Below are 60,948 nucleotides of genomic sequence, written 5' to 3' on the forward strand. Positions count from 1 at the left end.
TATAGTCACATCCAGCCAGATGCCTTTCCAAGTAGGTATAGACCGATTTGGTCGAGAATTTACCTTTTTTACCCAACGCCCAACTAATCTGATCAGTCTTGTCAGACAACTGCCAAGAGTTAACCACCTCAACCAGATCCTTCCACTGATCCGTGAGGGGAGGGTGTAAATTTCTTGTGAACAGGTCACTACCCTGTAGTAGTGTAGAAGCATATGAGCACATGATAAAACTGTTCAAGCATTGTGAGGCTGAAATGAAACCATACACAGAAATGAGGGACGGCCTAGGACTGGAGGACAGGTTGGCTGAGAATGGAGATGTTCTGAATCAGGTTCAGTCAGAAGGCGTTGTGTTGGCTGCAACAGTAGGTGGACATGTTGATATGGAGAACGGCGGCAACAATTCAACACATAAATTGGGAAATATGCTTGCAGGTTTTATTACCTCCAGCTAAGCGCAAGCAGATAGGGAGGCCTACCACAAGTATGGATAAGGCACCATACGGAGGGTTGAGTAAACGGACCAGATTCTGCAGCATTTTTCGGCGACAAGGCCACAAGAGAACAACTTGTCCTGATCGTGGTGATGTACCGAAACAACCATGAAAGTTGGCAAGATGCAAGAATTGTGGTGTTGAAAGCCGCCGTCGAAACAATTGTCATAAGGCGGGTGAGCTGAGACGGATGTAAATGTGTGAACTATGTGACCAGGGAATGTCATGAACTTGTGGTCTATTTGTATAATTAGAATTTGTAGCTTGTTTGTTGGACATGTGCTTATAAAATAATTTGCTTTCCATCAGACCTTGCTTTGACAGTTTATAATGTTTAATGGATTCTATGGCATAGTTGGTAATGACTCTAGTATTCATAAATTAGACTTGTTCAGTGTGAGTGTATTGATACTACAGGGTTGCAATGTTCAGAGGGATTTCATGCCCAAATTTAAGATTCTGCATGATCTTTTTTATTTGAATTACCACGTGTCAAGTACATGCAGCAGATGCATCTCAATCAGGGGTATCAGAGGGTGTGTGGGATGGGTTGAGCTTCGTTCTCACATGGTGCATCTGCAGTGAGCAGGTCTGAAGAATACAGCCATGGGAGCGACTTCTCGATTCAGGTATGCATTGCCAGTCCAGTGATTATCCATTCGCTAACTGTAAGTACGCGTAGACTGATGTGGTGAACACTGCAGGCTGCTGCATCTTCTGAGGCGTCAGTCAATCAATGAGCAGATCTTGAACCGACGGGGAGTGCACAGTCGGTGCTTTCCTCACTGTCGGATTATGTGAGCACATGGTAACTGACCATTACAAAACCATTTTGGCCTGCGTGTTAACAGTTTGTGTGGTGTTCAGGATATGAGTGAAGGTGATGGTAGCGACGCAGAGGTAGCGAACAAGCTGAATGGTGGGATCCAACTGCAGGAGTATGCAGTTGCAGAGGAGGGCGTCTGCTAACTCGATGGCCATCTCTGAAATGGGCTTGCCGGTGGACGTTAGTCCAGAATCTACATATTACCGGCCCACATCATCCATCTCCATCTGATCTATGTTGATGGTAACTGACGGAAATACCTGGGCGTCAACTGAGTTGTGGGCCATAGCACATAAAAAAGAATATAGCTGAATTAATGTACCTGTGCGAATGCCTGCATGTGCATTTATCACGAGGTGAATTGTCGGCACTGATTCCGGGATCACTGCAGCCCGGGCTCACATGAGCACTTTCGCGTTTGCTCCTCCTTACTTACCTTTTTCTTGTGAGGAATAGCAGCAACCAGAGGCCCAACCAAAGAGAATCTAGTCCAGCTCTCTTCTTCAATAAAATGTGCTGCCGACCAATCAGAGCTCCTCCCAGCCCCTTCTGAAATGAACACACTCTGGTTCCTAGCACATGAACCAAAGACGCTCTTGACACGGTCAAGAGCATAGGCCGCCGTGCTTACATGATTTGATTATATTGTGGATTTCTGAAGGGTTTATCGAGGAAGAGGTGGGTTGTGCATCTCTCCTCGATGAAACCTTCGGATATCTACAATGTATCAGGTGCTTGAATTTTTGTTTGTTTTCAGTCGATTTCTCGAGCCGTTTGACGGCTCTGGTTCATCTTCTACCTCCAGCCCAAACCCCAAACGAGAGCTCCCCAAAACCCAAACCAGTCAAGGTCCTCTCTCACCTCCAGCTGCGACCCAAATCTGTGAGCACTCGTCCTCCCCTCTGTCTGGGACGTCGTGGCGAGCCGCGCTGGAGCCCTTGGCGATGACACCACGATCGACCTTGTCGTCCCCAACTCGAGCTCGTTGTTGCGTTGCGCTGCCCATTTCCAAACCCAACTGACCCAAAAAACTTCTTCAGTTATCTGATGAATAGCAAATGTGGCAATGTAAGTGCAACTCTAGCAAAGCACGTATTCTCGCGCAAACAGTAAAAATCCGGCGACTATACGGGTTTGGCCCTTTTTTGGGCCAGACCAGAGCCCGTATAGTCGCCTGGCCCGTAATTTTTTTACGATGGCCCGCAAATCGCCCCCCCCCCGACGCAATATATCTATGGGTTTTGTCGTCCAGATACGGTTCGAAACCCTATCCCCCCACTGCCGCCTCTCACCCATTCCCCTCCCCATTTCTCGTCGCCGGTGAGAAATCAGTCGCGCCCCGCCCCCCAATCCACGAGGATGTGGACCTCTGGCCCGCGCGGTGGCGGCGAAGACCCGGAGCACAAACGTTGTGTCACCTCCGACGCGGCGTGCAAGCGCGCGACCAAGCGCTACACTAAGTACAGGCTGCCGGTGCTGGAGTCCCTCCTCCGCCGCGAGACGGAGGAGTACGACCTCCGCCATGCGAGGCACTCCGGCACGGGGCTACTTCCGGTGAAGAGGGAGAGGGAGTCCGGCGACCTCCCCGCCATCAAGATCGAGCCGGGGGAGGAGCGCCCGCGCGGCCGCAGCGTCATCGGGCCGGAGGACTACCTCGTCGGGCCCGAATCGGACCCCTTCGAGGCGGCGTTCACCAACCGCACTGCGTGTGAGCAGCAGGAGGAGGACGCGCATCGCAGGCGGGACGACGAGCTCAGCGACCTCTTCGAGCAGGCGCTTGCCGCCGACCGCGAGCTCCACGAGAAGCTGGCCGCATGGCGCCGCAAGCAGGAGGAGCAGGACAAGAAATACGCCGACCTTGTCTCCTCAGACTCCGATGACAACGAGTGAGTGCCGTCGCCGCACCCGGAGAGCTCCGGCGAGCTCAGATTTTGCTTAGTTAGGTTACGACGATGGTGTAGCATTGTAGTATAAATGTAGTGATAATCTATGTACCCATGATCAAACTATGATGGTGCTATGTGTTCCTCAATTTCGCCCGCGAATGATTTGTTTTGAAATTTACGGTTCCAAATACGGTGTTTTTTCGGCCACAACAAAAATGACCCCTCAAACCCCTGCTTTCTCGGCCCTTATACCACGTTTACAGTTCGAGAGTATAAAGAGTGTGCTAGAGTTGCTCCAATCAATCATTCCGAGATGGAGTTCTTGCAAGGAGTAGCAGGAACAGCCCCCCCCCCCCAGCCATATGAAACAGGCTGCCTTTGCTCCTCTGCATTACCTTTTCTTGTGAGGATGGTACTGGATAGTCCAGTTTTCTTTCTCAATGAACTGAGATACCAACCAGTCTGAGCTCTTTCTATCCCATCCCATAATCCTCCTCGATCAGCCGCACGGTAGCCAGGATGTGAACCAAACAAACTCTTGTCATGGGTTCTTTTTGGTTCCGTCTTCCAAAAATTTGGTTTCCAAAAAATCAAGAAAGTATCCTAATGTGTCTAATCTAAGACGTTTTATTTTATCAAAAATTAATCTAAGACCTACTGACAGAACCTGTGTTGTCCCGTTCGGTTATTCCATGCCGCAAAAAAAAGGTTATTCCAGGTACCCATATACAAGAAGAAACCCCTCAGTCAGGCAATCAACTCACAACCTGTTAATTTGCTCAACATGTGTGCAACAAATCAACTTTTTAACTCGTCAGAAACTCAGCAAGCAAGCAAACAACAGATATCAGCAAGCCTTAAAAAAGGCAATGCACAACCATGCACTAAAGTTGACACAAATAAGTGAAACAACAGCCAGAATGTTTGACACAAATAACAACAACCATCAGGCCATACAAACATGCACAATCCATACAATGCATGCATCATGAGGCCATACAACATGCACAATCCATACAATGCATGCATCATCAGGCCATATGACGCACTAATTTATTTATTTTTTGAGGAATCACCAGGAGGCACTACAAATTGGTCGTTGCCGAGTCTCGAACCACGGGAGCTCGGCGAAGACAACATAAGCCGAGTATGGTTCTCGGCAACGGAACAATCTCGGCATAGGCCGGCTGTTGCTTAGGGCATCTCCAGCCGTTGGCCCCCTAGGACACATAAAAATCGCCCCCTGGGGGCGAGCCGGCGATACACTCAGCGCTGGGGGCGGTTTTGCGCTCAGTCGTCGTCCCCAGGCGCCGAAATTGGCTCACTTTGTAGCCTAATTTCGGCGAATAAACGGCCCATATGGGCGAGAATAGGCCCATATTCGGCGTGGTTTCGCCGTGTCTCGGCGTTCAATTATCAACACAATTATTTCTTATCACATATTTCATCACAGAAAAATCAAATACTTCAACAAAATACTACAACAACAAATAGTTCAATACAAATTATATAGTTCAACAAATAAAAACTCGTATTTCATCACGCGGCGTCCCCCTTGAGCCTCCATAGGTGCTCAATCAGATCTTTCTGCAGTTGATGATGCACCTGTGGGTCTCGGATCTCCTGACGCATACTGAGATAGGCAGTCCAAGTTGCCGGTAGCTGGTGATCAACTTCGGCTAGAGGACCCTGCCTGTAGTATGGTTCAGTGTCAAACACTGGGTCTTCTTGCTCGCTCTCGATGATCATGTTGTGCAAGATGACACAGCAAGTCATGATCTCCCACATTTGATCTTTCGACCAGGTCTGAGCGGGGTACCGAACAACAGCGAATCGAGATTGGAGCACACCAAATGCCCGCTCGATATCCTTCCTGCAAGCCTCCTGAAGCTTCGCAAACCAGGCGTTCTTGCCTCCTGCCATTGATCTCGAAGTTAGATGCCGTCAGCTAGATAGTACCCCTTGTTGTATTGGTGCCCATTGATCTCGAAGTTCACCGGAGGAGAATGACCCTCAACGAGCTTGACAAAAACATGAGAGCACTGCAGCACGTTGATGTCATTGTGAGTTCCTAGCATACCAAAGAAGGAGTGCCAAATCCAGAGGTCCTGTGTGGCTACCGCCTCAAGCACCACACTGCAACCGCCTTTGGCGCCTTTGTACATCCCCTGCCAACCAAATGGGCAGTTCTTCCATTTCCAATGCATGCAGTCGATGCTTTCAAGCATCCTAGGAAATCCTCTTGCTGCATTCTGGGCTAGGATCCGAGCAGTGTCTTCCGCATTGGGTGTTCTCAAGTATTGTGGCCCAAACACTGCCACCACTGCCCGACAGAACTTGTAGAAACACTCTATGCTGGTGGACTCGGCCATGCGCCCATAGTCTTCGAGTGAATCACTGGGAGCTCCATATACAAGCATCCTCATCGCTGTCGTGCACTTCTGGATGGAGGTGAATCCAAGAGCGCCAGTGAAATCCATCTTGCACTTGAAGTAGTTGTCGAACTCCCGGATGGAATTCACAATCCTGAGGAAGAGCTTTCGGCTCATCCAATAACGGCGCCGAAATGTTCTCTCGCCATGAAGTGGAGCATCAGCGAAGTAGTCGGAGTAGAGCATGCAGTAGCCTTGCAGACGATGCCGGTTCTTTGCTTTCACCCGCCCCGGCGCCGAGCCACCTCGCCGCGGCTTTTCATTGCTCGCCATCAGCTGGGCGAGGGCGGCGAGCACCATCAGATGCTCTTCTTCCTGGACGTCGGCCGCGGCTTCCTCCTCCAGCAGCGTGGCGAGCTCTTCCTCCTCATCCGAGTCCATCGTCGAGACAGGCAAAATGCCGAACACCTTGCGCTCGGTGGGCGTGTACCCGCCGTTAAACCGCGCCTCGCGGCCGGAAACGCCCAGCTGCTGTGGGAGGGGCTGCCGCGACGAAGCGCTGCTATTTTCCGGCGGGGAATGGCTATCTAGCGGAGTAGGGCGGCGGCCATCGCCGGGATATAGCTAGTGGTGGCCGAGGGCGCGGGGGGTGCGAGGCGAGTCGGGAGAAGAAAACCTTGACTTTTCCCCTGTCGGTGTGGGCCAGGCGTGCTTTTCCCTAGCGCCGGAGCCCCCAACGGCTCCCTAGCGCGCCGGGTTCGGCCTGTGACCGCCGGGCGGAAAAAAGATCCGAACCGGCGATTTTCGGCGTCCTGGGGGCGCGACTGGGCGGTTTTTTCGGCGCCGGCGCCGAAAAAGTGGCCTGGGGGGGCCTGTTGGGGGCGCGGCTGGAGATGCCCTTAGTGCCAAGTAAAGTGCACTGGGAAACAAAACAAACTCGGCTTATATCAACTATCTCGAGTCCCTTTGGGCCCCAACTCAGTAATCTCGGCTTTCATTCAATTTTCCAGTCCCACGGGTGATTGTAGAAAAATGGTAGTACATAGCACAAAATAGAAAGCTCCAAAGCTGCTCAAGATGATTACTCGAATAAGAGCTTCTATAACTCTATTCAGCTATGCGTAACACAATACATATTCAAAATCAGCATAGTGAAAACTGAAAAGTTACACGATGCAGTAAGAGATTCAGGCACCGATGTTAACCTACTAAACTACCGTACTAAATTTGAACTCTGGAAATTGAATCAAAATGTTAGATAGAAAATGAGGGTGTTTTCTTCAGAAATAAAAATCCGAGCACGTAAAGCCTTGTCGCATTTACTAAATACTCCACTGGAGATGGGGAAAAAGTATCACCATTGTGATTGCTAGGTGAGTACTTAAAATCTGATTTATGGTATCTTTTGCAGCATACTGATGGCACATTGTTTTTTTCCTAAAAGAGAATGTGTGTTGTCTTTTTTTTTGAAGAAAAAATAAAGCGAATGCGTGTGTGCCTTGAGTGTTCTGGGCCGCATTTACGTCAATGGGCTTGACTTTAATCTCAATGGGCTTGACTTCATGGGCCCTCATCTAATGGGCTTGACTTCAATCTCACTCGGACTAGCTGTGTCGCCTCGCCTAGGTCACCCGCATTCCAACCATTCCACTAGTGTGGCGGCTGCTTCACCCGTTCCCCCCTCCTGCATGAGCTGTAAGGACATCTCCAGCCGTTGCCCCCCCAGGGGGCGTCTAAAAGCGCCGCCTGGGGGTGAGCCGGCGAAAAAATGGCCCTGGGGCGAGTCGGTCCCCAGCCGTCGGCCCCCAGGGCCGCCCCCAGGTGCGTATCTTAAAAAAAACCGAACCGTTCGGCGAAGTTATGATAAAAACTAGTTAAATTTCGGCCAAACATGGCAAATTTCGGCGAAATTCGGCCAAACATTACATTAACCTAATCTAAAAAAAGGGGCTGAAGTCGTCGCCGCCGTCGCCGCCATCGTCGTCGTCGGCCTTCTCCTCCTTCACGCGGGTGCCCCTGCTGGACCCCTGCCCGGCGTCGCCATGGCGAACAGGCGGCGGCGCGTCGTCGTCGTCGCTGTCGCACAAGACGACGACCCCGCCTTCCTCGCGGCCGCGTCGGCGCTCCTCGAAGCGGCGTAGGGCGGCGCACTGGCGCTCCTTCTCCTTCTCGCGGCGCGCCTTCTCCATGGCAATGGATTCCTGGCGCGCCCATTCAAGGGCCGCGTCGTCGTCGTCGAACTCCGCCTTCACCGGCGCCAGCCCGGCTCCTGCCAGCAGTTGATGGTGTCCTCATGGTCCAGCTTGAATCATTGCAATTCAGGAAAGTTAGTGTGTCCAACAACAAGCTTTGGCTTCATCCGCTCAAAAGTGTCTATACTGGAGGTAAAGGCATGTCTTTACAATATGGCTATAACGAAACCAGGTTGTTTTTTATAATATGGCTTAACATATAGTAATGGCGCTCTGTAGCGTTTTCTTCCCATGCTTGTATGGTGTTTATTTAATTGTTATGGTCGGGAAAAAAATCCTTGTGGTGTCTGGTTTAGACATTTAGTTAGTTTATGTCACAAGGTCTGCTTCTGTAGCCAAGGTTGGCAAGTTCTTTGAATAATAATTGAACCAAATTTCATTGTTGCCTGCCTATTGACATATGCAAGAACGATATATTTATAGTGTTAGTGCATAGCTGCAGTGAAGTTCTTTCTCAAGATAAGTGTGGTCGTGGGCCTTCTTTCTTCCAATGGGCTTGACTTCAATCTCATTTCACTTGGACTGGCTGTGTCAGCCTAGGTCACCTGCACTCCAATTCCAACCTGCCACAGGGTGGCGGCTGCTTCACCTTCCGCAGTCCCGCATGAGCGACATGTTGCCGCCGCCGGCAGCGCCGCCGCTCAACGACGAGAACCTACTCACCGAGATCCTCCTCCGCCTCCCGCCGCTCCCGTCCTCCCTCCTGCGCGCCTCCCTTGTCTGCAAGCGCTGACGCTGCCTCATCTCCGACCCAGCCTTCTCCCGCCGCATCCACCTCCACCACCGCCGCAACCCTCCACTCCTCGGCTGCGTGCGGACGGCATATCCTTTGAGCCTACTCTGGAGGCCCACAATCGCGTTCCGCCCGGGCGCCTCTCCTTGCAGTCTGACTCCAGCCTCCATGTACTGGGGTGCCGCCATGGCCTCGTATTAATCTTGGACTGGCCCCAGCTCCTGGTGTGGGACCCCGTCGCCTTTATCGGTGAAACCGCATAACGGTATACGTTGTTCTCTTTGTCATCGGTATGTTACTTGCCCGAGATTCAATCGTCGGTATCTCAATACCTAGTTCAATCTCGTTACCGGCAAGTCTCTTTACTCGTTCTGTAATGCTACATCCTGTAACTAACTCATTAGCTACATTGCTTGCAAGAATTATAGTGATGTACATTACCGAGAGGGCCCAGAGATACCTCTCCGACAATCGAAGTGACAAATCCTAATCTTGATCCATGCCAACTCAACAAACACCATCGGAGACACCTATAGAGCACCTTTATAATCACCCAGTTACGTTGTGACGTTTGGTAGCACACAAAGTGTTCCTCCGATATTCGGGAGTTGCATGATCTCATAGTCATAGGAACATGTATAGTTATGGAGAAAGCAATAGCAACAAACTAAACGATCATCGTGCTAAGCTAACGGATGGGTCAAGTCAAGCACATCATTCTCTAATGATGTGATCCCGTTAATTAAGTGACAACTCATGTCTATGGTTAGGAAACATAACCATCATTGATTCAACGAGATAGTTAAGTAGAGGCGAACTAGTGACACTCTGTTTGTCTATGTATTCATACATATACTAAGTTTTTGGTTAATACAATTCTAGCATGAATAATAAACATTTATCATGATATAAGGAAATATAAATAACAACTTTATTATTGCCTCTAGGGCATATTTCCTTCACCAGAAAGGGCCTTGACTGGGAGCCTGCTGCCGAGGTGAAGGCGCTGCAAAAACGTGTCTCCAATATGATAGAGGCGGGGCCACACTGACCAACATGGTCCAGATCATGCTCCACCGCAGCCTGCTGCCCTACCAACTTTGGGCCGCTCCAATGAGGTCTTGGAAGCCCGAAGACCCCCGCACTGTGCAGTACCTCCACGACACCACCCGCGAGAAGCTGTGGAGGGCTTTGTTCAAGCCGTAGAAGACTTGGCCGACCGAGAAGGAGGACATCGACATTGACATCGAGAACCCACCTAAGGAGGTAATGTAATACTATTCTCTTTATATTCTAATATCTGCATTCTCACTATGATTCTCAACTCCTTCCTCTCATTCCCCAGGGCTGGCTCAAGAAGGCCGTGTAGATGGGCAGTCCGACCCCGCTGCCCGAAGACCCCGTGTCGGCTGTGCTAGTAGAGATGGTGACAGTGGCACCTTACAATGCGCCGAAGAAAAAGGAGGAGGAGGAGGAGGAGAAGAACCCCGTAAGGGAGGCTAGGGAGGGCCTCCGCCCAAGAGTCCCTCCGAACACCAAGTCCGAGGACACACACGTCCCCTCCGCACAAGAGGGGGAGCAGGAGGACGAAGAGGAGGAGAGCGACTCCTCCCGTACCAGGAAGAGAGCGGCATCAGCCAAAGCCGAAGGGGAGCACCCCTCCCCAACTTCGAAGAAGAGGAGCAGGGGAAAGCTGGCCACGCTCGACGATAGTTCGGACTCCGGTGAGGAGTCCGCATCTTCAGAAAAGGTCCTAGAGAGGGTCCACAGAGTCAAGGCCCGCGCTGAAAGGTGAGAGTCCGAAGACTGTCCGGATGTTGATTTTACGAACCCATTAGCAGAAGTACGTGTGCTTTTGTGCTGTAGCCCGCCCAGCGACCTCCCCACCGACCAGATGTCGGAGGGCACTTCTCCGCCAGCCGACCTGGCGGAAAGTGGGGGCGCATCACACTCCGCGCCTCCTTCGGTCATCAGAGAGACTAGGGAAGTGTTGTCCTAAAGGACCCCACCCGTGCCGAACACGGGGGGTGATGGTGACATCGACATGGCCGAAGCTAATGCTTCGGCCGCCGAAGACCAAGAGAAGGGGCTCGTGCAAGCCGAGCCTTCTCAAAAGACGGCTCCGGAGTCTTCACGGCCCACCGAAGCGTCACAACCGCCTCCCACCGAAGGGGAAGCCCGGGCCCCGCCGCCAGTGCCGAACACCAAGGGCCGGGTCGGGGAAGAGTGGCCGGACATGATGGATGGGGCTATGAACAGCTCCTCCGTAGTCACACGAGTGAAACCTTGCAGCTCACCCATAGTCGCGGAACCCCTAGATTTCATCCATTCCCTGCCGAAGGTGTCCCACCCGAGCTTTGCAGGACACAAACGGTCATGGTTTTCTTTTCTTTTTTTGAGAGAGAAAATGGTCACTTTTTTTAGTTGAGAAATGGTCACATTTTTAGATGACTATATAGTGTCCACCTCTGTCTATGAGTATGAACCTTTTGAGATTTCTTTGAAGACTCGCGTATTTGGAAACCGTGAATGGTTAGTTTGTTTTACACTTATCGTGGGCTTCAGTGGACCTTTTTTAAGATGGGCTTCGTCCATTCTCCAGCCTTAGTTTTAGGGTTTTGGGTGGGATCCCAACCTCACACACGCCCCCAGCACAAGCTGACATGACCCGCCAAGGTTTGTGAATTCTTTGAACAGTAATTGAACAAAATTTCATTGTTGCCTGCCTATTGACATATGCAAGAATGGTATAATTATAGTTCTAGTGCATAGCTGCAGTGCAGTTCTTTCTCAAGATACGTATATTACAGTTCAAACCTAAAAGTTGAACAATGAAATTTAGCTATAGGCTGTAGACATGTGTTGTGTGCGGTCTAATTTATTCAATTGGGTCACCATAAGACACTTCATACTGAACACATGAGCAAAATCATAAGACTAGATTTGTCATTGAAACTGTTTTCATCACGAATTACCCACTTTTATTTTTAAATTAGTGACATGATATGCTTGAAGGAGCACTCCGAGCTTTGTTTTGATGACATGCAGTGTAAAAAAGATGGTATCTATTATGTACCGAAGGAAGTTTTAATTAATAAGACCCCTTGCTTGAAGATTCTATAGGATGATTTTGGTTAAATTCAAGTAGTTGGTGACTATTGAGCTCATATATTTCTGAAAGATGTGCCTATTAGCTAACCTGATGCTTCTGCTTTTCTACTCCACATGAGCCCCTCATATGTCCATGATAACAGAGAATATTCCAATTGAATTGGTAACCTAGATTGTTGAAAGTGTGCCATTACACCACAAATTACCAGCTGACAATCTCTGTTTCCATTGCTGTTTTTGCCATCAATGTCGAGATGACTGAACTTTGGTGTATTTGGTACAATTTCCTTGTGGCGAAGCTAATATTTACTATTTGAATAATAAAAACTTGTGAGGTTGCATAACTTCAGCGTCTTTCCATGGACGAATAGTACTAATGGTTTGACTGATGTCGTTGATTGTTCCACATGTACCTAGATTTGTATTCTGGTTGCCGGGATGCAGGAATTGGCTTCATCAATGTGGGTTCATCAATTTTCTACACCTCACTGTTCATGTGAAGATCAACGGTCTATGTTGCATGCTTGGTCAACTAGGAAGGGGAATCGCAGGATTGATTGTTAATTGCTAACGTCCCTCTGTTATCTTATTGTTGGACACAATTAGCCAACTGGCTTGATGAAGATACAGACTTGCTTGAGTTAATTAGCATTTGTGGTACATTTGCTTTATGCTTTCCAGGCAAGCTTGCCTGCCCAATGATCTTGGCTTACTGTCATGTGCGTGTGTGTGTGTTCATCTTCTCTCTGTTTCCGTTTGATTAGGTTCCATGCTGTATTAGTTTGGGAGATTTGACGTTGTATTCCTTCTTATGTCCATTTAGTGCGCGTGTTCTGTTGATTTTTCAAATCTGATTTTGGCTAATGAATTTTGGCATACACTTGCCTGCCTGGTGCCATTTGCTGCTGCATAGCAAGCGTTTCGACCAGCAATGGCAGCAATGCTTTCATCATGCGTGCATGTTTCAAAAGTTGTGTTTATATATTAGGGAACATAGGGCATTTTGACACTGTATGGTGAATTTACTCCATAGGGACCACTGGCTAGACCCTCCTCTTCCTTGCATATTAGTCTAAGTCTGTTGATTTTCTCTCCAAATTATTCCTGATGATACCGTCACGCTGACATTGTTCATGCCGGCCAATTTCTATATGGGTGTATCAATTGGTTAGTATAACAAAGACGCAAAGCACCAGCAGAACGAGCTTCCTCCCTGCCAGCATTCTGTCACGATCAGGAGATTATTGCTGTGTCTCCAACTCAGCCAGTTCAATGATGAAGCCTTGCAGGTCCGTTTCTGATCTCCATTGGCCACACCGTAAAAGATGCCATGGACCATGGCGAAACCAAGTGGTTCCTGGAGACATTTCGTTCTCTCAAGCCACGAGCAATGCATCTTGTTTGGACAGCGCTTCAGGTCATTCTCAAGTCTTAATCCTTGCCCTGGTGTTATCTTGTTTGCATAATGCTTCCGTCAGAGTTAAATAGTTAGTATTGAAGTTTCTTGGTTGACCAATTCACTCAGGTCAATCCAGCATTAGTTACTGACCGATCGGTCATCGTCATCAGTAAACAAAACATTAAAAGATTTAAGCTCAGTAGAGCCATGTTATAGATATTGTGATGTGAGGAGTCCTGTAAAATACCTTGGTCTTCCTGTTTTGTGGAGGCGTCGCTGCTTTGGCTGAATTGAGGAGATAATACTTCTAATGCATTTGTAGCCGACTGATCTGCCATCCATGTTAATTTCAAGGAAGTTTCAACCTAGTCAGCTAAATTGTTTGAAGTCGCTTTCGTTTATTCTTTTTTGTGTTACAGTAGTGTGATATACTATTGCCTAGGCTCGGGCAGTTGCAATTTTATCTTATCTGGTTTCATTTGTTGGTAGTCAGGAAGATGGTAATGTATTCTCTGATGTGCCGTTTGTGGTGAGCAAATAAGTAAACCATGGATCTTACATTTGTGTCCTTTTTTATCTTTACCGTTCATAATTGCGCAGCTAATTTGTCACAATTTTTAGGTAACTTCCTGCATTATAGATTGACAACGTATCAGAGGAAAAAGAAAAAGGAAACCAAACCCCTCTTTATCTTTACCAAAAGAAAATAAACTAAAGTGTGAAGCCAGCAGCAGCAGCACCCCATTCATATGCTTTCTTTGTGCTGCAGCAATGCCTTCGCTGCTCTTTATCACCTTTGCTTGTGGGAAACAGCCCAAGAATCTTGATCACTTATCTTTTTTGCCAGTCAATAGGACAAAGGAGAAGGAAATCAAACATGAAGAATCAAACCCTTATTTGCCAAAAGAAAAGAAACAACCAAAGAAGCTGCGTTTGCTCCGGACGTGGAGTATGTGATCACGAGCTCACAGGAGCTCGGAATCTCGTACGTCAGGTATTGCATTGCGATTTGGATAATTCAGTGTAGCGTCAGGTCAAGGGGCCATGTGGGACAGATTAATCCAGATATACAACTGTATACGCACCTGCCTTGCGGGTCCCTGGTTACACGGATGTTTGCACGCCATGGACGGAACAAGGCAGAGCCGTGGCTCGACATGTCGCCGGCGTCCTGATCCGTGGATCAGATCCGGCGCTGGCCGGTAACGGCGGTAGTGACCGGAGTTAATGCGCTAGAGGGGTTGGCCGTTGGCAGCATCTACCTCCTACCTCCAGACCTCGCTTCCTCCATTGCCGAGAGCGGCGACCCCGTGGAGAAATCTGGTGCAACAAGGCGACGACCCGCTGAGGGAAGCATGGAATTCTTGATGCAGGTATGGGTCTGCTTGCTGCTGCTGCTCATTGGACACCATTTTGTTATAGAAAACTTGTCAGAGATCTGATTTGGCTGCCTCCTATCTTTGGAAGCAGCAGGACTTTGCTAGAAGAGGTGAACGGGAACAACCTGATCACGGAGAGGCACCATGAGGACGCCGCCGGTCGTAGAGCTGCCGGCCAGGACGGTGTCGAGTGCTGATGGCCAGATTTGTGCCGAGGGCGCTGATCCAGGGGCAGGCAGTGCAGACAAACCTCAAGCTTCAGAGCACTCCATCCAGCAAGTTGACCAAAAAACATCTGGATGGACGCAAAGGTACGAAGATTAGTGGTGGGAACTAGGTTTGTTTGTCATTAAGCATTGTGCTGACCACGCAGGATATATTGATAGTAAATCATATATACTGTAGTAAAAATCTGAATATGTTGTTGGTACGAATTAACTGAAAAGTTATATGTGGCATCATTAGGAGACATACTGTTATAGATACTAGTGTCTAAACAACAAAGTGTATATCGACTTGGGTAAAGATAAGTAAGTCTGCACAATATGTATTTACAAAATTACTAGTGAATGTAGTTTCAGGGCGTACTGAACTATAAGAATGAACTAAAGATTTCTGGCATACTTTCTCGACAATGCAAGGTCTGAATTGGGGCTGCCGCACTAGGCAGAGGCGGTTCGGAATCAGATATGGGAAGAGCAGGCTAAACATCTACCGGACAATGCATGCAAGGGATAGTATGTGGCTGCACGGTATGAATTTTTTGTGTTCATTTTTGAAAGTTTCTGATTTGGGCATTTATCGTTTTTGCCATGAATAACTGAAATCATGCTGATCAAACTATTTTCAGGGGAAACCAATAGTTGAAAATACACACACTTGTCGGTGTGAGTGCCCTGCCCTTACAAGATTGCTGCGTTCGAAGGACAATGGGTGGTACATAGCGGAGCATCGTGATGAGCACAACCATTTGTTGTCCCCCTCCTATGGACACACAATACACTGGCCATCGCACAAGCATATCAACATGTACAGCAGGGATCTAGTTAAGCAATTGTGGAAGAACAGTTAACCTTGCAAAGGTGTACAACATAACTGGGAGCTTCTTTGGCAGGATGGAAAATGTACCAGTTCACGAAAAGAGCATTGCGTAGTCTGTGTGGCAAAATTAGTCGTGAGCAAGCAGAAGATGACGCCAGGAAAGCAAAAGCAAAGGTGTACAGCATAATTGCTTCCAGGAACTATGCTCAAAGGATCCACAGTTCACATGTCGAGTTCAGGCGGACAAAGAAGGAAGGATCAACACTGTAATGTGGGCAACTGGCAGCAGCAAATTGCAGTACAACTTCTTCCGAGATGTAGTAACATTTGATACAACCTACAGGGCCAATCTATATGACATGCGGTTTGGTCTTTTTGTGGCTGTTAACAACCATTTTCAGAGCATTATACTAGCTGGTGTGCTGGTTCGTGATGAGAAGGTTGAAACATTTGAGTGGGTTTTCGCATAATTTATCAGGATAATGGGCGGTACTGCTCCACAAACAGGTATCATGATCTGAATTGCTATGTGAATCATATTAAAACTTCCTCCTGTAGATCATTACAGACCTGACATTGAAATGATGTGTTTGATTTTCATATCAAAATCGAGCAATGGTAGTAGCAATAAAAAATTTGATGCCAGACACAACTCACAGATGGTGCAAACGACACGTGCGGAAGAATGCAAAAGAGTCCTTGGGTCCTTTGTACTAAAGAAGAGTCACTCCCTTCCTGAATTTCATAAGGCTATTAATCACATGGTGGCCATAGATGAATTTGAAGAAGCCTGGAAGTATCTTGTGGAGAAGTACAGCATGAAGAACTACACTTACATGAAGTAATTGTATGAGATCCAACACAAGTGGGCGAAGCCTTATTTCAAAGTGTATTCTGTGCTAAAATGACGAGTACATAGCGGAGTGAAAGTGCGAACCACATGTTGAAGAATTACTTCATGAGGAAGTACATGCCTGATGCATAGTTCGTGAGGAAGTACATGCATATAGTTAAGAGATGGACCCAGGATTCACATGATATCCCCCTGCCGCACCTAACTCAGTACCAACGGCGGCTGTGCTCAGGAGAACTCGTTTAGTTTCAGGCATTTCAGTATGTATATGCACGCAATGGAGCTTGTGCGGATGGGAGACACCAAGACAGTAGTGTAGAAGCATATATAACCGGGCCTTAACCCCTTTCCATTAAAAGCATAACGGAAATACATAGTTCAGAGAACCACAGACCCAAGTACCAAAAACATCGCAAGGAAACTAGAAAGGGGGGGCGAGTTCAAAGCACCACTGGAAAACCCACCATGAGCACTCGTCATCGAGCAGCTCATTGCGGGGCGAAAACCCAGCGACACCTGTGATCACGCAACCTATAGGATCTAAACACCAAGGAGTCTCCAAAAGGAACCCGAAATAGTCTAAATTCACCAAGCTTACAGGCTCACAAAAGAGCAATCAGAGCACTCGCGCAGGAGTGAAAGGCAGCCTATCCCTGACAGACGAGAACTCGAAGCTCCGAAGAGACACAGAAGGGATCAGTTCGAAGCTGAGTTCGTTGGAGCCGCGCAGATTCTCATCATCATCGAAGCACTGGACCTGAGCATCTTGGCTCCGCGCTCCATGGCCTCCCGATCATCGCCAGCCATCAAACCTGCCCAGTACATCAAAAAACCACAAGCATCATACACCACATTAAAAGGGCTTTTGAGGTTTTTATGTTCAAAAGTAGCTTGGTTACGATTGTTCCATATCGCCCAACAAACTGCTGCCAAACCAGAGGTGTAAAGTTTAGTTCCATCAGGAAGGAAAATATAACACCAGGAATAGTACTGCCAAATGTTATTTGGACATAAAGATGTGCCCAGCACACATCCAACCGTCCTCCATACCACCCGAGCCACAGGGCACGTAAAGAAAAGATGCTATGAGGTCTCCACATTATCACAAAAATAGCATTTAGGATTGCCTGCCCAGTTGCGCTTTCTCATGACTTCTCTAGTCAGAACCACGTCTTGGAACACTTGCCAAAGAAAAATTTGGATTTTAAGGGGGATTTTTGCTTTCCAGGTCCATCTATAGTCACATCCAGCCAGATGCCTTTCCAAGTAGGTATAGACCGATTTGGTCGAGAATTTACCTTTTTTACCCAACGCCCAACTAATCTGATCAGTCTTGTCAGACAACTGCCAAGAGTTAACCACCTCAACCAGATCCTTCCACTGATCCGTGAGGGGAGGGTGTAAATTTCTTGTGAACAGGTCACTACCCTGTAGTAGTGTAGAAGCATATGAGCACATGATAAAACTGTTCAAGCATTGTGAGGCTGAAATGAAACCATACACAGAAATGAGGGACGGCCTAGGACTGGAGGACAGGTTGGCTGAGAATGGAGATGTTCTGAATCAGGTTCAGTCAGAAGGCGTTGTGTTGGCTGCAACAGTAGGTGGACATGTTGATATGGAGAACGGCGGCAACAATTCAACACATAAATTGGGAAATATGCTTGCAGGTTTTATTACCTCCAGCTAAGCGCAAGCAGATAGGGAGGCCTACCACAAGTATGGATAAGGCACCATACGGAGGGTTGAGTAAACGGACCAGATTCTGCAGCATTTTTCGGCGACAAGGCCACAAGAGAACAACTTGTCCTGATCGTGGTGATGTACCGAAACAACCATGAAAGTTGGCAAGATGCAAGAATTGTGGTGTTGAAAGCCGCCGTCGAAACAATTGTCATAAGGCGGGTGAGCTGAGACGGATGTAAATGTGTGAACTATGTGACCAGGGAATGTCATGAACTTGTGGTCTATTTGTATAATTAGAATTTGTAGCTTGTTTGTTGGACATGTGCTTATAAAATAATTTGCTTTCCATCAGACCTTGCTTTGACAGTTTATAATGTTTAATGGATTCTATGGCATAGTTGGTAATGACTCTAGTATTCATAAATTAGACTTGTTCAGTGTGAGTGTATTGATACTACAGGGTTGCAATGTTCAGAGGGATTTCATGCCCAAATTTAAGATTCTGCATGATCTTTTTTATTTGAATTACCACGTGTCAAGTACATGCAGCAGATGCATCTCAATCAGGGGTATCAGAGGGTGTGTGGGATGGGTTGAGCTTCGTTCTCACATGGTGCATCTGCAGTGAGCAGGTCTGAAGAATACAGCCATGGGAGCGACTTCTCGATTCAGGTATGCATTGCCAGTCCAGTGATTATCCATTCGCTAACTGTAAGTACGCGTAGACTGATGTGGTGAACACTGCAGGCTGCTGCATCTTCTGAGGCGTCAGTCAATCAATGAGCAGATCTTGAACCGACGGGGAGTGCACAGTCGGTGCTTTCCTCACTGTCGGATTATGTGAGCACATGGTAACTGACCATTACAAAACCATTTTGGCCTGCGTGTTAACAGTTTGTGTGGTGTTCAGGATATGAGTGAAGGTGATGGTAGCGACGCAGAGGTAGCGAACAAGCTGAATGGTGGGATCCAACTGCAGGAGTATGCAGTTGCAGAGGAGGGCGTCTGCTAACTCGACGGCCATCTCTGAAATGGGCTTGCCGGTGGACGTTAGTCCAGAATCTACATATTACCGTCCCACATCATCCATCTCCATCTGATCTATGTTGATGGTAACTGACGGAAATACCTGGGCATCAACTGAGTTGTGGGCCATAGCACATAAAAAAGAATATAGCTGAATTAATGTACCTGTGCGAATGCCTGCATGTGCATTTATCACGAGGTGAATTGTCGGCACTGATTCCGGGATCACTGCAGCCCGGGCTCACATGAGCACTTTCGCGTTTGCTCCTCCTTACTTACCTTTTTCTTGTGAGGAATAGCAGCAACCAGAGGCCCAACCAAAGAGAATCTAGTCCAGCTCTCTTCTTCAATAAAATGTGCTGCCGACCAATCAGAGCTCCTCCCAGCCCCTTCTGAAATGAACACACTCTGGTTCCTAGCACATGAACCAAAGACGCTCTTGACACGGTCAAGAGCATAGGCCGCCGTGCTTACACGATTTGATTATATTGTGGATTTCTGAAGGGTTTATCGAGGAAGAGGTGGGTTGTGCATCTCTCCTCGATGAAACCTTCGGATATCTACAATGTATCAGGTGCTTGAATTTTTGTTTGTTTTCAGTCGATTTCTCGAGCCGTTCGACGGCTCTGGTTCATCTTCTACCTCCAGCCCAAACCCCAAACGAGAGCTCCCCAAAACCCAAACTAGTCAAGGTCCTCTCTCACCTCCAGCTGCGACCCAAATCTGTGAGCACTCGTCCTCCCCTCTGTCTGGGACGTCGTGGCGAGCCGCGCTGGAGCCCTTGGCGATGACACCACGATCGACCTTGTCGTCCCCAACTCGAGCTCGTTGTTGCGTTGCACTGCCCATTTCCAAACCCAACTGACCCAAAAAACTTCTTCAATTATCTAATGAATAGCAAATGTGGCAATGTAAGTGCAACTCTAGCAAAGCACGTATTCTCGCGCAAACAGTAAAAATCCGGCGACTATACAGGTTTGACCCTTTTTTGGGCCAGACCAGAGCCCGTATAGTCGCCTGGCCCGTAATTTTTTTACGATGGCCCGCAAATCGCCCCCCCCCCCCCCCCGACGCAATATATCTATGGGTTTTGTCGTCCAGATATGGGTCGAAACCCTATCCCCCCACTGCCGCCTCTCACCCATTCCCCTCCCCATTTCTCGTCGCCGGTGAGAAATCAGTCGTGCCCCGCCCCCCCAATCCACGAGGATGTGGACCTCTGGCCCGCGCGGTGGCGGCGAAGACCCGGAGCACAAACGTTGTGTCACCTCCGATGCGGCGTGCAAGCGCGCGACCAAGCGCTACACTAAGTACAGGCTGCCAGTGCTGGAGTCCCTCCTCCGCCGCGAGACGGAGGAGTACGACCTCCGCCATGCGAGGCACTCCGGCACGGGGCTACTTCCGGTGAAGAGGGAGAGGGAGTCCGGCGACCTTCCCGCCGTCAAGATCGAGCCGGGGGAGGAGCGCCCGCGCGGCCGCAGCGTCATCGGGCCGGAGGACTACCTCGTCGGGCCCGAATCGGACCCCTTCGAGGCGGCGTTCACCAAGTGCACTGCGTGTGAGCAGCAGGAGGAGGACGTGCATCGCAGGCGGGACGACGAGCTCAGCGACCTCTTCGAGCAGGCGCTTGCCGCCGACCGCGAGCTCCACGAGAAGCTGGCCGCATGGCGCCGCAAGCAGGAGGAGCAGGACAAGAAATACGCCGACCTTGTCTCCTCAGACTCCGATGACGACGAGTGAGTGCCGTCGCCGCACCCGGAGAGCTCCGGCGAGCTCAGATTTTGCTTAGTTAGGTTACGACGATGGTGTAGCATTGTAGTATAAATGTAGTGATAATCTATGTACCCATGATCAAACTATGATGGTGCTATGTGTTCCTCAATTTCGCCCGCGAATGATTTGTTTTGAAATTTACGGTTCCAAATACGGTGTTTTTTCGGCCGCAACAAAAATGACCCCTCAAACCCCTGCTTTCTCGGCCCTTATACCACGTTTACAGTTCGAGAGTATAAAGAGTGTGCTAGAGTTGCTCCAATCAATCATTCCGAGATGGAGTTCTTGCAAGGAGTAGCAGGAACAGCCCCCCCCCCTAGCCATATGAAACAGGCTGCCTTTGCTCCTCTGCATTACCTTTTCTTGTGAGGATGGTACTGGATAGTCCAGTTTTCTTTCTCAATGAACTGAGATACCAACCAGTCTGAGCTCTTTCTATCCCATCCCATAATCCTCCTCGATCAGCCGCACGGTAGCCAGGATGTGAACCAAACAAACTCTTGTCATGGGTTCTTTTTGGTTCCGTCTTCCAAAAATTTGGTTTCCAAAAAATCAAGAAAGTATCCTAATGTGTCTAATCTAAGACGTTTTATTTTATCAAAAATTAATCTAAGACCTACTAACAGAACCTGTGTTGTCCCGTTAGGTTATTCCATGCCGCAAAAAAAGGTTATTCCAGGTACCCATATACAAGAAGAAACCCCTCAGTCAGGCAATCAACTCACAACCTGTTAATTTGCTCAACATGTGTGCAACAAATCAACTTTTTAACTCGTCAGAAACTCAGCAAGCAAGCAAACAACAGATATCAGCAAGCCTTAAAAAAGGCAATGCACAACCATGCACTAAAGTTGACACAAATAAGTGAAACAACAGCCAGAATGTTTGACACAAATAACAACAACCATCAGGCCATACAAACATGCACAATCCATACAATGCATGCATCATGAGGCCATACAACATGCACAATCCATACAATGCATGCATCATCAGGCCATATGACGCACTAATTTATTTATTTTTTGAGGAATCACCAGGAGGCACTACAAATTGGTCGTTGCCGAGTCTCGAACCACGGGAGCTCGGCGAAGACAACATAAGCCGAGTATGGTTCTCGGCAACGGAACAATCTCGGCATAGGCCGGCTGTTGCTTAGGGCATCTCCAGCCGTTGGCCCCCCAGGACACATAAAAATCGCCCCCTGGGGGCGAGCCGGCGATACACTCAGCGCTGGGGGCGGTTTTGCGCTCAGTCGTCTTCCCCAGGCGCCGAAATTGGCTCACTTTGCAGCCTAATTTCGGCGAATAAACGGCCCATATGGGCGAGAATAGGCCCATATTCGGCGTGGTTTCGCCGTGTCTCGGCGTTCAATTATCAACACAATTATTTCTTATCACATATTTCATCACAAAAAAATCAAATACTTCAACAAAATACTACAACAACAAATAGTTCAATACAAATTATATAGTTCAACAAATAAAAACTCGTATTTCATCACGCGGCGTCCCCCTTGAGCCTCCATAGGTGCTCAATCAGATCTTTCTGCAGTTGATGATGCACCTATGGGTCTCGGATCTCCTGACGCATACTAAGATAGGCAGTCCAAGTTGCCGGTAGCTGGTGATCAACTTCGGCTAGAGGACCCTGCCTGTAGTATGGTTCAGTGTCAAACACTGGGTCTTCTTGCTCGCTCTCGATGATCATGTTGTGCAAGATGACACAGCAAGTCATGATCTCCCACATTTGATCTTTCGACCAGGTCTGAGCGGGGTACCGAACAACAGCGAATCGAGATTGGAGCACACCAAATGCCCGCTCGATATCCTTCCTGCAAGCCTCCTGAAGCTTCGCAAACCAGGCGTTCTTGCCTCCTGCCACAGGGTTTGAGATCGTCTTCACAAATGTCGACCATCTCGGATAGATGCCGTCAGCTAGATAGTACCCCTTGTTGTATTGGTGCCCATTGATCTCGAAGTTCACCGGAGGAGAATGACCCTCAATGAGCTTGACAAAAACATGAGAGCACTGCAGCACGTTGATGTCATTGTGAGTTCCTAGCATACCAAAGAAAGAGTGCCAAATCCAGAGGTCCTATGTGGCTACCGCCTCAAGCACCACACTGCAACCACCTTTGGCGCCTTTGTACATCCCCTGCCAACCAAATGGGCAGTTCTTCCATTTCCAATGCATGCAGTCGATGCTTTCAAGCATCCCAGGAAATCCTCTTGCTGCATTCTGGGCTAGGATCCGAGCAGTGTCTTCCGCATTGGGTGTTCTCAAGTATTGTGTCCCAAACACTGCCACCACTGCCCGACAGAACTTGTAGAAACACTCTATGCTGGTGGACTCGGCCATGCGCCCATAGTCGTCGAGTGAATCACTGGGAGCTCCATATGCAAGCATCCTCATCGCTGTCGTGCACTTCTGGATGGAGGTGAATCCAAGAGCGCCAGTCAAATCCATCTTGCACTTGAAGTAGTTGTCGAACTCCCGGATGGAATTCACAATCCTGAGGAAGAGCTTTCGGCTCATCCGATAAGGGCGCCGAAATGTTCTCTCGCCATGAAGTGGAGCATCGGCGAAGTAGTCGGAGTAGAGCATGCAGTAGCCTTGCAGACGATGCCGGTTCTTTGCTTTCACCCGCCCCGGCGCCGAGCCACCTCGCCGCGGCTTTTCATTGCTCGCCATCAGCTGGGCGAGGGCGGCGAGCACCATCAGATGCTCTTCTTCCTGGACGTCGGCCGCGGCTTCCTCCTCCAGCAGCGCGGAGAGCTCTTCCTCCTCATCCGAGTCCATCGTCGAGACAGGCAAAACGCCGAACACCTTGCGCTCGGTGGGCGTGTACCCGCCCTTAAACTGCGCCTCCGCGGCCGGAAACGCCCAGCTGCTGTGGGAGGGGCTGCCGCGACGAAGCGCTGCTATTTTCCGGCGGGGAATGGCTATCTAGCAGAGTAGGGCGGCGGCCGTCGCCGGGATATAGCTAGTGGTGGCCGAGGGCGCGGGGGGTGCGAGGCGAGTCGGGAGAAGAAAACCTTGACTTTTCCCCTGTCGGTGTGGGCCAGGCGTGCTTTTCCCTAGCGCCGGAGCCCCCAACGGCTCCCTAGCGCGCCGGGTTCGGCCTGTGACCGCCGGGCGGAAAAAAGATCCGAACCGGCGATTTTCGGCGTCCTGGGGGCGCGACTGGGCCGTTTTTTCGGCGCCGGCGCCGAAAAAGTGGCCTGGGGGGGCCTGTTGGGGGCGCGGCTGGAGATGCCCTTAGTGCCAAGTAAAGTGCACTGGGAAACAAAACAAACTCGGCTTATATCAACTATCTCGAGTCCCTTTGGGCCCCAACTCAGTAATCTCGGCTTTCATTCAATTTTCCACTCCCACGGGTGATTGTAGAAAAATGGTAGTACATAGCACAAAATAGAAAGCTCCAAAGCTGCTCAAGATGATTACTCGAATAAGAGCTTCTATAACTCTATTCAGCTATGCGTAACACAATACATATTCAAAATCAGCATAGTGAAAACTAAAAAGTCCTGGCGCGCCCATTCGAGGGCTGCGTCGTCGTCGTCGAACTCCGCCTTCACCGGCGCCAGCCCCGGCTACGTCTTCACCGGCGCCAGCCCCGGCTCCGTCTTTGGCTTGACGAAGCGCGGAGGAGCCGACGAGGAGGCGCGCCGGCCACCCTCATTGATGACGATGCCGGCGCTGCGAGTGCGCCGGCCGAGCGGCGTCTCCGCCGCAGGCTCGGCCTTGACGCCGAGCAGCGCCGGAGAGCCGGAGGAGTGTGAAGAAGAGCGTGACGAGGAGGAAGAAGAGGAGGCGCCGAACCTCCTTGGCGCCCATGGCCCGGCGCGTCGGTGCTGCGCCGGGGCGGCCACCCTCGCCGGGGGGTACGCCAACGGCGGGTTGTTGCCGCCCTCGAGGTACGTGAGCACGCCCTCGAGTGTGCGGCCGGGGACGCCCCACCAGAGGTGGCGCCCCTCGCTGTTCTGCCAGCCGCCGACCACCGGCGCGCCGTTGGTGGACGCCAAGCGCTGCTGTTGGCGGCGCTCGAAATACTCCGCCCAGGCCGCGTGGTTGTCGGCGGCGTACTGGGGGAGGGAGAGTTCGGCGTCGGTGAGGGACGCGCGCACGATCTCGACCTCCTCGGCGAAGTACTTCGGCTTCGCCACGGCGTCGGGCAACGGGGGAATGGGCACTCCCCCGGCGCTGAGTCTCCACCCCGTCGGCCCGGCGCGCATGTCCGGCGGCGCCGGGATGTTCGCCTGTTACAGGAGCCAGGACTCCTGTTCGCGGAGCGAACGGCGGCCGAAGCTGGTGGCCGCCACCTCATCTCCGGGGAAGCGTTCTGCCATGGCGAAGGCGGGGCTGGGCGGGCTCGGGAGAGGTAGAGGGAGGGGCTAGGCGGCGGCGCTCGGGAGAGGTAGGGAGAGGAAGGGCTGGACGGCGGCGAGGGGCGGGGCTGGTGTGGGCACAGGCGAGTGGAGGCCGCCGGCTTTTATAGCCGGGCCGCGCCCGTGTGTACACGTGCGAGGGAGGGGAGGCGTCGGCGCGCCGTCCCGTGACGCGCCGCCGTGAGGAATCAATGGCAAGTCTGACCGACGGCAGCCTTGCCATTGATTCCCCGCGGGAACCGAGGCCGTTGGGGGAAGACGAGGCGCCGAGTCGCTGACGCGGCTGGCCCGCATCTTTTTCGCGCCAAAACAGCTCGCCCCGGCGCCCCAGGGCACCCCCCAGCGCGCCGGGTTCGGCCTGGGTCCGCCGGCGCTGTTTTCGGCCCAAGCCGGCGAAAATCGGGTTCCTGGGGGCGCGACTGGGCCGTTTTTTCGGCGCCGGCACAAAAAAATCGTCTGGGGAGGCCTTCCTGGGGGCGCGGCTGAAGATGCCCTAAGGTGGGCGAGATGTTGCCGCTAGACGACGAAAACCTAGTCAGCGAGATCCTCCTCCGCCTCCCGCCGCTCCCGTCCTCCCTTCCCCGCGCATCCCTCGTCTGCAAGCGCTGGCGCAGCATCTTATCTGACACCCGCTTTCTCCGCCGCTTCCGGCTCCACCACCGCCGCAGCCCTCCTCTCCTCGGCTGCTTCGACAAAGGCCGGGACTACAGCGATTCCCCCGATTGTGTACCCACCGCGCGCTTCTCCTTACAGCTCGACTACAGCTCCGACTTCTTGCTTCTCAGCTGCCGCCATGGCCTTGTGCTCATCTCCTTCGTGATGCGGAGGCAAGCCGTGGTGTGGGACCCCGTCACCGGCGACCAGCACCGCCTTGCCGTTCCCCCGGGGTTCGGCTATGTTGCAAGCCGGATCCACGGGGCGGTGCTTCGCGCTCCCGGCGAGGTCCACCACTTCCAGGTGGTCTTGGTAGAGGCCGCCACTGACGGCGCACAACATATGCGGTTGCTCGCCTGCGTTTACTCCTCAGAGACTGGCGCATGGGGTAATCTCATTTCAACATCGGTTCGGGGTGCTTTCATTTACACTATGTTTACGAGAATGCCGGGTTTGCTCATTGGGAATTCCCTTTACTGGCTGTTTGAGGCAAACCACTTGGCCGTGATTCTTGAGTTTGATTTGGAGAAGCAGAGCCTGGTGGCGATGCAAGCGCCAACGAATGTTGAGAACAACCTCAAAGTTATGCGGGCTGATGATGGTGGGCTGGGTTTACTCTCCATCTGAGGCTTCACGGCCAAATTATGAAAGAGAAAGACTGATCGGAATGGTGTTGCATCATGGTGGGTTGGAAGAACTATTGAGGTGGACAAGCTACTTTCCCTGAGTTCAGAGAAGCCGAGAAAACGCCTATCCCTAATAGGGTTTGCAGAGGAAAATAATACGGTGTTCCTGCCAGCAGTTGATGGTGTCCTCATGGTCCAGCTTGAATCATTGCAATTCAGGAAACTTAGTGTGTCCAACAACAAGCTTTGGCTTCATCCGTTCAAAAGTGTCTATACTGGAGGTAAAGGCATGTCTTTACAATATGGCTATAACGAAACCAGGTTGTTTTTTATAATATGGCTTAACATATAGCAATGGCGCTCTGTAGCGTTTTCTTCCCATGCTTGTATGGTGTTTATTTAATTGTTATGGTCGGGAAAAAAATCCTTGTGGTGTCTGGTTTAGACATTTAGTTAGTTTATGTCACAAGGTCTGCTTCTGTAGCCAAGGTTGGCAAGTTCTTTGAATAATAATTGAACCAAATTTCATTGTTGCCTGCCTATTGATATATGCAAGAACGATATATTTATAGTGTTAGTGCATAGCTGCAGTGAAGTTCTTTCTCAAGATAAGTATATAACAGTTGAAACCTAAAAGTTGAAGAATGAAATTAAGCTGTAGGCTGTAGCCATGCATTGTGTGCGGTCTAATTTCTTCAACTGGGTCACCATAGGAGACTTTATACTGAACACATGAGCAAACTTATAAGACTAGATTTAGCATTAAAACTACTTTCATCATGAATTGCTGTTTTTATTTTTACTGATATGATATGATTGAAGGAGTGCTCAGAGTTCTGTTTTTGATGCCATGCAGTGTAAAAAAGATGACATCTATTAGGAATCGAAGGAAGTTTTAATTAATAAGACCCTTTGCTTGAAGATTCTATAGGATGAATTGATTAAATTCAATTAGTTGGTGACTAATGAGCTCGTACATTTCTGAAAGATATGCCTATGAGCTAACCTGATGCTTCTGCTTTTCTACTCCACATGAACCCCTCATATGTCCATGATATTAAAGAATATTTCAATTGAATTGGTAAACTAGATGGTTTAGCATTTGCCTGTCTAGGAGGTGTTTTAACCATTTGTCTTTTAGACTCTACTGAGAGAAGATGGCGAAGATACTCGAATGTGCTAACAGTAGAAGTTGAGAGTGTTCCACTACACCAGAAATTACCCACTGATAATCTCATGTTGATAAGGAAGCCGCTTTCTCGTGGCGTGCCTTCCTCTCCTACTGCGCTTGCATTCATATGTAACATTACTTTGTAACCAGCCATGGCTGAGTTTCACCTTGAGTAATCTTTTGAGGTGGGGGAGCACCCTCCCCCCCCTGATTCCTCAGGGAAAAGTCTGTTTTCCATTGCTGTTTTTTCCAACAATGCCGAGATGATTGAACTTGGGTGATTTTAGTACAATTTCCTTATGGCAAAGCTAATGTTTACAGTTTGAATAATAAAAAGTTGTGAGGTTGCATAACTTTAAAATCTTTCCATGGATGAATAGTACTAGTGGTTTGACTAATGACATTGATTGTTCCACAGGTACCTAGATTTGTATTCTGGTTGCCAAGATGCAGGAATTGGCTTCTTCAATGTGGGTTCATCAATTTTGTATGCTTCACTGTTCATGCGAAGATCAACGGTCTATGTTGCATGCATGGTCAACTTGAAATTGGAATAGTAGGATTAATCGTTCATTGCTAAACTCCCTCTGCTATCTTATTTCTGGACACAATTAGCCAACTGGCTTGTGTGTGTGTTCATCTTCTCTCTGTTGCCGTTTGATTATGTTCTGTGTTGTATTAGATCGGGAGATTTGACATTGTATTCCTGCTTATGTCCAATTTGTGCGTGTGTTTCTGTTGATTTTTTTAATCTGATTTTGGCTAGTGAATATTGGAATCAATTGCCTGTTTGGTGCCATTTGTTGCTGCATAGCAAGTTTTTTTTTATCAGCAATGGCAGCAATGCTTTATCATGCATGGATGTTTCAAAAGTTCTGTTTATATATTACCGAATACTAGAAAGGAAACATAGGGCATTTCGACACATGTATGGCGAGTTTACTCCATAGGGACCGCTGGCTAGTCTCTCCTCTTCCTTGCGTATATAAACAGAAGTCCTTCGATTTCCTCCAAATTATTCCTGATGATACTGTTGCTGACATTGTTCATGCTGGCCAAATTCTGTATGGGTTGATTAATTGGTTAGTATAACAAAGACGCAAGTCGCCAACAGAATGAGCTTCCTCCCTGGCGGTATTCTGACACAATTGCTGTGTCTTCTCCAGCTCAGGCAGCCCAATGATGAATCCTTGCAGGCCCGTTTCTGATCTCCATTGGCCACACCGTCAAGGATGTCATGGATCATGGCGAAACCGAGTGCCTGGAGTCCGGAAGGATGTCGTTCTCTCAAGCCATGAGCATCTTGTTTGGACAGCGCTTCAGGTCACTCTTTCACCCTTGCCCTGGTTTTATCTTGTTTGCACAATGCTTCAGTCAGAGTTAAATAGTTAGTATTGAAGTTGCTTGCTTGACCAATTTACCCAGGTCAATCCAGCATTAGTTACTGACCGATCGGTCATCGTCATCACTAACCAATGCATTAGAAGATTTAAGTTCAGTATAGTCATGTGATAGATATTGTGATGTGAGGAGTCCAGTAAAATACATTGGTCTTCCTGTTTTAGTGGAGGTGTTGCTGCTTTGGCTGAATTGAGGAAATAAATATTTCTAAGCATTTGTAGCCGATTGATCTGACATCCATGTTAATTTCAAGAAGTTTCGACCTAGTCAGCTTAACTATTTGAAGTCTCCTTTTATTCTTTTTTGTGTTACAGTATTGCAATATAGTATTAGCTAGGCTCTGGCAGTTGCAATTTTATCTAATCTGGTTTCATTTGTTGGTAGTCAAGAAATGGTACTCCAGAGGGAAACGGTACTCCAGTTGCAATATACTCGTATTAGCAAGCATGCATCTTATGTTTGTTTCCTCTTTATCTACCGTTCACAATTGCGCACCTAATCTGTCACATTTTGTAGGTAACTTGTGCTTTATAGATTGACAAGGTATCAGAGTAAAAAGAAAAGGAATTCAAACCTTCTTTATCTTTACTAAAGTGAAAAGCCAGCAGCAGCAGCACCCCACTCATATGCTTTCTTTATGCTGTAGAAATGCCTTCGCTCTACTTTATCACCTTTCCTTTTGATAAATAGCAATCTAGGCCAATTCCCTTCTTCAGTAAAACGAGCTGCTGGACAATTGGAAAAAGGGAAAGGAATTCAAACAGGAAGAATCAAACCCTTCTTTACTAAAAGAAAAGAAACAAGCAAAGAAGCTGCCTTTGTTCCTCCTTTTAATAGCAGCAGCCAGAGGCCCAAGCAAAGAGAATCTAGCCCATTTCTCTTCTTCGATAAAATGAGCTACCGATCAGTCAGAGCTCCTTTTTTCTCATCCCCAAAATGAACACACTCTAACACGCTCTTTTTTTTTAGGAGGAGGAATACCTCCGGCCTCTGCATCTCTTGATGCATACAGCCATATTATTAAAAATCCATGATCCAAACAAGGTCTCGAAAAGTCTTACAAATCTTAAACAAACAAAAAAAGATATGCCACGACCGACAAAAATAGGTTAAGATAACTAAACACCTATCTTATTGTTGGACCACAACCGGATATCTTATCGTTGGACCACCATCCAATCCGGTTGTATGTATCCCGTGCAACCATCTTTCATCGGTTGCACCCAATATCCATAAGCTCCCTGTGGTCCACATGGTTGAGTAAGGACCACGCACGGATCCAAGCCGACGCACTGAAGATAACCCACAATTTTTTTGACGGTTTGTCTGTTAAAGGCAACATCATTCTGACAATTCCAAAGGGCACAAAGTAATACACACACTCCTACTCGAATATGTGTCACAATTTTAGGCTCAATCCTAGTTAACCGAGTTCCAAATAGATGTGTAACCGAGACTGGCGGAGTAACGTTAAAGGCTACATGAATGGTCCACCATAGTAACCTAGCAAGTGGGCAAAGTATAAATAGATGTTCTATTGTTTCGTCCTGATCACAAAAGCAACAACTTTTACTACCTTCCCAGCTATGCTTTGCCAAGTTATCCTTTGTCAAAATGACTTCCTTATGCACAAACCACATACACACCTTGATTTTCAATGACACTTTAATTTTCCAAATGTGGGTCGACCTCGGGATCGTCCTGGTGTTTATCAAGTCTGTATACATAGACTTAACCGAGAAGACTCCTAACACAAACAATTTTCAATGAAAGGTGTCTGCTGCATCAGAAAGGTTGACCTTCGTCAACCTGCGCACGAGATGCAACCATCTATCCCAACGTTCACCTATTAGCGATCGTCTGAACTGAATGTTAAGAGGAACATACCCCAACACCGCAGAAACAAAACATCTTTCCGTTGCACAATGTTATATAGGGAAGGGTACTACGCAGCTAGTGGGGTATCAGCTAACCAGGTATCTCCCCAAAACATGGTACCTATCCATTTCCTACAATAAATTTGCTCCCGTTGAAGAAAGCATTCTTTGTCCTCATAAGCCCCTTCCAAAAAGGAGAGTCAAATGATTGTGCCATAACTTGCGCTAGTGTTTTAGAAAGCAAGTATTTATTACGCAAGAGCTGTATCCATACCCCTTCCGTCTCAACCGGTAGTCTATATAGCCATTTGCTAAGCAGACACTTATTTTTTACTTCGAGATTTTCAATGCCCAAGCCCCCTTGGTCCTTCGGCCTACATCCATTTGGCCAACCTATATTTGGTTTTGTTCTCGTCAATTTGCGGAGCTTAGTACAAGTGTGAGGGGGGCGTTGCCCTCAGCCCTAGGCAAAACAATGAAGAAAATTACTATGCATGGCCTAGATAAGGAAAAAACTATTTTTTGCCCTCCTAGTTGTTCATGTTTTCGCTTTGGCCCCCGAGATTCCTATGTTGCTTCGCCACTGTCCACAGACCTCAAACCCAACTCATATGTGAAAAGGAAATGGGTGTCTAACCGCCCACCCTGAACCACTTTTCTCACTCCTTTTGATTTCTCCTCTCTTTTTATCCCATCCATCATATGCATTTTTAGGACAGTTTTGGGGACAAATAGTGATAAACATTGTTTGCATAGACAAATGACGTTTCCGCGAGCATGCCCGCGGACACTGTTCAAACGCTCCCGCGGCACAAGATCTGAAGCAGAGCCTCTTTTTTTACTTTGGCGCCACTCGAACGCCTTGTCGGCAGCAATTATTTCACTTCATCCCGTAATTGCTTTTTGGGAGGGAGAGCCTTGACCCTCTCTTTATATCACCCCTCCTCCTGCACATTGCTCTCCACACACGCTACGGCTAGCTGCTGATTGCTTTGCTATCTCTCTCTCCTGCGCACATCCCACATCAACCCGCTACGCCTTGGGTCACCTCAACGCCCTCGAGGCAGGGGGGTTCACGGCGGTACGTGCATCTTTCTTCCAGCTAATCTTCGTCTCCAACCATCGATCTTGAATCAGTAATGTTACTCTTTTATAGTAGTGACCAATAATAAATATATGTATTTGCAAACTGTGTTTCAGCCCGAGGATGGACACCGCCATAGGCGCGGCCAAGTGGGTGCTGGGCAAGGCACTGGCCCCGGTCACAGATGGCTTGCTAGAGTCCTGGGCGGCTAGTGCCGATCTAGATCGCAACATCGACGCCCTCAAGATGGAGCTACTGTATGCACATGGGATGCTCGAGAACGTGCAGGGCAGGGGCATCCATGGCGTCGCGCTCAAGGAGCTCCTGCGCAAGCTGCAGCAGCTCGCGTACGGGGCTGATGATGTGCTGGATGAGCTGGAGTACTTCCGCATCCAGGACTCACTTAAAGGAACCTACCATGCCGCCGGTGTGAACGATGTGGGTTGCATCCAAGGCATCCGCACCAATATTGAACACACGGCGAGGCATGCCATCAGCAAACTCAAGTGCCTCCCGTGCTTGGGTGCTGCTAGCCGTGGTGGTGACCAAGAAATTGATCCAGGTGATCACCAAGATTATGACCTCTTAGGCATACGCTTGCGTGGCAGGCGGGGCATCGGCTCCTCGCCATTGACACCCACCAACAAGGCAGGTGTCAATAAAGTTGATGGTGGATGCATGCCCAGGGTCATCTCAAGTGCTCGCAACGCTGCCCACACTTTCGGTAAACAATTTCCATGCTATTCTTCCATATCTGTCCATGGTGATGGTGCTCAAGCTATCATGTCTGAGTGTGCAAGCGAGAGAGATATAGAAACAAAAGAATTGATGTTTGATAGGGTGCAAATGTCTCGAACAATGATTGACATGGTAGGGCAGCTGAAGGAAGTATGTGCTAAGGTCTCCATAATTCTTAATCTAGATTTGTTGGGATCCAGCCACAACCGTACCCAAGAAATTGCTATAAAAAGATCAAAAACCACATCAGAGATTATAGAATATGAGTTATATGGGAGGGATGACCAAAAAAGGAAAATTAAAAATGGCATTATTAGTCATGAGTACTGTCCCAAACAACTTAACGTGCTTCCAATTTTCGGACCAGGGGGTATTGGAAAAACAACTTTTACGCAACACATATGCCAAGAAGTGAATAGCTCTTTCCAGGCTTCAATTTGGATTTGTGTCTCTCTCGATTTCAATGCAGATAGGTTGGCACAAGAGATAGTCAACAAAATCGATAGAGTTGATGATGAAAAGCAGAATGCTAGTGTTGAAGAACTTATCAAACAAAGATTAAAAGCTAAGAGATTTTTACTCGACTTGGATGATGTGTTTCGAACATATCAGAGGTTTGAAGTTGGAAAAGAAAATGTTGGTTTCGAACTAAGTCAACTAGCACAATTAACAGAGCTTGGAGGGTCACTTGGCATTTACAATCTTGAAAAGGTGCAAGAGAAAGGTGGGGTAAATGAAATAAGGCCAATACACAGAAACCACTTGCGAGAACTAACATTAGAGTGGGGTATGAAACGATCTAACAGGGATCCCACAAGAGAAGGAAATGTTCTTGAAAATCTTGTACCGCACAGTGACCTTCGAGATCTGTGCATTAGAGGGCACAGAGGCACTAATTGCCCAACATGGCTAGGTGAGAACCTCTTTGTCAAAAATTTGGAATCTCTTCACTTGGCTGATGTGTCTTGGAAAACTTTTCCACCATTAGGAGAGTTATGGTTGGTTGATGAACCCCGTGTTGAGTGCAAGTGTTGCATCTCAAGCCCAAGCTTTCAAAAAAATTGTCTTGAAAAAAAATGCTTCCAAAATTTGAAAAAGCTAGTGTTTGTTAAGATACCAAAACTGACCAAGTGGGCTGGAAATCAAAATTGTGGGTTCTTCTTCCACCTGGAAGTGCTCATTATTGAAGATTGCCCTGAACTTAAGGAGTTGCCATTTTCATGTTCTACTTGCTCTCAACCAATGCAAGAAGGGGAGAAGTTGACTTGGTTCCCTAGACTACGGGAGCTCAAGATTGTAAGATGCCCAAACCTGAGGACAATGCCTCCTATCCCTTGGACACGTACTCTATGCTCCATTAAGATAGCAGAAGCAGGCTCGGATTTTCAGGAGCTCGCTTACTCAAGTAGTCATTTTAGAAAACCAGGTATCGTTTGATCATTCATGCAGAGGATGGCACAGATATCTTGTTTTGGAATGAGTTGGCTTTCTGTAATTTCAGTGATGTAAAAGAGTTGATTATAAGAGATTGCCCTCCTTTGCCCATGGATATCATCCAAATGCTATCATCTCTGGAGTACATCAGTATAGTCGGTCATTCGAGTATTGTACTGTGGCCAGTCAGAGGTGAGAGCCATGTCACGCACCAGGTTCCAGTTGAAGAAGTGTCCATTACTAATAGTGGTGCTAGCGGGAAAGAAGTGACTCAACTGCTCTCTCATTTCCTGAAGCTCACCAGCCTGCGTATATGTGATAGCGAGAATATAACAGAAGTTGGCGTGTCGGAGAAGCGGAGTGGAGCACAGCAGCAACAGACAAAAGAAGAGGAGGAAATAGTGGCAACGGCAGAAGGAGGACTGCTGCTCTTGCCTACCCAACTAGAGAAGTTGCTCCTCCGAGGTTGCCGCCAGCTGAGAATAGTCCCCAATTCAGGAGGTCTCCAGGGTCTACACTCCCTCCGCGAATTGAGTGCATATAATTGCCCCAATTTGCTTTCATCCTATTCGGGCTCCTCGTCTGGTTTCCCTTTCCCGACCTCCCTGGAACAACTCACACTATCCAAGCTGGAAGAACTCACAAACCTAAGTTTCAGCAGTTCCTCAAGACTGCATACCCTATCAATAGATGACTCCTCCGGAGTTTTGTCAGAGTCCATCTGCAGCCTGCTCTCCACCTCCCTCACCAGACTGTGCTTTTTCGGTAGCAAAGAAGTGGAGCCCATCCCAGGAGATGCCCTCCTGCTTCTCACCTCCCTCCAAGAGCTCGCATATTGTTTCTGCAACAAATTGCAGTTCCTCCCTGCAGGTCTACATACACTTGCCAGCATCAAGTACTTATGTATCAGTGAATGCCCATCGCTCCAGCTGCTGCCCAAGGACGGCCTCCCGAGTTCTCTGCAGAAATTAGAGATCTCCGGATGTTCCATGAAAGCATTGCCCAAGGACGGCCTCCCGAGTTCTCTGCGGCAATTAGAGATCTACGATTGTTCTGAGCTCGAATTGCTTCCCACTTTTTCGGATGGCCTCCCAACGTCTCTGCAAAAATTAGAGATCCCGAATTGTCCTGCCATCAAATCAGTGCCCAAAGACGTCCTCCCGAGTTCTCTGCAGGAAATAGTGATCAAGGGCTGCCCCGGCATCAAATCGCTTCCCGAGGACAGGCTCCAAAAATCCCTGCGAGTACTTGATGTCCGTGCTGCCCCGGCATCAAATCTCACGAATCCGTCCAAGGTAACAAACATGTCCTTATCCTCTTCTCATTCTCACTTCCTACTCACAAGTTCCCTTTGCTTTTGCTAACCTCGTTAGCTTCGAAATTATTCAGATTTTTTTTTCCATTTGGTTTTTAAGAATTATTGTCGTTTCAACTGAACTGAAAAACCCACTTGTTTTAATCTTATGTGCAGGTTTCCCTTTTTCTCGTCTTGATTGGTGGTACATCATCAGCCTCGTAGAAGTCTCTCTGTTTGCAAAGTGTAGTTCGTTCTCAGGCTCTCATCAGTTTTTGCCAGTGCAAGCACCAAGACTTCAGTCTGTATCATCATTCATCCATCATGTGCGTAATCATCCCATAACTCCAATATACGGACTTTGACTGTCCACATCTTGTCCCTAACTAACGTTTGCTTTCTCCTGGCCCCACACATCATACAGTTTTCTGTTTCCATCTACTATACAGGATTTTATCCACTTTGCGGTGGAGCAAATTTCAGGGGCAATTACAGTATAACCATTTATACTGTAATCATCCCATACTCCAACAATAAATCCATGCCCTGCTTAGAAATTTATTTTATGGTATATGAATCCACTACTTTAACTGTTCACACTGTCAAACCATTTATTTTCTTTGCTTTACCTCATTATTACTGAATAACAGCTTTTTCTGTTTCCATCTACTCAATCTGCAGGATTTTATCTTCTTTGCAGTGCAGCAAGTTTCAGAGACAATTCCAGTAAAGTCAAATCTGACAAAACCAAGGTAAACAAAACACTTATTTGCTCTCTAGTACTCGTTCCTAGTACCTACACACGATTTCCCTTTGTTTTTTCTAACCGCATAAACATCAAAGCCATTCACCTTTATGTTTGGTTTATGGTAATATCTCAATAAACCGCTTCTTTTAATACTCTGTGCAGGGCTTGCTTTTTGCCTTTTCGATTTATGCATCCTCTAGCCTGGTTGAAAAACTCAGACACTCGGTCCTCGGACACTCAGTTGCAACGAGCATGAATAGCATCTTACATTCTGTGCATGATCTGGTTAGTACATGCCTCATCAACCCATAATCCAATAGTTCAATTTACTGTCTAGGAATATAATCTACAGTATGTTAGTCCACCTTTTTCTAGACACTTCCCCTTCATGTCAACAAATACTAATACTTCCTTGTTTATCTCTGTTGCCAATTACCCTTGTGAAAACATATTTTCAGTTTTTTTTTGCCTCATTACTAAGTAACGAGTTTTCTGAATATAACCCACTTGTTTTGATACTCTGTGCAGGGCTCTACCTTGGATTTGCATAGTTTTGTGCCATTCAAGGACTCGCTCGATCCATCCATGCAGAGTTCTCACATGAGGGTCTTGTGGCATCCCCTGCCTGTACATAAATCTGGTAAGTATATACAGTTAATCTTCAGACCTTGTTTTTACTGCATAATCTGAACAATGCTCTGTTTCCATTTATTGTGCAGGATTCCATCCTGGAACTATACATTTTTGCACACTTGTAGTCCTACCAGTGTTATAGATTTGGTAAGTGTTTACATGTAAAATGAAACTTTAAGACTGCTCTAGATATAGTATAGATACCTCGATGATTTCAGAAAACAAAAATAATCGTTCCCTAGTTGTGCTAAGTAAACTTTTTAAGATTAAATGTTGTACCAATCTTGAAGTTGTTGCATGCTTTAATATTGTCTTTAATTAAACAATAGGGACATTTATATTTCTCGGAAGCAAATAATTTCTATAAGCAAGCTAGGGGAAAGCCTGTGAATTCTCTTAGAAGATCTACATTTGTCTGACTTTCTTCTGAACCAGATGTAGGAGCTCTACAAGTTTCATTACAAGGAAATGGATCATAATTACTACAGCAACATGAAGTTTCACAAATTCATCATGTGACCTTTTGAAATTGTGCTGAATCTCATAAAAAATTCTGAAGTTTTCTTAATATAGGAAGTTCTGGGAACTACCAGCAGTAAGTACCTACTTCTGCACACACACACAAAAAAACCCATTGCTGTTCATGGAATACTTGTGCAATTTTTTATAGCCAACACTAAGTTAGGATGTCACTTGTCCAGATGATTTACACGCTGCAAAGCTGCTTACGTGCAAACTAACCTCACTTACTAAAGGGTGATGCTTTGTAAGTGCGTTACTCTGGTTGATCTGTTCCATAATTCACTTACAAATGTACAATCAGAAGTTAATGTTACAATGTTGCTCTGGTCTTTTTAGATCAACCCGGGTAAACGGCGTGGTCCTGTCGGTCCAGGCATACCTGGTAAGCAAGTTGTCATGACATAATTAAGTTCAGTCCAGCTGAAGAAATGCTGGAGATCTCAATCTGTATCTTCCATTCTGTCCATAATCTGGTTAGTACATGCGTAATCATACTGTACTTCAATAGTTTTATGCATTGTTCAGAAATTTCAATCTACAGTATGTTCATCGACACCCTGATGTTACCTTGCTTGTATATATCCCCAGTTAATAACCTTGCTTTTTTATGATCACACACAAAAAGAAAAACACTTTTTAAGTTTTATTTTGCCTCATTGCTGCTAACAGTTCTCTGTTTCCATTCACTGTGCAGGACTCTCTATCTTGGAGTTGTACATTTTTCTACCCTTGTAACACTCAGTCCATCCATGCATGATGCATAGTTCTCACATGACGGTCTTGTGTGATGTTCTTCATACACATACATCTGGTAAATATATACATTTGATCTTTATGGTTAAACTCTTACGCACTTTGTTCGGATATTCAGATATTCAGTAAGAAATCCAATTAGCCTCATGACATATCAGATATTCAGACATAGGCACTGAAATGACACTACTAGAAAAAGGGCTGCTAGTGGCGCACCTGTTTTCGCTACTAATGGTGCACTAGAGGTGCGCCACTAGCACCACGTCATTAGATTTTTTTACTAATGGCGCACCACCGGTGCACCATTAGTATAGCCCACGGTGCACCATTAGTATCTGGTATACTAAGCACCGCGCAGGAGTGCGCCATTAGTAGCAACTTTTTTCAAAAAAAAAATTTAATTTTTTTTCTTAATCTCGGGTCACTATGGCTTAATCTCGGGTCAATATGCTTAATCTCAAGTCAAATCACACTCTATGGTCAAACTTCCCGGAAGGTCACCCATCCTCACACTACTCCAACCCGAGCACGGTTAACTTCGTAGTAATGGCGCACTATCTCACTTCACAGGCACTTGTTGATATATTTATCATATCAATCCTATTAAATTTTGTTGATGTCTAGGACTTAGTTCATGAGTATGATGAAATTTTGAAAAAATATTTCAAATTTCCCGGTCATATTACGTATCATATTTTGAAAAATAATTCAATTTTTTTTTGAAACCAATTTTTTTTTCTGTTACTAGTGGCGCACCTAGCATACGGTGCGCCACTAGTAAGTTTGAAATTTTTTGAATTTTTTTGCCTCCGAATTTTAAAAGCCCCGTAACTTTTTTTCTGTTAGGTTTTTGGGGATTTTGAAAATATTTAACGGGGTTCCCCTTGTTTAATTTGGATGTAACTTTTCGAGTAGATGATTTTTCATATAGAAAACTTTTTAATCCAAGTTCGTATGCAAAAGTTATGCCCATTTTACAAATTCCAGAGAGATTTTGCAAATAAAGTCGAAATTCATATTTGTAAATTTTCCCAACAACTAGACCACATATCACATGGAAAACTTATTTTCTTTTATTTTTTTGACATTTCCATCAATTTCTTTTATTTTTTTTAAACTGAAAAGGCGGTCCAGGGGGGTGCATTCGGTGGAAATTTTGGGCCAAGTTAGTAATGGCGCACCGTGGGAGTGGTGCGCCATTACTAGTTAAACAAAGTCATTAATTCAAGATTTCTTCTCAACACCACTTATCTTCTCACAAGTTGACAAATAAGTTAATGGCATTTTACTCTTTCTTTGTTTGTTCCTGGAAGAAATTTATGGTGTACTCAATATTTAATATTCTGTGCAGGTGTTCTTATCTTCGCTTTGCTATGCATCAAAATACTTCACTTAAAGCTTCGTGGCCATCCATGAGGACATGGTGGTGTGCTTGCTAGTTCTGGACTAAATGTGCTATCGCAGATGGTTTTCGAGTTCACTATGCTTCCACAACCTTTTCATAAGTTTACATTTTCAGGTTTGCATTTCATTGTGACAAGATGTTCTCCAAGCCGATCATCCTTTTATCTTATGTTGCTAGCCTCATCGGTACTTGGCATTGCATTTCCTACATTGGGATCTAGCATACTCCGCCGGTACATCCAAACCCCTTGTGGAGTTTCTCACTAAAAAGAGTGAGATGTGAGAGGTAAGAAACCAAGGTTGATAATCAACCATGAGAGAAAAAAAGGTCAACAAGTAAAATTACCCCCAAAGAATAGAAGAAAAAAAAGAGAGAAACTCCCGTTAAGCCACTTCAGTTTTTCAATGAGTCCACCATATCTACCTATCATAGCAACTCCTCATTTGCTATTCCAAGTAGTGGATTCTTTTGCCATGCACATTCATATTTTGCTTTGCACATCTTTTAAGGAGGAATATTAGCCATATCATTATTAGCCCTTGTTGAAACTTGCCAACCATTTTTGCTTTTATTTTCATTTATTAGAGCTTTTGTTGGCACCTTTCAAGCTTTTGTAGGGCAGAGAAAAGGAAAGAAAAAAGAAAAAAGAAAAAGAAAAAGAAAAAAGGAAAAAAAGAAAGAATATGGCCTGGCTAAATTAATCGGAGATGCTATTTATACTGCTCTGTGTTAATCGGAGATGCTATTTTAACGTATTTGGTGCAAAATTAACATTTTCCCTAATGAATAGGCATATGGCCTGGCTAAATTACTGACTAGGTGTTTGTGCAAATGCAGGTCCACGATGCTGATCACTTGACCATTTCCCCCTGCCACACGAGCTGTGAGGAGGGCAAGATGTCGAGGGCGATGGTGCCGCTGACGATGAAAACCTACTCTCTGAGAATCTCCTCCACCTCCTCCAGCAGCCGTCCCTCACTCCCCCGTGCCTCCCTCATCTGCAAACGCCAGCATCGCATCGTATCCAACATCCACTTTTTTATGCCGCTTTCACTCACACCACCGCTACAGTGCTCCCCTCCTCAGTTGCTTCATCAGCGACCTGCGAGGCTTCTCCTACACACATACCATGGAGGCCCCAGCTCGTGTCCCCGCCTGGCGTGGTCATGGGTCCTGGATCCACGAGATCACTTGGTTGGTTCCGGTGGACAACCAAAAGGTTATCGGGAATTGCCGAGGAGATTCACTTAATGAACCGCTTTCAGCCGAACCATTGAAGTTTTACACTGTCGTGTGACAACGCACCCTGAATCGCTTGCTAGTAGCCTAAGTTGTGATTTCGTGGAGTGCCTGAAGCTTGAAGTTTTCCTTGTGTTTATGTAATTATTTTGATCTGGAAAACAAATTTCTTGCGGTGCCTGGTTTAGTTTAGTTTATGTCACAAGTTCTGCTTCTGTAGCAAAGATTGACAAGTTCTTTCTATAATAATTGAACCAAATTCTATGTGTTGTTTGCAGTCTAATTTCTTCAGTTTGGTCATAAGAGACTTTATACTGAACACATGAGCGAAGTTATAAGACTAGATTTTATCAGTAAAACTGCTTTCATCAGGAATTATGATTTTTTATTTTTAGTAACATAGTATGACTGAAGCTTTCATCACGAAGATATAAGCTCAGTGTTGTTTTGATATCATGCAGTGTAAAAGAGGTGGAATATATTTTGTACCGAAGGAGGTATTAATTAATAAGATCCTACGGGATGGATTTAACTAAAGTCAATTTGTTTGTGATTACCTAGATCATGCATTTCTAAAAATATGCCTATGAGCTAGAAACCAGATGTTTCTGCTTTTCTACTCCATGATAATAAATAATATTCCAAATGATTTGGTGAGGTAGATGGTTCAGCTTTCGCCTCTGTGGGAGGCATTTGAACCATTAGTCTCTTGGTCGTCTACCGTGAGAAGAAATTGAGAACGTGATAACAGAGAAATTGAAAGTATTCTATAACACCACAAAGTCTAGCCATTGCTGTTTTCCCCCAACAATACTGAGATGATTCAACTTTGGTGTTTTGGTAGAATTTCCTTAAGGTGAAGCTATTTTTTACTGTTTGAATCATAAAAAGTTGTGAGGTTGCATAACTTGAAGCCAAATAGATAGTAGCTTACAGTTCATAGTAGCAGCCGCACAACTACACGGCACAGATAACTTGAGCTCATATCATTGACTGACTGATAGATGTTCCGGCATGGAAGCATAGACCAAAATAAAATAATGAACCGATCGCTTGAACCGAACAAGACAACAAGCTTTGCAGTTTTGCACCACCACAATCCAACTCATCAGTGAGATGGAAAGATTTTTCCAAGGCTCCAATCTCTGTAAACTGCAGGTTAGAAAATAATGTAGCATGAGATTACCATCATACCCTCCAAGTTGCAAGTCCCTCTTGTGCTTATCAAGGGAAGTAGTACTCACCCATCTTTATGATGTGGAATCATGAATGGTGATGGAATTATTATTACTAGAGCTAGTCTCGGATACATTGAGACCACTCATTTCTTGAAGTAACTGTGAGATTAAAATAAAGTAAGCAGTAAGCAGTTAAATCCAGCAAGGAACTAGGGAAACAAAGGAAGCACCAAATGAACCTATTTTCATGCCTTCCTCTAGTTTGGTCAATTGTTCTGTATCTCTTCATCATTTACAGGAGCTGATTGCCGCATCCAGTCATGAGTACAAATGAGCGCTTGGACCATGAAGGGTGTAAATGAGAATATGAAATTTGGTGGTGTTTGCGCCAGTCTCCTCAGCAAGATATTTCTCAAGCTCAGACTTGGTAGGGCCGACCACACAGTTGTTCATTCTCATCCTCTTGGCAATTATGGACCTCATCAAGCTCGTTCCTTGCACCACATTGGATTCCATTTCCTTCTTCTCACTTGAAGCATACATCTTAAACAAGTCATTAAGTGTTTCACTAATCTTTTTCCAAATTTCTCATATGTGGCTGCAGTTCTCAATATTAGGCATGTGGAGTTCCATTTTGTGCACATATCAAGTGGTAAGATGGTTTTGCTCTCCTCCTTTTCCAAGTCACCACACCTTTTAAATCGAGTGAATTCTTGATGGAGAATTTCTGATAAAACGGACAGCAGCACGGGTTCGCTGCATTGAGATGTCCAACTCTCTTAGGCAATCTGAAACTATCAAGTTTATGACATGGGCTGCACATCTCATGTGAATATATTGTCCTTCTGCTATGCTGGTTTTAGCATTGTTCATGACCCTCCTCATGTAACTTATAGTGCCATCATTTGGTGATGCATTGTCAACAGTTATGGAGAACACTTTCTCTAAACCCGAATCAAGCAAACACCTCTTGATGTCCTCATTGTCTTCCCCTTATGACCACCCACCAAGAAGAACCCAATAATCCGCTTATGTAGCTTCCAGTCAGTGTCAAGGAAATGAGCCATAACCGTAACACAGATATAGCTCTGCTGTTGCATAGATGTCCAGGTGTCGGTTGTTAGGCTGACCCTATCACAAGATTCTTTGAAGAATTTTCTTCAGTTTCACTTTCTCACAATAGTAAATGTCGACACAATAACTGATAGTGGTTCTCCTAGATGGCACAGTAAAGCGAGGACGTGCCTTTGACATTAACTTTGTAAATCCTGGTTTCTCGGAAAATGCAAATGGGAGCCCATCCATAATTATCATTTCAGCAAAAGCATCTCTAATCTTCCCAGGATCAAACCTCCACTACTAGGAAAAGGGCTGCTAGTGGCGCACCTGTTTTCGCTACTAATGGCGCACTATAGGTGCGCCACTAGCATCACGCCATTGGTGCGCAATTAGTAAAAAATTTCAAAAAATTTTTTTGTTTTTTTTTTCCAAATTTGTTCTTAATCTTAGGTCACCATGGCTTAATCTCGGGTCAATATGCTTAATCTCAAGTCAAATCGTACTTTGTGGTCAAACTTTCTGAAAGGTCACCCATCCTCACACTACTCCAGCCCAAGCACGCTTAACTTCGCAGTTCTATCAAACCCCAGCACCAGCTCACTTCACAAGCACCTGTTGATATATCTATCATATCAATCCTATTAAACCTTGTTGAAGTCTAGGACTTTGTTCATGTTCATGAGTATGATGAGTCATATTACGTATCATATTTTGAAAAAAAACTTCACAGTTTGAATTTTTTTTCCATTTTTTCCCTCTAGATCTTAAAAGCCCCGTAACTTTTTTTCTGTTAGGTTTTTGGGGATTTTGAAAATGTTTAATGGGGTTCCCCCGATTAAATTCAGGTGTAACTTTTCGAGTAGATGATTTTTCATATAAAAAACTTTTTAATCCGAGTTCGTATGCAAAAGTTATGCCCATTTTACAAATTCCAGAGAGATTTTGCAAATAAAGTCGAAATTCATATTTATAAATTTTCCCAACAAGTAGACCACATATCACATGTGAAACTTACTTTCTTTTATTATTTTTTTGACATTTCCATCATTTTCTTTTTTTAACTGAAAAGGCGGTCCACGGGATGCATTCGGTGGATTTTTGGGCCAAGTTAGTAATGGCGCACCATGGGAGTGGTGTGCCATTACTAGTTTTTTTTATTCAAAACTAGTAATGGCGCACCAGTGGATAGTGCGCTATTACTAGTTAAACTAGTAATGGCGCATCACATCCACGGTGCGCCATTAGTATTTTTTTTTCAATTTTTTTTACAAAACTAGTAATGGCGCACCAGTGGATAGTGCGCCATTACTAGTTAAACTAGTAATGGCGCATAACTAGTAATGGCGCATCACACACACGGTGCGCCATTACTAATTTAAAAAAAATGAAAAAATGAAAAAAAAATTAAAAAAAATTTGAAAAAAATTTACTAGTGGCGCACCGTGAATGTGGTGCGCCATTACTAGTTAAACTAGTAATGGCGCACTGTTCACTGATGCGCCATTACTAGTTTTAAAAAAAATTAAAAAAAATTACTAGTGGCGCACCGTGGATGTGGTGCGCTATTACTAGTTTTGAAAAAAAAGGAAAAAAATTGTTACTAATGGCACACCGTGGATATGGTGCGTCATTAGTATTTGGACACTAATGACGCCCCAGCACATGGTGCGCCATTAGTACTAGTGGCCATATCATCTATAGCCCTTTTCCTAGTAGTGGATCCTAGCAACGAGGGCTGTATCTTGAAGCATCTCTAATCTGCTGTCCTCCTCATCTGTTGTATCTTGAAGGGTTGACTGCTTGTTATCATCATTGATCTTATTGGGGTTGCTCCTGCAGGTGGTCAAATTCTTCAGCAAGGATGATATACCTAGTTTTTATTCACATAAAAGATCTTGTTTGCAATAGTTGCACTTGCCCTGCTTCTGAAGTCTGAACACAAGGATATTTGTAAAAGATTCCAATTCATCTTACCTTGGCGTCATTTCCTTCCTTTTCTTGGACTGCTTCGGTGTTTTATCTTTCTGGGAGATTGGGACTCTGTTTTCTTCTTCTCAGCTTCGCCTTCCACCTCCTCAACATTCTCACAGCTCATTGTCAACGACCGCTGAGAACTTTGTACGCTATTGCCAAAGTTTTCTTCCAGTTCAGATGTCTACAAACAACAAATGAGCCAACAAAACTAGAGCTGTACACTCTCTACTTGGAAGGCCAAACGTACGTGTTCAGTTATAGCGAGCAAAGGGTTTGGCCAGTCACTGAACACTTAAATTCCAGTAACCTGCCTACTTGATTTGACAGTGCTTAGAACTAGAAGCTGCTTCGTGGTTATCTGAAGTTTCTGAACTTGAGCTTAGTGTGCAGCATCATTAAATGATTTGCGTAAATTGGTGGTTTCCAATTGTATCCATTAGGAAGAATTGTCTAATCAGGGGAAGTTAAATGATGGAAGAGTTCTCTGGACCATCCAATCAGGTGGAATATCAGTTTGCTACACAAACAAAAACTACGGAACAGGGAACTCACTTTGGAAAAATAATTATATAAGACTAGGTCTCATGGGCTAGCAGGTGAGACCCATCCTGATAAATGACACATGGCATTTATAAATCATAAAGCGAGCCTAGGCTCGTTGCCATGGTGGTCGCCGTGTCCTCCTCTCCTGCGACCAGCATCATGGGGCAGGCCGGCGCAGCGCGGTGGTGTCCCCCACTCCGGCGTCACGGGGCAGAGCGGCGCAGCGTGGTGCGGGCGGGGGTTTCCTCCTCTTCGGCGTCACGGCACAGGCCAGCGCAGCAGGGTGGTGCCCGGCGTCAGGTAGAAGGCCGGCGAAGTGGGGTCGCCTGGGGGTGCGAAAAGTGAAGAATGAGGGGGACGGCCGTGCGGGAATGGCCGAGCCGCCACCGCCAATCGAGGGTTTCAGGGGTAGACAGGGGAATAGCCGATTCAGGAGCGCATCGCCGCAGGCGGAGTCAGTGCTATGCTATAGTCAAGAGTCAATGTGAAAGAAAACAGAGCGCAACGAACGCAAAACGATATTCAGAGAAGAGAACCACCTCGCTGAAACACCAAATTTGTTTCAGTTATATGGACTATCTGCAATACTACGAATTGTTCGGTCCGTAACTAAATAAACCTAGAAAGCATGCGCATGTGAGGTGAGATAATTATAATTTGAGCTACTGCATCCCTCTTCCAATCTTATCCTGTGTGGCTTTGCTCTTGCTGCACATGGCCGTGACCATTTGGTGGAACTGCTGTGCGTCGCAGGGGATCCTGAGGACGCCGGGCTGGCCGTAGCCGAATTGCTGCGCGGCCATCTCCAGCAGCGCCGCCATGCACGGCTCCTTGAGCGCATCGATCCGCACCACCACCCGCTCATCGCCGTCTCCCTTCTCGCCCACCAGCGCCAGCGGGAGGTACCCCTCGGGATCTTCTTTCCTCTGTCGCCGGCATCAGCGGCGAGGTAGTATGCTTCGGCCGTCTCCTTCCTTCGCCAGGCCGCCGTTGCTGCTGTTCTGTTCTGTTCTGTTTATGTGTTGTGTAGCTACCACGGGGAAAGATTGTGGTATCAATGATTGATGGTCAATTGTGTGGTGATGCCCTGATGATGATTGCTGAGGAGAGGGCAACGCGATGTGATTTTATAGTGCGAGAGATGAGAGAGGAAGATGATCCAAAATGACAAGAGCAGTGAGTGAGTTTGGAAAGGGGATCAGACGTTCAGAATTCAGATAGGAAACCTAGGCTCTGTGGCAAGGTGTGGTGATGGTGACCGCGGGCGTGGACGATGGAGTTGGGGTCTCTCTGATCCCGGCAGAGACTCGGTTATTAGTCAAATCGTTCCCAAATGGTCACTGTCAAGAGAAACAATCGTACTAGGGTAATCAATTTGCAGTGTCCGTACGGTTTTGTTCTGTGTACAGACACATCTCTACCCACGGACGAGGAAGACGAAACAAATTTAACTAGGGCAAGCTCCTTTCCGCTGGCGGGAGACACGTTCGTTTTTATTGACTCGGCTCAGTAATATTTTTCTTTTTACATCCTCCTTTTTTTTCCTTCAAAATTTTACAAGGGGTCTCGCAGATATTGGACTGTTGGTAGTAGTACCATGCATGCTAATTGCTAACTGGTCATTTTCGCTAAGTGGGACACAATTAGGGGGTGTTTGGTTTCAGGGACTATTTTGTGTTGGGACTAGAAAAATCCTAGCAAACCAAACAGGGTGAGACTTTTTTGGAATTTTTTGCTAAAAGTCCTTAGAAGCACATCCTTGAGAGTCTTTTTCAAAAAGTCATAGGGATTAGAAAAAGTCCTAGGACTAGAGAACCAAACACCACCTTTTTAGATGTGAAAAGAGAGAGTTGAGTATCATAACAACATACATTAAATGACGTACTAGTATGTGTCATGCATGACATAAATAAAGTCATAATGATACCAAGCTGGGATATTACTTTTGACTCTAGGGAGTATATGTTGTTGCCCGTCAAAAATGTATTTTGTCATGATCAAGAAAAGTTGAAAATAATAATATATGTATTCATTGTCACTCCCAAATGTTACCTCCAAATTTTTAGGGGGAAAGTTTAAGCATGTTAACCTATGAAAAAAAAGTAAGTCAAACGACAAATGTTACCTTCAAATAGTACACTAAATTTTGCTTTTTTCACCGAGGAAGCACTACTACCACGTTCGCATGAGAATTGGCAAACACTCTTGTTACACTAACATGAACATCTGCACAATTTTTTTATCTGTCTTTAAGTTATTGTTCACCAGGGTCCCTGGAGCCAAAACTCTGCGCCCTACCAAGCTATGATATTATGGACTGTGGAAGTAGTATCATACAATAAAATTGTATGCATGATATGAGTATATAACACTTCTCATTTTTATCTGAACTTGAGCTTAGTGCGCAGCATGGTGAAATGATTTGCGTAAGTTGATGATTTCCAATTGTATCCATTAGCAGGAATCATCTAATCAGGGGAAGTTAAAAACCAAGTTTACTGCGTGCACGTCTTTTGGCGCGGCTGTTGGAGATGCTCTTAGAGTTCTGATCAGGTCCCTTTCTATCCACACTTGATGAACTCATTCTGAAGCGACGCAGTCAATGTAAACGAAAAAGAGAGAGAATTCAACGCAAGCAGAACAATATACAGAGCACCACGTTGCTGAAAGATCAAATCTGCTGTCCATCAGTTATGTGGACTATCTACAATACGAATTTGTTCGTTCTCTAACTAAATAAATCTATAAAACTGCTGGTGCATCCCTCTTCCAATCTATGGCTGCATTGTTTCTCTCGGCTTGTTGCTATAATCACTACTGCCTATCCTACGTGGCTTTGCTCTTTGCTGCACATGGCCGTGACTATTTGGTGGAACTGCTGTGCGTCGCAGGGGATCCTGAGGACGCCGGGCTGACCGTAGCCGAACTGCTGCGCAGCCATCTCCAGCAGCGCTGCCATAAACGGCTCCTTGAGCGCGCCGATGCGCACCAGCACCCGCTCGTCGCCGTTCCCCTCCTCGCCCACCAGCGCCACCAGCGCCAGCGGGATGTACCCCTTGGGGACCTTCTTTCCTCTGTCGCCGGCATCGGCCCGCGAGGTAGTATGCTTCGGCCGTCTCCTTCCTTCTCCAGGCGGCCATTGCTGCTGATGTTCTGCGTGTTGCGTAAATGCGTAGCTAGCGCGCGCGGGGAAAAGGTCGATCGTGTGATGATGTCCTGAAGACCGATGCAAAGGGCAGGAGAGCCATGCGATATGCTTTTATAGTGTGAGATGAAGATTCAGTAGGTGGTTAATTTGTGAAGAATCAGCAGTGATTCAGTCGAGATAGGAAACGCAGGCTCTGTGGCAAGGTGTGCTGATGCTGACTGCAGGCGTGGACGATGGGGTTGGGGTCTCTCTCATGTGATCCCCGGAGAGAGATTACATTAGTCAAATCATTCCCAAATGGTCCCTGTCAAGAGAAACAATCGTACTAGGTTAATTTGCAGTACGTGTCGACACGGTTTTGTCGTGTATACAGTGTCCGCACGGCAAGCTCCTTTCCGCTGGCGGGAGACAGGCGTTCGTTCTTATTGACTCTGCTCAGTACTACGGTTTTTCAAATCCTACCCCCCCCCCCCCCCCCTCCCCCCCTTTTTTTTCAAATTTTACAATGGGTCTCACAGAAATTGGACTATAACGGGGTCCAAATTTTTCTGAAAAAGCGACAGCGAAAATAGAATATATAAAGTGGCTAAATGGGCAGTCGTTCCCCGTGCAAACAAGGTCATGAGATTAAAAATATTGTCCTTTCTAGTAAGTGGTTCGTCAAGCTTCTTACTAAGGGTGGGGTACGACGATAGTACCTCCTGCACAAAGTATCTTGGCTAAAAGCTTTCTCTTGGGTTTTACAGAAAACCAAAGGATTCACACTATGGATGGGCTGATGAAGGCGAAGAATTATTTGTTAAGCTTCGGATCTTCCTCCAGTGAAGCCACTCTGAAGTGGAATTTGTTTCTTGGAGGATAGGCGGCTAGGCAGTGCCACACTAAGGGAACAATATTTAATCTTGTACCATATTGTTTGAAATACAAATAATATAATCGCACAATCCAAGATTTCTTCCCTGCCTAATGTGCGGTTCTAGCTGGATTTGGTTGGGCCTCAAGTTGTGACATGGAATGCCCATACGGTGGTTGGTACTTGTTAAGTTACCACAAAGACACGATGAATACCGCCAATTCTTAACCGGAAAGGAAGGGCCCGTTCGGATTCACTCCACTCCACAACTCTGCTCTGGGAGCTGGCGGAGCTGATCCGAACGCGGCAACTCTTTGGAGTCGACGGAGCGGAGCGGAGCGATCTGCAGATGAAAATCGCAGAGTTGGGAATGAGCTGCTCCGTAGATCCTGGAAACGAAGGAGTTCGTCAAATTTACAGCACACTGCCACCGATAAGTGGCATACCACTTCGTTCACGTTATGTCTCTGGTGCCTTTTCTGTCCTACCACGTCCCCTCCGTATGGGGCCTAGGCCAGACTGGGCTTTCGGCCCATCTCATAAACTGGAGCGGAGCGAACAGGCCGAACAGTTTCCTCGCTCCCACGATCGATGGAGGAGCTGGAGCTCGCTTGGAGGAGTCGGAGCGTAGCATTTCGTGGAGCCGGTGGAGTACCGAACAGGCTCGAAACTTCTTGGCCAACTCCCAAGTATTGTGTGCTTGTCCAGTCCAACGCTCAATTATGTATATGGATTTCGCTATAAATCGGGTGTCGCATTTTTAAGCATGACAAAGCAAGTGTTTTTATGGAAAATTATGTTGTCGTCGGAATGGCAATTTTCTTTAGCAAGCATGACAAATCCTAGCAAAAAACTGAACATGGCAAGACCTGCGCTGGTCGGTGTAGATTGAACGGCAAAATTTATTCTCCACAATGCATGGTTCAAGCTTTTGTTGGATTCTCCTCATTGATGCGGTCCTGGTGGTGGGACGGTTCGGCCAGGGATCTTCAATGCAGCGGGGATGATCATCTATGAGTTTGCTTGTTCACATTACAGGGACAACTTTTTTTCATTGCCCAGGGAACAAAGAGGTCCTCTTCACCCTCCACCAGAACGAAGGCATCTCTTTCTGCGCAATCAGAACAAAAAGCGGCTGTCCGTCCGCCAAAGGAGCGAAGAGTGACTCTTCGCCTGCAACGGGAACGACCAGGTGACAGAATTTACTTTTTAAATCCGAGATATGGTTTAAAAATCCTATTTTTTTGTCCTATTCCTAAAGATTTGTATTGCCTCCATATGTATCGTCTTTGTAAACGTTTTTATTCGGCATCGGTAGGCAGTAGCTCCAAAATGACAGACTCCCTGCAGTCTGCAGGTGTGCGTGCCTTCTATACTAGTGTAGCGTTGAATGTGCACAGAGACAGACACAACAACATTTGAAGCAATCAATGTAAAAGAATATTGAGCTCAATTCAAACAAAAACGGCATATACAGAACCACCTCACTAAAGGACCAAATTTGTTGTCCATCAGCTATATATGGAGAACACTCGAATTGTTCCTTATCTATACCTACTAATAAAACAAGGTTATGTTCTTGCTTTCGTCCGGCTTAGGTGATTTTATTGGTTTCGATGCCTTATCTTATCCTACATTATGTTTTTACAAATGATTTGGTACTAAAAGATCAGCTGCGTTGTCAAGCACATGCGGCCCAGCTACAACGGCGGCCTATGCATCCGGCCCAGCTATAGCAGTGGACGATTCAAATCGCACACGCGGCGGCCCATGCATACCGGATGTACACAAGATTATAGTTGTCAACATGGGGGATCAAACCCTTGACCTCCCTTCCGGTCACAAAGGGTGGGAACATCTGAGCTATCTCTCAATTCTGTTTCACAAATGATTCACCCGTCAATTACTTTATACCACCTCACTCCCTTAGACCTGAATCAAGCAATTTAAATACGACCACTAATTAAAGCTAATAAGCTGCCAATACGCCAATAGACAAAGGGTAGGAGTCATATTCATCCCTATAGGGATTGAATGCACCGTTGTATGGACTCTTACATATGAGCAAGAAGAAATCAACGAAAGTCCCATGTTGAAACATGACTGAATCCAGGAGGGAGTACGGGTAATATTGAACTAGAGTACAAGTTCGAATGATTTATGCAGAAAATACTGACACGATCAAGCCCCAGCCAAATTACGAACAGAGGGAGTATAGCATAAGCGTCGAAGACCCACCCAAAAAATAAGAATGCGGGGAAATGGAAAAAAAAAATTGAACGGGCTAGGCCTAATTATATAAAACTGGAGTACATATATAAGTTCCATATATAAGTTCCGATGACCTCAGAAAATACGCCAAGCCCCGGCCTAATAAAATACCAAACAGAGGGAGTATCACGTGAAAATACTAGGGCAGAGGGAGTATATAACATAGAGTCGATGAATGCGGAACCCCAAAGTCAAATTTTTCTCTCCGTTGCATGCACGGGCATATGTGCTAGTCTAACTAAATAAACATGCCCAGAAAGCATATCACACTATTCCCTTATCAATAAACCGAAAGAACCAACGAAAACCATAGATTGAAAGATAGGTGCACCAGTTCATATATAAAAGAATCATAATCACCTACTGCCACGCTTCGCTCCTGCTGCACATGACGATGACCATGCGCTGGAACTGCCGGCCATCGTAGGGCATCCTGAGGACGCCGGGCTGGTTGTAGCCGAACTATTGCGCGACCATCTCCAGCGCTCTTTGAGCACCCCGATGCGCACCAGCGCCCCGATGCGCTGTCCGCATCCTCGCCCACCAGCGCTAGCGGGAGGTACCCCTTCGATACCTTTCCACTATCGCCAGCATCAGCCGCGAGGAAGTATGCTTCGACTGTCTCCTTCCTTCTCCAGGCGGCTGTTGCTGCCGTTCTGTTCTGCATATGCTTTGATCATGATAGTAATATTTCGTCAGCAAATTCGAAGGAATCATTGAGAGAAAAATCAGCAAAGAATGACAAAAGACCAGACTCTACTAGTCTTCACTCTTGTGGTTTCCTCTTCCTCGGTTCCTGTTTTCTTATTCTGGATCTCGCCTTTCATGGTTCTCATCTCTGCAGCCCGCGATTTACACGAGAGAACCAAATCCAAGTTGGTGAATATCATGATTTGTCTTGGCACGATACTGGGATAGTTCGATCGATTTCCTTGATTTGATCCAATGTTTTAAATAGCGGGCTATGCCAAATAGCGGTAGACCTCAGAATCAGCTATAGCGGAGCTATAGCGAGCTATTTGTACATGAGACCATTTAGCGGCACCCTGCTGCAAAGGCTATAGCAAGGCTATAACGGGGCTATAGCCGGCTATTTAAAACTATGATTTGATCGCTACGTAAACATAATGGGCGTGCGCTCAAAGGAAACAGGGATTCACAAACAAAAAGGGTAATTTGTAGTCACTTTTTCCTCTCGTGTAAAAGAAGTCTTTACGCCTGAATAATAGAGGTTGGGATACATCTATCTCTTCTGAGCAACCTCTTTTGGATTCTTAAGACCACCCTTGCAGTAGTATACCATCTGCTTTGGGTTCTTTATTATCTCCTTCGAGGGATTTTTAGGATGGTTCAGGCTATATTTAGTCTAAATAGTTTCAACAATGTTCTTAATCAAAAGGAGCTTTCGGTACAGGATAGGCTCCCATTGCTATCTAACCAGTTCCATAATAGAAAATGAAATACTAGATGGTTAAGATTAATCTACCTTTACTTATATGTTTCAAAAACCACGCCTAACCAACGATCCCCATGTCACCTTAGGATTCTCATGTATGAACTTTAGGATTCTCATGGAATTTTTAAAAAAGAATGTGAGTTTGCAAGCCAACAACAAATTCTGTACTTGTAATTTGAAGCCTAGATTTGACTGCTCCATCAAATACACAATTCGGAGTGAACTGTCATCTTTTGAGACACTTACTTGAACATTACAGGTACACTACACAATTTCTTTTGACCTTATTTTGGGAGAACTTTGGAATTACCATTTACTGATTATATTATTCCATCAACACATCAAGTCTTTCCGCCTCATTCTTCCTAGATGTAAACTGTTTGCAAATTGTCATACTCTCTTTAAGAGGATTCCTAGATCTACACTACCTGCAAATTGTCATATTCTCTTTAAGAGGAACTGTAAAGTGTTTGGAGCAAAGCACTCACAGGAATTCCATCCCACTTATAGGTAAGCAGAGGGCTTTATATTGCCAGCGGAGAACAATAATAAAAGGAACAGGGCGACAATTGAAATGGTGCGGTAAAAGTAAATAACAGTTCATTCAAAGACGAGCATCCCAAGCTGTTGGATCTTCCCGTGCTCATCAATCTTGGCCGCCCGTTAACTGGAGAATCGAACACTTCAGCTCCTCGTCGATGATCCGCGGCTCCTCATCGACGATCTGTGTGTCGATGGCACTCAGGTTAGTGACGATCTACAGCTCGTTGTCGATGATCGAGAACAAATAGATGGATCAACCTTGAACAAAAAGATGGTATAACAAGTAACTGATGATACTTCTGATTTATGTACTCGTACAATTGTCTAAGCCGTATATGGTATTTGTGCTTGAATATAAACATTTATACAATGGGGGGGGGGGGGGGGGGCATTGGTGCTCTGTCTCTAAATTTGGGTGGTAGTCCCCTCTAGCCCTACCCTAACTAGAAGAAAGTTTTTTCCCATTAGACACTCCAGTCATGAAGCCCACGAACTAAGGTTTATGAAAATTTCAGTGGAAGTGTAAAAATACCTAAGAATGCAAACAACGTCGAAATCATATAACTACCACAATGGCATGATCACACAACTCAATATGGATGAACCAAGAAAGGTCCTCTGACATTCAGGCTACAACGAAAAACCACTCATATGATCCATAAAGAAAAGAAGTATCCAAAATAAAGAGAAGGTTAGATATGTGCACTTGTCCCATCTCCAGCAACCGACAATTGATCAAGCAAAGGATGTCATAGACGACGCTAGACAAACAACGTGGATCCAAAATGGTTATTTTTCCCTAAAAAATGGCCACTGACAGGCTCTATTGACACAAGCTAGGCAAACTAAATATAAGTCTTTTTTTAGAGATTTCAATAAGAACTACATAAAGATGCATATAGACCTATTTTAAAGTGTAGATTCAATCATTTTATATAGTCCATATTGAAATCTCTAAAAGGTCTTATATTAAGGAACACGGGGAGTAGTTTCATATAGCAAGATAACTAAAAGCAACGTGATAATTAGAAAACAAGAAGAGAAAGGCTAACCCGGATGAGGCAGCACAATGAACTGTCCCATAAGCGCGAGGCCTATAAAAGCATCTCCAATAGTTGCCCTATTTTATGATGCAAAAAGTAGGTGTTATAAAAAAAAATTGGGCACCAAAACAGATTATTTTTTTGGCACGAGCAAGTGTCATCTCCAACATTTGCCCTATAATGGGGCATCTCACTGCTCCCTACTTGACCCAAACTGCATCTACTGTCGATTCCGATTTATCTGTTGAAACTGAATTTAGTTGTCAATTTGGGCGTTAAGTGGCAACTGTTGATTTGCACTGTACGAAGAAGTACAGAGAAGGAGCAGGAACACGCCACCAGAGAAAAATTGAAATAGCTGCCTGAACAAATGTTTATTTGCACTGCACGAACAGGTCTCTGAAAAACCAAATTGACAGAAGCACTATTCAGTTGGTAGCAAATTGAAGTTGCAAATTCGGGCGCGCGCAACCGCTCCCATGTTCAGATAGGAGCACACATGTTTAGCCGACGCGCAGCACGGCGGCGGCTCCCTCGGGTGCGCAGCTCGGACGGACGCAGATGAAAGACCAAAGTCAAGCAATCAATGTGAAAAAATATTGAGTTCAGTTCAACCAAAACAGCATATACAGAACCACCTCACTGAAAGACCGAATTCGTTGTCGATCAGCTATATGAGGAACACTACGAATTGTTCCTTCTCTAACTAAATTAACCGGCCCCAAAAGCATATCACTACTCAGTATTCACCTATCGATAAACCGAGAAAACCATAGATTGGAAGATGGGCGCACTAGGTCATAAAAAAAACACAATCACTTGGCTATGTGGCTTTGCTCTTTGCTGCACATGGCCGCGACCATCCGTTGGAACTGCTGTGCGTCACAGGGGATCCTCAGGACGCCGGGCTGGCCGTACCCGAACTGCTGCGCGGCCATCTCCAGCAGCGCCGCCATGCACGGCTCCTTGAGCGCGCCGACGCGCACCAGCACCCGCTCGTCGCCGTTCCCCTCCTCGCCCACCAGCGCCAGCGGGACGTACCCATTCGGGACCTTCTTTCCTCTGTCGCCGTCATCGGCCGCGAGGTAGTATGCTTCGGCCGTCTCCTTCCTTCTCCAGGCGGCCATTGCTGCTGCTGTTCAGTGGGTGTTGCGTAGGTAGCTAGCACGGAACTGAAGGTGCTAATGGTTTGATGATAGTCGTTGGTGGTGTGGTGATGCTCTGATGATTGCTGGAGAGACCCATTGCATATGCTTTTATAGTGTGAGAGAGGAAGATCGTCCCGGGTTAATCGATCAGGATGTGGTACGGTTGATTTCGGAAAAGCGACGCCAAGATCTTGCAGTGAGTTTGGAAAGGGGTTCAGATGAGTAGCGTAGACTATGTGACAAGGCGGGGTGACGCTGACTGCGTGCGTGGACGATGGGGTCTCATAACCCGGTGTAGGGATTGGCCAAATAATTCACAAATGGTCCCTGTCAAGGGAAACCAAGAAATGGGTTAATTCGCGGGGGCCATATGTTTTTTTTAGGGATGGCCATACGGCTTTGTGCTAGGTGCAGATCTTGACCTGTGATAAGGCTCGACGAGCGGGACGGGCTTTTGGGCTCGGCTCGGCCCAACAAGTAAAGAGGCCGAGCCGAGTAGGTCTTATTTACTTGTTTGTGCCTTTGGGATGACCCTGCTCGGCCGAGGGAACTAACTAAAGGGGATCTTTTGCGGGAGCCTCCGTAAGGGTCATTTTTATGGGTTTAGAGAGCGTCAAGTGGTGCGTCTGGTTAACTCCACGTGTCGCGTGTCGGTGCTCCGTCTCGAATTTTTTATTTGTCTTTTTGGGTTTTAGATTGGATTTTGGTTTATGTCTGGTTTTTCTATGTTTTGGAGAAAAAAAATTCATGAATTAGTTTTTGCACGATTTTTTTTTCATGAGAAGCACAACTGTTATTCTCAGAAAAATAAATAAATATCTTTTTGCGCCAATTTTTTTCTTCCATGAGAGGCACTCGTGGAGGCGCAGATTTGCCACGAGTGCATAGATTTGCCTCTGCGAGAAGCACAGAAAGGAAAGAAATCATGATTTTTTTCATGATTTTTTTTTTGCTTTCACGAAAAGCACGAAATTTTGAATTATGTTAACTAAAGGCCCTTCACGTGGCCGGGCTGATTTGTTTTTAATTTTCTTTTGATTTCCAAATCTTTAAATTATTTGACAATTTAATCTCTAATCACCCTCCTCACTGCTTCAGAATTTAATCTCCAATCTCTAATCAACACTCAATTCAAATTGTCTAACTTCCTGGTCAGCCACCCATCCTCTCAGTACTCCAACCCGAGCATGCTTAACTTTCAGGTTCTATCTCCCCTAGTTTCCAAGTCTGCACTTGTTGTTTTCCTGACAATAGTAAGCTATCAATCCTGTTAACCCTTAGGTCTTGATGTCACATGATTTAATTTTTTGAATTCCAAACAATTATTAAAATAAACAACAACGATAACAAACAACAATGATTAATTAAAAAACTCAAAAATACTTCAAAAAAGGAAGAATTACAAAAAAATAAAAAATTCTCAAAAATAAAAATCCCAAATAATACAAAAAGTTCAAAATAAAATAAGTAATACTAATATTGAATTTCAATGAAAATAAAATAAGTAATAATAATATTATTATTATTATTATGCCATTTATTCATTTAATATCCTTAAATCTGTAAATCGAAATTGGACATATAATATATCCATTATTATCAGAAAAATGTGACCATGATGTCACACCCTTCACCATTTAAGTTTGAGATTATTATTCTAAAAAACAATAATTATTTAGTAACACTAATATTTACTAAATAAGTAGTTTGACCACTATTTGACCAGAGTTTGACCACATTTCATTTTTTCAAACTTATATTAACTGAAGAATTTTTGTGTGTTCAATATAAACCATTCAAAGCCACATCCTTAAATTTCAACCCTTTTTTGACTTCATTTGCTATTTGTTCATGCATTTAATGATTCTTTGAGCTAAATTAGCCTGAAATTAAAAGGCACTACAAATGAACTCTGAAAACCCTAAACCCGGGACATAAAACGTCCGAAACTCTATTCTAAACAGTAAACACTCAAGGTTCAAACCCTAAAACCTAACCCTAAACTTGGAAATCTAAACCCTAGCCCTAAACCGTAAAACGTCTAAAACGTCCAAAAACTCTATTTTCCCTTTGGAATTTTGTGATTTTAAAAAATTGTCCTAAACCCTAAACCCGGGACTTAAAACGTTCGAAACTCTATTCTAAACAGTAAACACTAAAGGTTCAAACCATAAAACCTAACCCTAAACTCTAAAATCTAAGCCCTAAAAGCGTCTAAAACGTCCAAAAACTCTATTTTCCTTTTGGAATTTTGTGATTTTAAACAATGCACATCCATAATGGTCATTTTATTCCCTTAAAAAATGGCCAGTGACGGGCTTCATTGACACAAACTGGCCAAACTAATCATTAGTTTCATATGACAAAATAACTAAAAGCAACGTGATGAATAGAAAATAAGAAGAAAAAGGGCTAACCCAGATGAGGGAACATGTGTGAAGTCAGTGTTGGCCATAACAATGAGTGTGACGGCGGTACAATGAACTGTCCCCTAAGGGTGAGGTCCAAAAGTGTCCTAGGTTTGGTCTTGACCCGAGTGCTCTAACGGTGCCTGGCGTGATACCATACAAGAGGCAGAGATGCTGCAGCTGCTAGAGGGAGGTGTCGACCTCATGGAAAGGTTTTAGCAGAGTGGATCTACAAGACTACAACTACGACAGAAAGTTGGCCATGGGGCATGCAAGCGCACACAACTGAACTGTGCATGCTATGTAAGCGTTGCCTCCGCCAAACCGCCAATGCTTGTCAAAAGTTATATTTTAGAATTAATTTGTTTTAGCACTATTTGTTGTGGTTGGCAGTGTATTGTTCTCACACCCATTTGTATGCCAGTTTCAGTTATGTTCTCGTTCCTAACGACACATATTGCATCTCATCTGTATGCTCTTTGCAAACGTTTTATTTAATACCGGTGGCTCCAAACTGTCAGAGACACCCACTAGTAGAAAACAGGGCTATGGTCCAGGCCGGCTCAGCCCATTAGTCCCGGTTCAGTGTAGAACCGGGACCAATGTGGGCATTGGTCCCGGTTCGTGAGCCCAAGGGGCCGGCCGGGCCACGTGGGCCATTGGTCCCGGTTCGTCTGGACCTTTTGATCCCGGTTGGTGGGACGAACCGGGACCAATGGGCCTCGCTCCTGGCCCACCACCATTGGTCCCGGTTGGTGGCTTGAACCGGGACAAAAGGCTCCCCTTTAGTCCCGGTTCATGCCACCAACCGGGACCAATGAGGTGCCTATATATACCCCCTCGCGCAAGAGCAGAGCACAGTGCTCTGTTTTTTCTGGCCGAGGGGGAGAGGGCTTTGTGGTGCTCTAGCTCACCTCCTATGCACATGAGGTGTTCGATGGAATGTCCGAGCCACACTACTTAAGCTTTCTCCTCTCGAAGCTCGACCTCCAAGCTCCATTTTCCTTGAGATTTGTTTAGATTTAGCGGTCCGTCACGCCCCGTCCCCGTCTTCACCGCCGTCGATCACCCGCGCCGATCTCATCACCGACACCACCGTGGTGAGCCTCTTGTTCTTATCTTCTTTCTGAAAGGAAAAATATTCTTACTTGTATGTTTAGATAGATACTTGTATCATTTTCTTACATTTATTATTGCATCTTATATAGTGCGATGGTTTTGGTATCCGCCCCCGTCGGCCCTCGTCCTGTCTATGATTCGGATTTGGTATGTATATTATCTTTATAACTATTGGTTCATTTATTGTTTATGAAAATTATGCCGACCAACGTGACATAGATTTTATTTATCTAGCATGTATGTGAATCGGAAATGCCAAGCGACCCTATTGTCGAGAGGTTAAATTTAGTTGAAGAAGAAAACAATTTGTCGAAGGAAAAAATAAAAAAAATTGAGGAGGAGAAGATGATATTGGAGTTGCATGTTGCGGATGTCGTCGATGATCACAAGATCAAGATGGATGCAATGCGCTTGAAGATTAGAAAGATTAGAAAATATGCCATTCATACCGAGGCTTGGTATCATTATGCCGTTGGATCAATTGTTACCTTGGTTGCGATTATGATCGCATTTGTTTTCGCATTGAAATGTTTTACATAGTTTCAATGTATGGTTTAATTAATTAGATGCTCTGGAGAGCTATATGTTCTTAGATGAGAACTATGTATGCACTTTGGTTTTAATGTGATGATGAACTTCTATTAATTTGGACACTTAATTATATATAATGCACGCAGATGAACCGGCAATGGATGTACGGTGACAGACACACCCGCGAGTACATTAAGGGCGTGCATGAGTTTCTCGATGCGGCTGAGGCAAACAAGCAGAATGGTTTTATGTGTCGTCCATGCACTGAATGTGGGAATACGAGGTCTTACTCTAACCGGAAAATCCTTCACTCCCACCTACTTTACAAGGGTTTCATGCCACACTATAATGTTTGGACGAGGCACGGAGAAATAGGGGTTATGATGGAAGACGGCGAAGAAGAAGAGTACGATGACAACTATGTGCCCCCTGAATACGGTGATGCTGCAACGGGGGGAGCTGGTGAAGATCAAGAGGAACCAGACGATGTGCCCAATGATGCTGCCACGGGTGAAGCTGCTGAAGATCAAGAGGAACCAGACGATGTGCCCGATGATGATGATCTCCGCCGGGTCATTGTCGATGCAAGGACGCAATGCATTAGTCAAAAGGAGAAGCTGAAGTTCGATCGCATGTTAGAGGATCACAAAAAAGGGTTATACCCCAATTGCGAAGATGGCAACACAAAGCTCGGTACCGTACTGGAATTGCTGCAGTGGAAGGCAGAGAATGCTATGGCTGACAAAGGATTTGAGAAGCTACTAAAAATATTGAAGAAGAAGCTTCCAAAGGATAACAAATTGCCCGACAGTACATACGCAGCAAAGAAGGTCGTATGCCCTCTAGGATTGGAGGTGGAGAAGATACATGCAT

At 45.9% G+C, this 60,948-nt stretch overlaps 1 protein-coding gene and 5 pseudogenes across 2 annotated transcripts; 2 read left to right on the forward strand and 4 right to left on the reverse strand.

The window, feature by feature from the left end:
- Positions 1-25,729: 25,729 nt before the first annotated feature.
- Positions 25,730-28,099, forward strand: LOC147963701 (putative F-box/kelch-repeat protein At1g15680; annotated as a pseudogene).
- A 3,690-nt stretch (positions 28,100-31,789) lies between these two features.
- On the forward strand, positions 31,790-40,998 carry LOC125515547 (uncharacterized; annotated as a pseudogene). The gene is made up of 13 exons (XR_015609382.1): positions 31,790-32,032; positions 32,152-35,502; positions 35,679-36,069; positions 36,183-36,253; positions 36,412-36,534; positions 36,778-36,889; positions 36,969-37,029; positions 37,318-37,477; positions 37,584-37,648; positions 37,741-37,877; positions 38,099-38,215; positions 39,509-39,676; positions 40,400-40,998. The product of XR_015609382.1 is annotated as an uncharacterized LOC125515547 (transcript).
- Positions 40,999-46,217: 5,219 nt separating this feature from the next.
- On the reverse strand, positions 46,218-47,178 carry LOC147963702 (auxin-responsive protein SAUR71-like; annotated as a pseudogene).
- Positions 47,179-48,376: 1,198 nt separating this feature from the next.
- LOC147963703 (auxin-responsive protein SAUR71-like) lies at positions 48,377-48,695 on the reverse strand (annotated as a pseudogene).
- Positions 48,696-52,187: 3,492 nt separating this feature from the next.
- Positions 52,188-52,494, reverse strand: LOC147963704 (uncharacterized; annotated as a pseudogene).
- A 3,190-nt stretch (positions 52,495-55,684) lies between these two features.
- Positions 55,685-55,996, reverse strand: LOC147963705 (auxin-responsive protein SAUR71-like). Its single transcript, XM_087528409.1, has one exon. The coding sequence runs from the start codon at positions 55,994-55,996 to the stop codon at positions 55,685-55,687; it is 312 nt and encodes a 103-aa protein (XP_087384535.1).
- Positions 55,997-60,948: the final 4,952 nt, after the last annotated feature.

Source organism: Triticum urartu, chromosome 6A (assembly GCF_056163025.1).
Source record: "Triticum urartu cultivar PI428250 chromosome 6A, HENAU_Tu73, whole genome shotgun sequence".
Taxonomy (NCBI): domain Eukaryota; kingdom Viridiplantae; phylum Streptophyta; class Magnoliopsida; order Poales; family Poaceae; genus Triticum; species Triticum urartu.

Coding starts and splice junctions, on each gene's coding strand:
- LOC147963705 (XM_087528409.1), bottom strand. CDS start 55,996: ATGGCCGCCTGGAGAAGGAAGGAGACGGCCGAAGCATACTACCTCGCG.